The 72,089-nt window shown below is 44.1% G+C and overlaps 1 protein-coding gene across 1 annotated transcript; it reads right to left on the reverse strand.

Moving 5' to 3' along the window:
- Positions 1-33,732: 33,732 nt before the first annotated feature.
- On the reverse strand, positions 33,733-35,559 carry LOC103627031 (protein BZR1 homolog 4). The gene is made up of 2 exons (XM_008647381.3): positions 35,269-35,559; positions 33,733-34,536 (listed from the first exon to the last, which is right to left on the reverse strand). Exons 1-2 carry the CDS (start codon positions 35,554-35,556, stop codon positions 33,733-33,735), a joined length of 1,092 nt encoding a protein of 363 aa, XP_008645603.3. The 5' UTR covers positions 35,557-35,559.
- Between the last annotated feature and the right edge of the window lie 36,530 nt (positions 35,560-72,089).

Genomic DNA, 72,089 nt, shown 5'->3' on the forward strand with positions numbered 1-72,089 from the left:
ATTCATCAAGCATGGTCCTTGCCATATCCAAAAGACTTCTATTCTTTCTCTCCACAACACTATTTTGTTGAGTTGTGTAGGGAGAAGAGAACTCATGCTTGATGCCCTCCTCCTCAAGAAATCCTTCAATTTGAGAGTTCTTGAACTTTGTTCCATTGTCGCTTCTAATCTTCTTGATTCCCAATCCGAACTCATTTTGAGCCCATCTCAAGAATTTCTTTAATGTTTCTAGGGTTTGTGATTTTTCCTGCAAAAATAATACCCAAGTGAAGCGAGAATATTCATTCACAATTACAAGACAATACTTACTCCCACTGATGCTTATGTAAGCAATCTGGTCGAATAGATCCATGTGGAGTAGCTCAAGTGGCCTCTCGGTCGTCATGATGTTCTTGTGTGGATGATGAACTCCAACCTGCTTTCTTGCTTGACATGCACTACAAATCTTGTATTTCTCAAAATGAACATTGGTTAGTCCTAAAATGTGTCCCCCTTTAGAAGCTTGTGAAGATTTTTCATTCCAACATGAGCAAGTCAACGATGCCAGAGCTAGCCCATGTTAGTCTTAGCAATTAAGCAAGTGTCGAGTTCAGCATTGTTATCATTGAAATCAACTAAGTATAGCTGACCATCTAACACTCCCTTAAAAGCTATTGAATCATCACTCCTTCTAAAGACAGTAACACCAACATCAGTAAATAAATAGTTGTAGCCTATTTTGCATAATTGAGAAACAGAAAGCAAGTTGTAATCTAAAGAATCTACAAGAAAAATATTAGAAATAGAAAGGAGATATAGCAATTTTATCCAATCCTTTGACCAAACCTTGATTTCCATCCCCAAATGTGATTGTTCTTTGGGGATCATCATTTTTCTCTTATAAAGAGAACATTATTTTCTCCCATGTCATGTGGTTTGTGCACTCACTGTCGATTATCCAACTTGTTCCGCCAGATGCATAAACCTACAACACAGATTTAGGCATTGTCCTTAGGTACCCAAACGGTCTTGGGTCCTTTCACATTAGAAACAAGCACCTTGGGTACCCAAACACAAGTTTTTGGACTCTTGTGTTTGCCCCCAACATATTTGGCAATTACCTTGCCTATAAGAACAAATGATGCATCAAAGGTTTTAAATGAAATGCTATGTTCATTTGATGCATCAACAATCTTTTTCTTAGGCATTTTAATATGAGTTGTATTCCTAGAGCTAGAAGCCTCATTACTGTAGATATAAGCATGATCAGAAGCAGAATGAGATTTCTTAGCATGAATTTTTCTAATCTTATGCTTTGGATAGTTTTAGGATATAAAATGTAACCTTCTCTATCCTGAACCATGGGAGGCTTGCCCTTAACAAAGTTAGAAAGCTTATTTCTATGGGCATTAAGTTTGATGTTGCTTTGGCTCCCAGGTTGGAAGCCAATCCCATCCTTAATGCCAGGGCATCTCCCATTATAAAGCATACTACGAGCAAATTTAATTTTTTTATTCTCAAGCTCATGCTCGGCAATATTAGCATTCAATTTAGCTATGTGATCATTTTGTTCTTTAATTATAGGAAGGTGATCATTCATAGCATCAACATTAATATCTCTACATCTAGTGCAAATAGTAACATGCTCAATGGTAGATGTAGAAACTTTGCAAGCATTCAATTCCTCAACCTTAGAAATTAAACTAACATTTTTAGTTCTAAGACAATAAATTGAATCATTGCATATATTTAGCTCTTTAGTCAAGTTTTCGCATTTTTCAACTTCAAGAGTATAAGCATCTTTTTCATTAGAGCTACCCTCATCATCGGAAGTAGTATATTTGGGGGTATCTCTAGAATGTACCTTCTTCTTTTTGCTATGCTTGGCCATGATACATTTGTGGCTGACGTTGGGGAAGAGAAGTCCTTTGTTGATGGCGATGTTGGCGGCGTCCTCGTCGGAGGAGTCAGTGGAGCTCTCGTCGGAGTCCAATTCCTGTCCTATGTGCGCCTCGCCACCCTTCTTCTTGTTATAGTATTTCTTCTTTTCCATCTTCTTCTTCCCTTCCTTGTCGTCGTCTCTGTCACTATCACTTGTATATGGACATTTAGCCATATAGTGACCGAACTTACCACACCGGTAATGAACCCTCTTGTAGCGGGGTTTGTAGTCCTTCCCATTCCGTTGCTTGAGGATTTGCCGAAAGCTCTTAATAATAAGAGCCATCTCCTCGTTGTCAAGCTTGGAAGCATCAATTGGGAGCCTATTTGTTGGTGTAGGCTCCTCCTTCTTTTCTTTCGTTGCCTTGAATGCAACGGGTTGCACCTCGGGTGTGGAGGTGGTGCCTTGCTCCAAGTTGACAATGTGTTTAGAGTGTTTGATCATAAGTTCAAAGCTCACAAACTTGCCAATCACCTCCTTGGGAGACATTTGCTTATACCTAGGATCTCCACAAATCAATTGCACTTGAGTGGGGTTACGAAAAACAATAGTGTTGGGGGTATGCTTCGTAGCCGAAGATCCTAAAGAAAGAGAACACCTTCGGAAGATCTTCTCAGGAGCAAGCGCCAAAGCTATTACCTATAGAGCTTCGGCACAATGACAGATCTCAAGACGAAGGGCCGAACCGACTTAAAGATGGATTGACTTAAAGACCCATGATGTTTTGTGTAATTATTGTAGTCGATTGTAAAGGACATAAATGTAATTTTACACAGGTTGCACCCTGTGCCTATAAATAGGTGAACAGTACCCTGGCACTGTTCACGCAATCCTGTAATCGCTATCGCATTGCGCTGGAATTATTACTTTCTGCCAAGGCGAAGGTATAAACGTACCTGAATATTACGTTTTAATATTTAGGTTCATATTATAAAATATATGAATAATGTCATTTGTTTCCAATAGATCTTTCTCTAATGTTTAATGTTTTATATTTTATTTCGCATTGTTTTATGTTTGATCACGAAGGTATGACCTTCGTGGTACCCTGCCCGTGGCCTTCGTCCGAAGTTCATTAGATCCTTTGGGAGATAATGCTTCAGCGGGCGAAGGTCATTATTATTTAACATTTTATGTTGCCTTGTTCTTGATTCATAGCATTTGAGAACAAGTCTCCAACAAGTAGATCTTAGAATAACCTTGACTATTTCATGGTCATCCCACTTGGTGCTCCCGAGGTTGCGGACTTGGTTCACCATCGTCTTGAGCCGGTTGTACATTGCTTTTGGCTCTTCTCCTTTGTTGAGGACGAACCGACTGGGTTCTCCCTCGATCATTTCCCACTTGGTGATCTTTGTCACTTCATCCTCTTCATGCGTCATTTTGAGGACGTCCCAAATTTCTTTGGCATTCTTCAACCCTTGCACCTTGTTGTGCTCCTCTCTACATAAGGAGTATGGAGGTGGCTTGGGAGTTGAAGTGCCTCACTTGGGAGGCCTCATCGGAGTTGTAGTCCTCATCGCCCACTAGTGGTACCTGTGCTCCAAACTCAACAATATCCCAAATACTTTCGTGGGGTGAGGTTATATGGTGCCTCATTTTATCACTCCACATACAATAATCTTCACCATCAAAGTATGGTGGTTTGTCTAAGGGAACGTAAAGTAAAGGAGCGCGTTTAGAAATACAAGGATAGTCAAGAGGAATCTTACTATACTTCTTATGCTCTTGGCGCTTCGAAGATGTTGACTCAGCTCCAAAAGTGGAGGGCGAGGAAGAATCGATCTCGTTGTAGACCACCTTCTTCATCTTATTTTCCTTTTTATCACCCTTCTTATGTGAGTTGATGGAGCCAACAGATTCATCCTTGTGCTCCTTGTGCTTGTCACCGGTGTCCTTTGATGGAGTCTTGACTTCATTTTTCTTCTCCGAAGGTCCAGGCTTTTCCCCGGTCATCAACTCCTTTTTGGCGTGTTCTCCCGACATCACTTCAAGTTGTGAGACTCTAATGAAGTACAGGGCTCTGATACCAATTGAAAGTCACCTAGAGGGGGGGTGAATAAGTGAAACCTGTAAATTATAAACTTTGAACACACACTTTACCCGAGGTTAGGATTAGAAACAAATAATAGTGAATACGAAGTGCGAAAAACAGTTCTTCTTGCTATGAGTTGCTCAATCAATGCGGATAACTTTGGGAGCTAACTCAAAAGGATTGTGAGCAAGAGAACTGTTAGAGAGAGGGGAGAGGAAAGAAACAAATTGAATAGTGATGATCAACACAAATGAACACGATGATTTGTTTCCCGGGGTTCAGTTCCAATGAACCTATTCCCCATTGAGGAGGCCACAAAGGTCGGGTCTTTGTCAACCCTTTCCCTCTCTCAATCGGTCACCTAGACCGGTTGAGTGCTTCTTCTTAATCTCATGGGTCACAAAGACCCCACAAGGATCACCACACAATTAGGTGTCTCTTGCTAGCTTTACAAATCACTTAAAGAGTTTAGAAGGAGAAGAAGAAAGCACGACCAAGCAACAAGAGCAACAAACGAAACACAAATCTCACTCTCTCAAGTCACTAATCACTATTGATCACTTGTCTTAATTGTGGGACTTGGAGAGGATTGGAAGCTTTTTTGAATGTGTCTTTGGAATGTATTCTTTGCTCTTGTATTGACTGTTGAGAGTGGAAAGTTTGGATGCATTGAATAGAGGTGGTTGGGGGTATTTATAGTCCCAACCACAATTCTAGTTGTTGGCTGTGCTTTTTATCGACGGGCGCACCAGACAGTCCGGTGTGCACCAGATAGTCCGGTGCGCACCGGACACGACACTGTTCAGTGTCTGGTGCCTGCCACGCCAACCGCCCGTTGGAGTCGACCGTTGGATTCGTCTGCCCTGGTGGTGCACCGGATAGTCCAGTGGCACACCGAATAGTCCAGTGCTACCTAACGTCGTTGACTGTTTATGACCTTCTGACACTTCAGACTGCGTGGCAGCCGAGTGGCAGTCGACCGTTGATGAATATGATCGTTAGCCGTGGGCTCACCAGACAGTCTGGTGCACACCGAACAGTCTGGTGATTTTAGCCGAGCAGCGCTGTGTTTTCCCGAGAGCAGCGAGTTCGTCGGGCGCCCCAGCCTGGGCACCGGACACTGTCCGGTGCTCCACATGCTGGTGCAATCCTGACTTGCCCCATACTTAGAGAATTGTCCCAAGGGTCATTTTTCTTATATGTGTATATGAACTTTATGCACGTGAGAAAAGATCAACTAGGCAAACTAGTTAGTCCATAAGGTTTCTGATGGTCGTCAAACACCAAAATCCATTATAGGAAATGTTTGAGCCCATTCCCTTTCAACATCACATAAACAAACAAGAAGAAACAAACACCACTCAATAACATACAACATTCACCATAGACTAGACTAAAGAAAACATAATAAAAATAACATTTGCTTTTCAAAAACATCACAAGCAAAGGTTATTACAAAAGATACTCCTTTTGAAAAGGTTTGGTTTTATTTTATAAAACAAGACATAAGCTTAGAAATAATTTAATTATAGATATATAAACATTAGGTCCACCATTTTAATCTTCTATAAAAGTCATATGTGGTAAGTCTAAGATTAAGGGTTTATAACATGATAAATCACATTATAACATTATTAGACCTTTTTAACTTTTTAGAAAAGATATATGTTATATATCTAAGGTTAATGATGAGTTCACAAGGTTATAAATACGTTATTAAACATTGATTTTATGAAAAGCTAAGAAGTACTCTAAACAGATTTTATGTGATAAGTTAATTATCTTCACCTTTATTTAAGAAAATTCATTGCATACAATATTCTAAACACGCCTTATCAAAGGACAAACTTTTGAAAGAAAACATGGTTGGAAAGTTATAATGTAAATCTAATCTTAACTTAAGGTTCAACTTTAGAAACACTAATTACTTTATTTTATTATTGGGGAAAGACTAAATGAAATAACTTGGATTAAATTTGGTGAAATGATTAATCATCCCATATATCTAGCTATGAACAAATTGACTATAGGTTTGCTTAATAAATTATGAGAAAGGATAATTAATCTATTGATTGTCTTTAGCTTTAATTTAGGAACAAATGATTTAACTGATTGAAAAGGAAACTATGTTCAACAATATTTAAACTATCATTTTAGTTATGTAGGTATGAGCACCTAATTTAAATGATCTAGAGGGGATAATTTTGTCCAAGAATGAGAGTAAAAGAGTAAGATTTCACATAGTGAGAGGGGAGATAATTGGACTAAGAAGAGCATCTTTTTTAAATTACCATATTTCAAAACACTTCTGCTGACGCATAATCTAGATGTGGTGCATATAGAGGAAAATGTATGTGACTGTATAATTGAAACAATTTGAGACATCAAAGGAAAAACAAAGGACAACAATAATTTACGTCTTGATTTGAAAGAAATGAATCCGAAGCCACATCTGCATCCAGTTGAAGATGGGGACAAGTTAGTTATGCCACAAGCACCTTATGTTTTGTCTCTAGAAGCTAAGAAGTTAGTTTTGGATTTCTTGAAAGATTTGAAAGTTCTAGATGGTTTTCCTTCTAATATTAGCAGTCATGTTAATTTGAAGGAAAGCTATCTGGAATGAAGACTCATGATTGTCATGTCATGATAAATCATTTACTTCCTTAAGTTCTAAGAGGATATTTACCAAATCGTATATATGAGCCTTTATTATAGCTTTCATATTTTTTCGTGAATTGAACTCAAAGGCACTATCAACTGAACAGTTAGAGCAATTGTAGCCACTTATAACATCCACTTTGTGCAAACTTGAAAAGGAATTCCCACCCTCATTTTTTGTTATCATGATGCACTTGCCTATTCATTTAGCTACTGAAGCTTAATTGGTGGACCCACCATGTATCATTGGATGTACCAATTTGAGAGATATATAAAACTTCCTCATTTGCAACATGGCTCATCCAGAGGCCTCGATAACATAGGGCTATCTTGCATATGAATTTATAACATTGTGCTCGAGGTACTTAGATGATGTGCAGACAGTGCACAATCGTCCTAGACGAATCATGATGAGTCAGATTATGGAAAGTTTTCTATACCAATATTTTCTTGTGTGGGAAGATCACTTGGTGCTCGCAAGGCTCGAGATCTTGAATTGCTTGAGTTGGAACAAGCTCATATATATGTTCTCAGGAATTGTGATGAGTTGCAACCATTTATTAGGTAATTCTTGTTGGTACCTTTAATTTTTACTTATGTAATATTGATTTTCTGTTCTGATATTAGTACTAATATTTTGTATTATAGTGAGTATAGAAATGGTGAGGAAGTCTCTTCATTGCCACAATATACATCCTCATGGGCCAAAAATTTCATTATGTGGTTTAGGAATAAGGTATAAGTATTGTCAGTTAACTCATATAGTCATATTTTCATATCTTATTGTTTTCTTCCTAGAGCTAATTAAGTAATTTATGTGCCTTCTTTGCAGATACATAATCTGTATGAACATGATAAAAGTGAGCAAATGGAAGACCTTCTGTCCTTATCTAGGGGCCCTTTGCAAAACCATACATGTTTTGCAGGTTATGATATGAATGTATTTAGATTCGCATAGAGAGTCGTGATAAAAATTGGTGCACATAGGACAACGGAGTTGCTATTTTCTCAGAGGGAAGTACAATTAGTGCAGATATTATGGCATATTAACAGAGCTAATAGAGCTTCAGTTTCTTGGGAAAAGATGTGTGCCATTATTTCGTTGCAAGTGTGTTGACATATTCAATAAAAAAGAGGGATAAAGAAGGATGTTTATGGACTTGTTAGTGTCAAATTTAAATATCTACTTCGGACAAATGAGCCATTTGTATTAGCTAGCCAAGCTTCTCAAGTCTTTTTCATCAAAGACAATCTAATGAAAGTGTCGGAGAGGAAATCTCCCCGGCCGGGTGGCGGATTGCACCCACCCTAAATCCTGAAGAGAGGAGGGGCCTAAGCGTTTTGCTTGCTACGAGGCTGCTGGATCAACACACGAGAGCACATGAGGGTTTAGAGTGGTTCGGGCCGCCGGAGCGTAATACCCTACTCCACTGTGTGATGTATTGCTTGGAGCTTGTATGAACTTATGAGTGTATGCCTAAAGCTAGGTATGAGAGCCTCTTTTGTAACGTCGTAAGCCTCCCCCTTTATAGCTGAAGGGGGCATGCACAAAAGGAATGGGCCCAGATATGTGGGCCCAGGGACATAACGAATATAGAGCTTGGATCCTCTAATGTCTGTTGTCGAGGCAATCTTCTTGTGCCCTGTCGCTCGAGGTCTGTGTATCCTTGGCGTGCAGGGGAAGCTTCCTGCAGAAGAGAAGACGAGTATAGGGTGCCGCCTGGCACGGGCGCACTGTTTGCCAGCAGACCCAGCAGGCGCGTCGCATGCTGGATGACCTTGACGCCGCCTGCCAGCGGATGGGACGGGACACATTTAATGCTGAGAGGGCACGTCGCCCGTCAGCGCAGTGGCAGGCGGCGCGTCTTTTCCTCAATAAATGCAGGGGCTGCACGACTTCTCGTCAGGGTCGGCCCGGTAGCTTATGTCATGGGCCACAAGCAGCGGATCTCCGCCTGAGCGGGAAGCGGAGGCAAGGCCCGCACACGTGTCAGCGTCGGACCCCTGCACACACTAGGGTCCTTCTCGCTCCGGGACCCTGCTGGAGTTCGGACTTACCCGAGGACACCAGACTCGTATATAGGGGTCCGGTGTCCTTCTGTGAGGGTCTGGCCTTACTGGGGTGTGGTGTCTTTCCCTGCCACATGGCTCCCTTTGGCCTGCCCATCCGGTGGGGTCAGGCGCGGTCCTCCGTGTGGCTAAGGGATGTCGCGTGGGTGCGGTGTCTTCATGCTGTAGGAGAGGGTACCCCTAATTTTGGGTACTGACAGTGGCCCCCGGTCCCGCCTTAGGGGAGGATGCGAGCTTGCAGGTGGGACCAGAGTCTGATTGGCGGTTGGACCGCTGCTTCCGTGTGCCCGTTGCTGCAATTACTGTCGGCCCGCCTATGACCATGCCAACTGTCGTGCCTATTCCCACGGCTGACTGACCCATGACCGTCGTACTTAACGGCACTGTTGGGCCATGCGCGGGGCTGCCTCGAGTCGCTGCACTGGTTCTGAAAATTTTACCTTTTCAGAATCCGTGACAGTCCCGAGAAGACGTGGCATTGGCGCAGGCGGCGGTGCGGTTTCTTTGCACACGGTAACCGGCGCGCTGGTTACATGACGTGTGGGCCTGGGCCCCTGAGTTGGGCCGCCAGTTGTGGCAGAGCTGAGGGGGCGCACAGCAGTGGGACGGTTGCACGCCTCTTGCGCGGTGGTTCACCTCTTTGACCGCTGGATATGGCGAAGATGAAGGGGTGCTTAATCGTGGGGCGGCAACATGCCCCTTGCGCGGCGGTTTGCCTTCCTGACCGCTGGTTGCCCCAGAATGGAGGGGCGCGTAGCCGCAGGGTAGTTGCACGCCCCTTCTTAGGGTTAGTTTGCACGACATGCGGGGCCTGGCCCCCGTGTCATAAGGTGAGATCCTTGGTGCACACCGGGGGAGACTTCGCCCGTGACGTTTCAGGGGCGCGAGTGGGGGTCTGCCTTTAAAAAGGGGTCAATCCCCCGGCAGTAGACATGCCTCGCTCCTCTTGCGACCACCGCGCCCTTTCGCCTTCTGGGCCTCCAGATGGGGTGCGCCGGTGTTCTCTGGGGGCATCCGCATCAAGGTGGTCTCTTCCGGCGACTTCACCGTCGGAGAGCGTGCGCTTGTGGTGGCATCGCCGATCTTGTCTTCCTCCTGTTGCCGTTGGTGGGGCTGTCCGGAGCCAGCTCCCAGCGCGACTCCCATTGGTGCAATGTAGTCCATTCCTGCGGAAATGGAGCTAGGGTCCCACTTGTAAGGGAATGTAATGATATTTGTTTGAGAGCAAAATGTAATAACATACGTAGGATTTTAGCCTGGGAAGCCCAGTTGCGTGTCCGAACCCCCTAGATGGTGGCTTCAAGTACTAAGACACCTGCCGCAGGGCGGTGGAGTATGCAGGCCCACGGCACAGGACCTGGCTGAGCGGCTACATGGCTTCCGGACCCCCAGGAGACAAGTGTATGTTCTTCAAAGCCGGACCTCCAGGTTGTTGGACGCACAAGACTATAGTTTTAAATACTAGGACACTCGTCTTGGTGTGGTGGAGTGTGTAGGATTTTGGGTACGGGACCAGGCTAACCGGCCACACAGGCTCCGGACCACCCTATGGAACGGGCATCCGATCTTTAGAACCGGCCCCCAGGCCTTTCCCTATTTTTGTAAAGAAATAAATATAGTCTTCTAAGCAGCATTTAACACTTATCTGTGTAACGCCTGTTCTTGCTGTGTGCGATGTTGTTGACTCTTCCCCCCCCCCCCCGCCTGGGATGCAGGCTTGATGTGTTGAGGTTGGATACCAGCGTTTCTGAAAAGGTTGTCAACAATCCTCGCGAGGCAACTCGCCGGGATCTAGATCTATACACAACTTTTAGCTAGAAAGCATTAGTAGCACACCTCATAGGGTGCTCTGTCTGACATTAGTCGCCCTTTGATACATGCTCGGTATCTGCAGGTGTGGCGGAACTGCCCGAATTATTCCAACTTAAGTGCCCAAGTCCCGCCTTAGAGGCCAGACCACACTTAAATGGGAATAACCCGTCAATCCCTCGGATCTAGTCCGACACGGCCACTGACAGGATCAAGTACCACACTCTCACTCGAAGGTGAGTCACAGAGCAAATACAATAAAGCATAAAACCATACATGCCACAATGTTAAATTATTACATCACCATTATCATCATCGGAGTTTTTGCAAAAGTATCCATCATTGTTCGAAGTGCAGCGGAATAAAACTAACGATAATTAAACAGAGAGATGGGGAAGCCTGTCCCATCACTCCCCATGCTCCTCCTCAGCCGAGGCAGGGTCCCACTCAACAGTCCAACCCGGTGGCAAGGTGGACGACCAAGTTATCCCAGCAACCATCTCCTCCAGAGAACCTGTAAAAAATTATGCCACAAGCAAGGATGAGTATACTAATACTCAGCTAGACTTACCCGGTGTGAGGAGTCTACTCCTCTACCTCTAGACATGCAGCTGTTTGGCTGTGGGGTTTGGTTGCCAAAAGCACTAGCTGAGTTTCTAAATCAAGATTTTAACTTAATCAAAGTTAAGTGTGACTCTCTTAAGGCTAAAAGTGAACTATATACTCATACATGGTAGCAAGCATTATTAACAATCAACATCTTATCTCATCTCATCATACTTCCACTTATTACTCAATGTAGCAGCATGGATCAAGCAGTCTCATTAACTGCGAGAAGCAGACGATTCGAATCGAGTTTTTATCCTTGCAAGGTAAACCTAAACACACGACATGCAGGGGCACTCCGTCCCCATCGATTCCCCGTCAGCAGAACAGGGCTCACCGCCTTGGCGTACAATGCCTCACTGACCCCGACTGGCCGTCGTGCAGTGACCGCACTTGTACCCACCATAACCGGAATGGGAGGCCTCGTCTCAGGTCGCATGAGGGGCAAAGTCTACTGCCAGGTTCAATCAGGTACTAGGCTTACCGATTTACCATATTTCTCGGTATGTGTTTAGTACGTTCAAACGCTTGACACACGGTACCACACCTTAATCCTTATTCGAATTTCATCTCGTAGACGACCAATCCCCAAGGATTGTTGTCCATCAACCAGTATCATGATAATGTGAAAGTGGGTACAATCAATTCCCTGATCTCGCGCGAGTGCTAGAAAAATCACTCGTCTTCTACCGAGATCCTAATTAAATAAAGCAACTACTCGACCTATCATACTAGTATTCATCTCAATGGGATTCCTGAGATCATGCAACTAGGGTTTCAAACCAATTCCTACACTTAAGTGCACAATCAATCCTACAAGCATTAAGTGAAGTAAAATAGTATAATAACAGGTTATGCATAAAACCGGGGCTTGCCTTCCAAAGCAGTGGCAGGCAGGTCCTCTGGTGCTGGCTCGGGTGCTGGATCTGGGGCTACCTCCTGAGCAGCTCCTTGCTCCGGCACGAGGATGTACTCTCCGTCAGCAAGATTACAGTCTATCGAAATGCAATGAACATGTATGTCATGATTATGCAAGATTTAAGACCATTAAGCTAAAGAAACTAGCCAAGAAGTAACTTAGGGTTTCTTAGTCATGCGGGGCTTCTAGTGGTACATAGATAGACTTATTACCCTTTGGACTTAAGTTTTCCTTTAGGATAACATAGGGGATTTGCATTGCTTGATCTATCTTAGTGGACAGATTACAAAGTTTTTGGGACAACATTTATTCACATCTTTCATTTCTCTTTCCTTAATCTCCATTTAGGCTTTTAGTGTTTGTTTGAACTACAACAGGGTTTTAATAATTTCCAAAAATTCTGTAAAAATTACAGTGGGTTGTCACTGGCTATTTTAGCTTGTTTTAAGAATTTGAGGCTTAAAGTATAAAAGTTGGGCTTTATACAAAAATAACAAAAGTTAGGCCAAATGGGCCACTTCACACTACACCTCCTAGTTAGGGGTAGGTTCTGACCTAAAGGTTATTTTTGTTGGCATCCTCTGGTAATAATAGGTCTTTGTGCTAAAAATCATAGGAAACTAAGGGGTGGTTATTTAGTTATGATTTTCTCAAGTTTAATGTCTAAAAGGCACTTTCTACTACATTATTATTTGAAAAATGTCAAACAGCAGATTTCTTATTTTTCCTAAGTTCTTATTATCAAAACATTAGTTATCCTAAGGTTTGGGGAGGTTTCACCTTAGGGTTATTTTTGTAGGGTTTTTCTAAGTTATTATTGTTTTATTGAATTAAAAGATAGCTTTCTTATTTTACACTACAATAGGGTATGATATATTTTTCCAGTGAACTACATTGAATAAGTATCACAACAAAAATAGGGGTGCCCTCTGGTTCCTTATTTATGTCACCTTTCCTATTTTTCTTAATCTTAAACATATTATGGAATAAGGGGTAAAATTTATCCTAATGTAGTGGACAGAGGTGTTTAACATTTTTAACTAGGTCAGTAGGTAGATAATAACTTCTCTAAATTTTTCTAACCTTAGTTAAATAATACAACCATTTTTCTTGCTATTATTAAGCTTTTGGTTCAAACTGTAATTAAATCAGGACCTTACATTTTTCTATAGTACTTATGGGGTTTTATATTTTTCTTAGACAGGTTACATTATTTAGAGTCTGGCAAAATTAGTTTGACCAAATTTGGGTAAACCAAACAGAAGTTATGGGTTTTTAAAGTTTCTATTTGAATTTAAATCAGGTTTTAATTAAGTTTTTCTGGAAAAGCAGTTTGCGCCGAGGTCCCTGGGTTTAAACCGAATCAAACCTCGCAGATCTACCCTTACGCCACTATTCACTTGAGTCTCTGACTTTTCACTTAACCCCCTGACTTTCTCTCCCTCTCACCCGCAGTCCCTCCCTCAACTGAAACAGTAGCCGCGGGAAAGGAAAGGGTGGCGCGGCTTACCGGCGGCGAGGGAGGTCCGGCGAGGTGGTCGGTGATGTTCAGGAGGTCGCGACGGTCACGTCGATGTGCGGGTCGGCGGCAGAGGTGGTCGGAGCTCCCCTGGCCACGAACACAGGCGGCGGGGATCGACGGCGGTGCCTGCTCCGGCCAAACCACGGCGGGAGAGTTCAATTAATGGGCACGAGGAGCTTCACGGGATGACACAGAGGCCATGCGCGCAACGAATCGGGAAATGGTGAAGGGGTTTACCCGGTCCACGTGCGCCGGCGAGTTCTTGAACTCCGGTGAGCGCGATTTGGCTTCTCCGGTGACGCGGGCCCTCGGTTCAAGCTTGAGCAAGGCTCACGGTCTCACCAGGAAGCTATCTGGGGGCTTGAATCGAACGGAGGGGGACTAGAGAGGGGTTGGCCACGGCGGTGGCTCTTGGTCGGCACTGGCGGGCTGCGGGGAGGTCGCCGGAGGCAATGGCTGGCTCGGGCGAGTCCGGCGAGGTACGGAGGAAGCAATGGGGACGGCAACCGAGCGCTGGGGCGGGTTTTATAGGCGCGGACGCGGCCGGGGCGCCGGCTCAACCGTTTGCCGCGACGCGGGCACGCGGGGCGCGCGCGGGCGTGCCCTGGCGAGCTCAGAGCGCGTCGAACACGTGGCGCGTTGCTTCTGCCCGTGTTCTTCGCTCTGCTGAGCGGCCAGGCGTATGAATCTTGCCCTACCGCCTGTGGGAGATCTCTTCCCTGCACCTAGGGCTACCTAGTTCATGTAAGTTCCAAGAGTAGATGTGGTCTGGTTGAGGAGATATGGTAGCGCCAAGTCTTGTCTGTCTGCTCTGTGCAAACCGAGACAAAACCAGTGCCAACTCGTGTCAAATGGTTTTGGCTTGGGTTCAAACTTTTCCAGGGCATTCTAGGGTTCATTTGGCGCCACTTTGTCCATTAGGTCGACAGGTTTTGAAGAGGGGATCAAGGTGAACAAGTGGGATCTTTGCTCAAGGGTTGATTTTTGACTTAGGCAAAATCTGAATTTCTCCCTTGTGTTCAACCTTTGGTGATCTTTTTAGGACTTTTCTGAAAACTTTTTGGGGGTACTTCCTTATTATTAATTGTAGGTTATTAAGTATATTACAACTTTTATATTTGGCCCAACCCATGATCATGATGTTTACATGATCTTTTGATCATGGCTTCAATTAGGGTTATAATTGCATATGGGGGTTTTGTTCTAGGGTTTTGGGAGATCCCCACTTAGATGTGCATGATAAGCTAGGGCATGACATCCAAAGTGGATTACACTTGCTTAGGACCTAGAATTCCAAGTGTGGTATACTTTGCCCAATTCAATCTTCATGTGATAATGGATAAAAGGGGGTAACCCTGGGGGTGGACACCCTGAGTAACACCTGGGGTGTTACAGCCCTCCCCCCTTAAAGGAATCTCGTCCCGAGATTTAGGTAGACTCCCTTGGAGGGTGCTTGAAGGTGTGCTGGTGTTGTTTTTCCTTCACACTTAAGTTTCTCTTATTAACTGCTCTTCGAATGTCATCCTCTTTGCAACTTCAGAAGGAAGCCCTTCTTAAGTTAAATCCACAACTTAGACTATCCTTGTTATCTAGGTTTTTCTTATAATTGGATTCAAAGGGCAGGTGGGGGTGGGGTTTTGGGGTTACATACCGACTCCTTTGGGTAGAAAGTCGGGGAAGCGAGAGCGTAGAAAATCCTCAGTCTCCCATGTAGCTTCTTCTGCTGAATGGTGACTCCACTGAACCTTATACATTCTGACCGACCTTGCCCGAGTTGATCTCTCCTTTTGGTCTAATACCTTGACGGGGTACTCTTGATAGGACAAGTCTGGTTCTATCTCAATGTCTGGTTCCGAGAGTACTTCAGTGGGTAGACGAACGCATTTCCGCAGCTGAGATACATGGAACACATTATGAACTGCCGACATGTGAGGTGGCAATTCCACTTGATAGGCTACGGGTCCACAAGCCCCCTTGATCTCGTAGGGTCCAATATAGCGAGGAGCTAACTTGCCCTTGATCCCGAATCTCTGAACACCCTTAGTGGGTGATACCTTAAGATAGACATGATCTCCCACCTCAAACTGTAGAGGCTTCCGCCTCTTATCATGACAGCTCCTTTGCCTAGCCTGAGCAGCTTCCAAGTTCTTGGTAATCACCCTGACCTTTGCCTCTGCCTCGAGTACCAAGTCTGGCCCAAAAATTTCCCTTTCTCCTGCTTGAGACCAATTCAGTGGGGTCCTACACCTTCTCCCATATAATGCCTCAAAAGGTGCCATCTTCAGACTGGACTGGTAGCTATTATTATAAGAAAACTCTACCAAAGACAGACACTTGTCCCAATCTTTTCCATAATGTAGTGCACATGCTCGCAACATGTCTTCCAAAATCTGATTCACCCTTTCTGTTTGGACTTCTGTTTGGGGGTGATATGCTGAGCTTCGGATGACATGGGTCCCAAGTGACTCTTGCAATTGCTCCCAAAATCGTGCCACAAAAGGTGCTCCTCTGTCAGATACAATGGTCTTGGGAATACCATGCAACCTTACTATCTGATCAATATAAATTTCAGCGTACTTTTCTGCCCTGTGGGTGGTATGCACTGGCAAGAAATGAGCAGTCTTGGTCAACCTGTCCACGATAACCCAAATAGAATCATGGTGCCTGGAGGTATTGGGTAATCCCACTATGAAGTCCATGCAAATGTCCTCCCATTTCCAAGATGGTATGGGAAGGGGTTGCAAAGGGCCTGCTGCCTTCAAGTGACTAGCTTTAATTCTCTGGCAGGTGTCACATTCGGATATGTACCTGGCAATTTCCCTTTTCATTCTAGTCCACCAATATAAAGATCTGAGGTCATGGTACATCTTGTTGCTACCAGGGTGCATGGAGAATTTGGAAAGGTGAGCTTCATCTAGTATCTTCTTTCTGAGCTCAGGGTCCTTAGGAACAACCAATCGATCTCCAAACCATAGAATTCCCTTGCTGTCCTGCCGGAAACACTTGTATTTCTCTGCCTTTTGCTTGATCATATCCTTGATAACCTGAACACCCTTATCTTCAACCTGAGCCCTTATGATCTGCTCCTGCAACGTGGGTTCTACCGAGATATAGCTTAGGTCACCCACAGAAACAACTTCCAAGTTCAATCTGCACAACTCATCACACAGGGTGGTCACTCCTACATCCATGCTCATACAATTACACTGGGCCTTTCTGCTCAAGGCATCTGCCACAACATTGGCCTTACCTGGGTGGTAATGCACCTCCAAATCATAATCCTTGATCAACTCTAACCATCTCCTTTGTCTCATGTTCAGATCTGCCTGAGTGAAAATGTACTTGAGACTCTTGTGATCAGTGTAGATGTTACAGTGAGCTCCCATCAGGTAGTGCCTCCATATCTTAAGAGCATGAACTACAGCTGCCAATTCCAGATCATGTGTAGGGTAGTTCTGCTCATGGGGCCTGAGTGCCCGGGAAGCATAAGCAATCACTCTGCTCTCTTGCATCAAGACACATCCCAAACCAGTACCAGAAGCATCACAATAAACTTCAAATGGCTTGGTGTTGTCAGGTTGGGCCAGCACTGGGGCTGTTGTCAAATGCTGTCTCAAGGTATGGAAGGCATCTTCACACTTTTGGCTCCACTCAAATTTGACTCCCTTCTTCAACAGCTCAGTCATTGGCTTGGCAATTCTGGAGAAATCCGGAATAAATCGTCGATAATACCCTGCTAATCCCAGAAAACTCCGAATCTGCTTCACTGTAGTCGGGGGTTTCCAATCCATCACCTCTTGCACCTTCTCAGGATCAACTGATATCCCATCCTGAGAAATTGTGTGACCCAAGAATTTAATCTCCTTCAGCCAGAACTCACACTTAGACAACTTAGCATAAAGATGATGATCGCGCAGTCGTTGAAGCACAATGTGCAGGTGCTCAGCATGTTCGTCTTCATTTTTGGAATAAACCAGAATATCATCAATGAAGACAACCACGAACTTATCCAATTCTGGCATAAACACTGAATTCATCAGGTACATAAAATAAGCCGGGGCATTGGTCAGCCCAAAAGACATCACCAGAAACTCATATAGTCCATATCTGGTAGAGAAAGTCGTCTTGGGAATATCGCTAGCGCGGATCTTGATTTGATGGTATCCTGAGCGAAGGTCTATCTTGGAGAATACCTTGGCTCCAACCAACTGATCAAACAGAACATCAATGCGGGGCAGCGGGTATTTGTTCTTTATAGTTACCGCATTGAGAGGACGGTAGTCAACACACATCCTCAAACTCTCATCCTTTTTCTTCACAAATAATGCTGGACATCCCCATGGTGAAGTGCTTGGACGAATAAACCGCTTGTCCAACAACTCTTGCAATTGTTTCTTCAATTCTGCCAATTCCGCGGGAGGCATCCTATAGGGTCTCTTGGAAATAGGAGCGGTCCCGGGTTGCAATTCGATGGCAAACTCAATATCTCGGTCAGGTGGCATTCCTGGCAATTCATCCGGAAAAACATCTGGATAGTCACAGACCACTGGGATCTTTTCCACTGGGGATTCTATCATAACAAAGGCACAAGAACGGGTGCATCCCTGGTCGGGTAGATATAAGGTAATCTCACCATTCAAAGGGGAGCGGAGTTCTATGGCTCTAGCTGCGACATCAATCACTGCGTGGTGTCGTGACAACCAATCAGTCCCTAAGATGATATCCACACTATCCAATCCCATTATCATTAGGGTAGTTTTGAAAATGAGACTACCCAGCTTAATTGGCACGTGCCTACAGATCTGATAGGAGGCAACCCTGCCTCCTGGTGTTGAGATTGTGATACCCCCATTGGTGTGGTGAAAAGGCAATTGGCACTTGGCACTAAATTTGGTACTGATAAAACTGTGTGATGCACCAGAATCAAAAAGAATAATAGCAGGATAATTCAAAACTGTAAAGATACCAGTCAAGACGGGTGCTCCCTCTGGGATATCAACCATGGTGGTGAAGTTCAGCCTGCCTTGCCTCACTTGCACCTTCTGCCTCTTGCCTTGGTTCTGGTTAGCATTCTGCCCCTGCCTCTGCTGGTTCCTGGGGCAATTCTTGGCATAATGCCCAGTGTTGCCACAAGTGAAACATCTGTTGTCATTGGCCTGGCGGTACTGCTGCTGCTGATTATTCCGCTGTGCTGGAAACTGGTTGCGGTTGGGTGCCTGCTGCTGCTGCTGCTGCTGAGGTCGGATTACCCATCGCCCTTGCTGCTGCTGGGGTCCCCTGCCCTGGGTGTCGGACACAATCCGGAAACGCTGTGGCTGAGCTGAGGGTCCTGCCACGGGGGTCTTCCTCTTTTTCTCTGCCTGCCTAGCGGTAATGCAGTCCTCTTGGGAGATGGCCATGTTGACCAACTCATTGTAGATGTTGGCCCTGACGGTGTTGAGACGATCCCGGAGCTTAGTGCTGAGCCCCCTTCTGAATCTGTCCCTCTTCTTCTCATCTGTATCCGCATGATATCCCGCATACTGGCACAAGTCATTAAAGGCCTGGGCATACTGCAACACTGTCCTGTTGCCCTGAGTGAGTGCCAAGAACTCATTGAGCTTCCTGTCCATGATCCCGGCTGGTATATGGTGTCCTCTAAAAGCTGCCTTGAACTCCCTCCACTCCACCTCTCGGTCTTCTGGCTGCATAGCAAGAAAATGATCCCACCAAGTCCTTGCAGGTCCGCGAAGCTGCTGGGTGGCGAACCTGACTTTGGTGACCTCTGAGCAAACTCCATGGAGCAGTGGGAATTTGGATTCCACCACTCGCAGCCACACATCTGCATCAAGTGGGTCCTCCGCCCTTGTGAACAGTGGAGGCTGGGTGCTGAGGAATTCCTGATAGGTGGCCGCCGCGGGGTGACGTTGGTGGTCTCCACCACCATAATGCTGGGGTGGTGGCTGACGTTGAGCCAGCTGCCTCAGGATCTCATTCTGCTGAGCCATGAGCTCCTGCAGAGTGGGAGGTGGGGGTGGTGGTGGAACGTGCTCGTTCTGGCCACGACGCTGCCTCCCAGCCATCTGAAAAACCACATACTTACTTAACACCACAGTTCCAATTTCAAGATTTCATCACGGGGACAAAGTTAAAACAGCATGATAGGCTCTAACTTCAACAAAAGGGAGTTTAAAGAGGCATAAATTTTTCCTTCCAAATTTAAACTGATAATAGCATCCATCAAACAAGCTCCCAAGATAGTTTAACACGGTTACATCAAATTGTTCCAAAATGACTCAACCCTACCTAGCCTAGTACCCCAAGGGTGCAAAAGCTAAGCTAGCTGCGAGGAGTCCGACTATCCAACTTCTAAGCCTACCCTGGACACCTAGTGAGCGAACGAAGCAACACTTGACTCGGGGGAAGGTGGTCTTCCCGAGCCAGCAGTGTCCACACTGGAGGCAGGCTCATCTCCTCCCTCAATGTCGACGTCCTCGTTGTCCTCCTGGTCCTGGATCTCCTGGTGATGCATGTCCAGGTGCTCGTTAGCCTCAGCAAGCTGCTGCTGAGTGTTAAGGAGCTGATCCTCGAGAACCTCAATGGTGTTCTCCCTTGTACCTACCAACTCCTCCAACTCTTGAATATCGGTGGACAGCTGCTCCACCTGCAAGTCCTTCTCCACTAATTCTTGAGATAAGTCCACCACGAGCTCCTCTCTGTCATCCAGCGTGATCTTTGTTGCCTCCAGCAGTGCCATCAGGTGGGACATTGCCTCACCGCGCATCACTTGCAGTCGGTACAGAGCATTCATGCACCGTACTGTCAAGTGCGCAGTCTGTCCTGGGTAGATGGCCCAGATATCCTTGGCATGCTCCACCCGATCTTTCCACATTGGGTCGTCCTCCTTCTCAGCGGGGAACAAGCCAATGGGGTGGGTAGCCAGCTCCAAGGGGTGGAATCCGCAGAAGGTAGTCAATCCATGCAGAGCGATCGCCTCAATCGTGTCCTCTGCCCGGTACCCGAAAGACTCGGAATCCAAGGAGCGCCAGCCTGGCTGCAGGGGATGAGGCTCCAAGGTCATCCTCACCCTACAGCGGGGCACTCGGTGCTTCTCGAACTGTTGCACCGCGTACTGAGGGGGTGTCGTGTATCCAGCCCCCTGAAGTACCTCCCACAAAATGCGGGGAAAACCCTCTCGTGCATGTCCGTCCGTGTGGGTCAGTGCATTTCCGTCATCGGAGGATCCGTGGGAAGTCATCTGTGTACGGTTAAGCGTAAGTAAAAGAAAAAGAATGGTAAAAAGAACAAGGAACATAAAACTCAGCCCTTCTCTAGTTAAGTAAAAAGGCACTAGGGACCTAGTTGGTTGTTATCTTGTTTTTAAGTCTTTTACTCAGTTATCCATTTGCTTAATTATGAATGCATGCATGCTCGTCCTGAACGACCTCATAACAAGATAAAAGGAATAGGGAGGAACTCCCATCCTGTAAAAGTGGCCTGTAGGGCCTAGTTACTTAGCCACCTAGCTACCCTTCTAGTAACCTAAGGCTTCACGTCCTAGGTCTATCCTGCTCGTCCTACTATCTATCCAACCTTGTTTCTATCCAATTTTATTTAGAAAAATTGATGGTATTTACATTTTATTGATTCCTCTGTGGTGGTACAAGCTCCGATACCAGCTGTGGCGGAACTGCCCGAATTATTCCAACTTAAGTGCCCAAGTCCCGCCTTAGAGGCCAGACCACACTTAAATGGGAATAACCCGTCAATCCCTCGGATCTAGTCCGACACGGCCACTGACAGGATCAAGTACCACACTCTTACTCGAAGGTGAGTCACAGAGCAAATACAATAAAGCATAAAACCATACATGCCACAATGTTAAATTATTACATCACCATTATCATCATCGGAGTTTTTGCAAAAGTATCCATCATTGTTCGAAGTGCAGCGGAATAAAACTAACGATAATTAAACAGAGAGATGGGGAAGCCTGTCCCATCACTCCCCATGCTCCTCCTCAGCCGAGGCAGGGTCCCACTCAACAGTCCAACCCGGTGGCAAGGTGGACGGCCAAGTTATCCCAACAACCATCTCCTCCAGAGAACCTGTAAAAAATTATGCCACAAGCAAGGCTGAGTATACTAATACTCAGCTAGACTTACCCGGTGTGAGGAGTCTACTCCTCTACCTCTAGACATGCAGCTGTTTGGCTGTGGGGTTTGGTTGCCAAAAGCACTAGCTGAGTTTCTAAATCAAGATTTTAACTTAATCAAAGTTAAGTGTGACTCTCTTAAGGCTAAAAGTGAACTATATACTCATACATGGTAGCAAGCATTATTAACAATCAACATCTTATCTCATCTCATCATACTTCCACTTATTACTCAATGTAGCAGCATGGATCAAGCAGTCTCATTAACTGCGAGAAGCAGACGATTCGAATCGAGTTTTTATCCTTGCAAGGTAAACCTAAACACACGACATGCAGGGGCACTCCGTCCCCACACATATCAACCGTCCCCATCGATTCCCCGTCAGCAGAACAGGGCTCACCGCCTTGGCGTACAATGCCTCACTGACCCCGACTGGCCGTCGTGCAGTGACCGCACTTGTACCCACCATAACCGGAATGGGAGACCTCGTCTCAGGTCGCGTGAGGGGCAAAGTCTACTGCCAGGTTCAATCAGGTACTAGGCTTACCGATTTACCATATTTCTCGGTATGTGTTTAGTACGTTCAAACGCTTGACACACGGTACCACACCTTAATCCTTATTCGAATTTCATCTCGTAGACGACCAATCCCCAAGGATTGTTGTCCATCAACCAGTATCATGATAATGTGAAAGTGGGTACAATCAATTCCCTGATCTCGCGCGAGTGCTAGAAAAATCACTCGTCTTCTACCGAGATCCTAATTAAATAAAGCAACTACTCGACCTATCATACTAGTATTCATCTCAATGGGATTCCTGAGATCATGCAACTAGGGTTTCAAACCAATTCCTACACTTAAGTGCACAATCAATCCTACAAGCATTAAGTGAAGTAAAATAGTATAATAACAGGTTATGCATAAAACCGGGGCTTGCCTTCCAAAGCAGTGGCAGGCAGGTCCTCTGGTGCTGGCTCGGGTGCTGGATCTGGGGCTACCTCCTGAGCAGCTCCTTGCTCCGGCACGAGGATGTACTCTCCGTCAGCAAGATTACAGTCTATCGAAATGCAATGAACATGTATGTCATGATTATGCAAGATTTAAGACCATTAAGCTAAAGAAACTAGCCAAGAAGTAACTTAGGGTTTCTTAGTCATGCGGGGCTTCTAGTGGTACATAGATAGACTTATTACCCTTTGGACTTAAGTTTTCCTTTAGGATAACATAGGGGATTTGCATTGCTTGATCTATCTTAGTGGACAGATTACAAAGTTTTTGGGACAACATTTATTCACATCTTTCATTTCTCTTTCCTTAATCTCCATTTAGGCTTTTAGTGTTTGTTTGAACTACAACAGGGTTTTAATAATTTCCAAAAATTCTGTAAAAATTACAGTGGGTTGTCACTGGCTATTTTAGCTTGTTTTAAGAATTTGAGGCTTAAAGTATAAAAGTTGGGCTTTATACAAAAATAACAAAAGTTAGGCCAAATGGGCCACTTCACACTACACCTCCTAGTTAGGGGTAGGTTCCGACCTAAAGGTTATTTTTGTTGGCATCCTCTGGTAATAATAGGTCTTTTTGCTAAAAATCATAGGAAACTAAGGGGTGGTTATTTAGTTATGATTTTCTCAAGTTTAATGTCTAAAAGGCACTTTCTACTACATTATTATTTGAAAAATGTCAAACAACAGATTTCTTATTTTTCCTAAGTTCTTATTATCAAAACATTAGTTATCCTAAGGTTTGGGGAGGTTTCACCTTAGGGTTATTTTTGTAGGGTTTTTCTAAGTTATTCTTATTTTATTGAATTAAAAGATAGCTTTCTTATTTTACACTACAATAGGGTATGATATATTTTTTCAGTGAACTACATTGAATAAGTATCACAACAAAAATAGGGGTGCCCTCTGGTTCCTTATTTATGTCACCTTTCCTATTTTTCTTAATCTTAAACATATTATGGAATAAGGGGTAAAATTTATCCTAATGTAGTGGACAGAGGTGTTTAACATTTTTAACTAGGTCAGTAGGTAGATAATAACTTCTCTAAATTTTTCTAACCTTAGTTAAATAATACAACCATTTTTCTTGCTATTATTAAGCTTTTGGTTCAAACTGTAATTAAATCAGGACCTTACATTTTTCTATAGTACTTATGGGGTTTTATATTTTTCTTAGACAGGTTACATTATTTAGAGTCTGGCAAAATTAGTTTGACCAAATTTGGGTAAACCAAACAGAAGTTATGGGTTTTTAAAGTTTCTATTTGAATTTAAATCAGGTTTTAATTAAGTTTTTCTGGAAAAGCAGTTTGCGCCGAGGTCCCTGGGTTTAAACCGAATCAAACCTCGCAGATCTACCCTTACGCCACTATTCACTTGAGTCTCTGACTTTTCACTTAACCCCCTGACTTTCTCTCCCTCTCACCCGCAGTCCCTCCCTCAACTGAAACAGTAGCCGCGGGAAAGGAAAGGGTGGCGCGGCTTACCGGCGGCGAGGGAGGTCCGGCGAGGTGGTCGGTGATGTTCAGGAGGTCGCGACGGTCACGTCGATGTGCGGGTCGGCGGCAGAGGTGGTCGGAGCTCCCCTGGCCACGAACACAGGCGGCGGGGATCGACGGCGGTGCCTGCTCCGGCCAAACCACGGTGGGAGAGTTCAATTAATGGGCACGAGGAGCTTCACGGGATGACACAGAGGCCATGCGCGCAACGAATCGGGAAATGGTGAAGGGGTTTACCCGGTCCACGTGCGTCGGCGAGTTCTTGAACTCCGGTGAGCGCGATTTGGCTTCTCCGGTGACGCGGGCCCTCGGTTCAAGCTTGAGCAAGGCTCACGGTCTCACCAGGAAGCTATCTGGGGGCTTGAATCGAACGGAGGGGGACTGGAGAGGGGTTGGCCACGGCGGTGGCTCTTGGTCGGCACTGGCGGGCTGCGGGGAGGTCGCCGGAGGCAATGGCTGGCTCGGGCGAGTCCGGCGAGGTACGGAGGAAGCAATGGGGACGGCAACCGAGCGCTGGGGCGGGTTTTATAGGCGCGGACGCGGCCGGGGCGCCGGCTCAACCGTTTGGCGCGACGCGGGCACGTGGGGCGCGCGCGGGCGTGCCCTGGCGAGCTCAGAGCGCGTCGAACACGTGGCGTGTTGCTTCTGCCCGTGTTCTTCGCTCTGCTGAGCGGCCAGGCGTACGAATCTTGCCCTACCGCCTGTGGGAGATCTCTTCCCTGCACCTAGGGCTACCTAGTTCATGTAAGTTCCAAGAGTAGATGTGGTCTGGTTGAGGAGATATGGTAGCGCCAAGTCTTGTCTGTCTGCTCTGTGCAAACCGAGACAAAACCAGTGCCAACTCGTGTCAAATGGTTTTGGCTTGGGTTCAAACTTTTCCAGGGCATTCTAGGGTTCATTTGGCGCCACTTTGTCCATTAGGTCGACAGGTTTTGAAGAGGGGATCAAGGTGAACAAGTGGGATCTTTGCTCAAGGGTTGATTTTTGACTTAGGCAAAATCTGAATTTCTCCCTTGTGTTCAACCTTTGGTGATCTTTTTAGGACTTTTCTGAAAACTTTTTGGGGGTACTTCCTTATTATTAATTGTAGGTTATTAAGTATATTACAACTTTTATATTTGGCCCAACCCATGATCATGATGTTTACATGATCTTTTGATCATGGCTTCAATTAGGGTTATAATTGCATATGGGGGTTTTGTTCTAGGGTTTTGGGAGATCCCCACTTAGATGTGCATGATAAGCTAGGGCATGACATCCAAAGTGGATTACACTTGCTTAGGACCTAGAATTCCAAGTGTGGTATACTTTGCCCAATTCAATCTTCATGTGATAATGGATAAAAGGGGGTAACCCTGGGGGTGGACACCCTGAGTAACACCTGGGGTGTTACAGCAGGTTTTAGTCCGGGTGGCCAAGTTGTGTTTCCGGACCCCCTTGGGTCGCGGTTCTAGATACTAGGACACCTGTCGCAGGGTGGTGGAGTGTGCAGGCTCACGGTACGGGAACAAGCTGAGCGGCTGCGCGGGCTCCGGACCACCCCAGGAGACTAATGTCCCTTCTCTAGCTCCGATCCCGAGGTTGTCGGACCCACAGGACTTATAACTCTACATACTAAGTTCCCGTCACGGGGTGGCGGAGCATGCAGGCCCACGGTACGGGACCAGGCTAAGCGGCTACACGGGCTCTGGACCACCCCATGGAACGGGGTCCCGTTCTCTAGAGCCAGCCCCCAGGATGTCGGACCTCCCAAATTTCGTATCAGGGGCCCTAAACTGCAAGCCTGGCTGCTCAATTCGGATGTCGTCATGTCAGACAGATGGAAACTGTATGGGTGGGTTAGCTAAAAAGTACTATCAGAAAGACTGCAAGGTGGGACCATAGAGTAGCAAGATGGAACTATCACAAGAGCGTGGCTGAGGGGGGTAGTTTCTTCTTCATAACTTGTCGTGCATGTGTGCAGACCAATAGTCCTGGTTCATGGGGGTAGACCCCACCGGGTTATCATACACGTATGCGTCATTTAGTTATAAAAAAGGAAACAGACTCGACCCCTTTGTCTTGCTCTATGGATAAAACTTACAGAGATATTTGGCATCGGGGTAAGGTACTCCTCCAGTCGTAGCTAGATGGTTGCCCCTGGGTCGGTGCACTCCCGTTACCTTGGAGGGTCCTTCCCAGCTGGGGGAGAGTTGTGGAGCACCTCTTGGTGTGGCACTTGCCGCGGGGCTAAGCGCCGACCCAGGGTTCCTATCCTCATTTGACACGGGAACCCTTGTCTCTGGCTGTGATCACTTCTGCATGTACCTGTGTGCAGCTCGGACCCGTGGGAGGTCCGGAAGGGCCTCCGGAGGAAGGCGTGCTTCAGCTTCGTAGACCGGGGGACACAGAGTTCCCCCGAGGTCCGTCTAGTTGTCTTCACCGAAGTAGGAGCCTCCGGCAAAGATATCCTTCAGGCCCCCCTCGGGCGACTGATACCCGAGGTCTCGTTCAGCCGCGACCACCTCACCGTTGTCCACCTTTTCCTTGCCGGGCCGGCGGTGAGGCGGGGAGCCGTCTTTGGAGGACTGTTCACGCCGCTCGCTAACGCATTTTGCGAGGTCGATGATCTTGTGACAATCCGCGGCGCTGTGGCGACCATGCGGGTGCACAGGGCATGAACCGATGTTACCCTTCTGCGGTCGCGGGCGTTTGTTGCGTTCGCCCTGGCCTCCGGTCGCTGCCGCGACCACCAAAGCAGTGGACCGCGGCTTCTGGTTGTCGCAGTCCTTCTTCTTATTCTTCTTTCCATACCGGAGGACAGGCCCCGTACCACCCGACTGGGCAGCTCCAGTTTGTGGGGCCGAGTGCCATGCACGACCCTCGACGGCTCTGGCGCATTTGTCGGCCAGAGCGAAGAGTGTGGGGACAGCTTCCACGTCATGTGTGGCCAACTTCTCCAACATTTTTTCATCACGTACTCCCTGTCGGAAAGCCGTGATGATGGAAGCATCAGAAATTCGAGGTATCATACCTCGTACCTTGGTGAAGCGGGAGATGAACTTCCGGAGGGTTTCCCCGGGCTCCTGCCTTACTGCATGGAGGTGGGCCTCCACACCGTGCTGTTGGTAAGCACTGGCGAAGTTCGCCACGAACCACGCACAGAGTTCTTCCCAGGAGTAGACTGATCCTGGGGTGAGGTTCATGAGCCAGGTCCGGGCAGGTCTAGACAAAGCCACATGAAAGTATGTTGCCATCACAGTGGTGTTTCCACCTGTTGCCGTGATGGCGGTAACGTACACCTGCAGGAACTCTGACGGGTTTGATGTTTCGTCGTATTTTTCCGGCAGGTGTGGCCGGAACTTGGGCGGCCATGACGCCGCGCGAAGATGGTCTGCGAGGGCGACACACCCCACGCCTGCCAAGGGGACACCCGTTTGGGACCGAGCGCCCACTGGTGTCTGCGGTGCCTCCACGGCGAAATCTCGGTCAAGATTGCGACCCTCAATGTTCTGACGGTGCTCACGCGTCCTTTCCAAAGAGACCCGGGCATCTTCTCCCGTACGCCTACGGTTGAGCTCCACCCGGAGGTCGTTGGTCTGTGCACCCCTTACGGAGGGCGAGCGCACAGACATCGTCGCCTCGCATTGGCGCTGGGATGATCGAGGCCTCGACCTGGACGAAGTAGAATGCGCCATTCCGAGCAGCCGGTCGACGTCGTCGCGCCACTGCTTCATGGCCCCCGGTGATGCCGTGGAGCTAGGGGGTGGCGCAGCAATTCTCTAGCCGCAGACAGCGCTGTAGGCGCTGCCCTCGATGGAGTCCGGGACGCCTACGCTGGTGTGTGCTGCTACATGGCATACACGGCAGCAGTCCCAGAGTCGGGTGGTTGGGCGCTCGTGGCACGGAGGCTGCAACCTCTTGCTCCATCACGAAATCCTCCGAAGTTTCGGCGTGGTGCTCGATGATCCGCACCATCATGTTGAGCGAGAAAACAAGCAAAAACTTGAAGCCTAGCCCCCTACCTGGCGCGCCAAATGTCAGAGAGGAAATCTCCCCGGCCGGGTGGCGGATTGCACCCGCCCTAAATCCTGAAGAGAGGAGGGGCCTAAGCGTTTTGCTTGCTACGAGGCTGGTGGATCAACACACGAGAGCACACGAGGGTTTAGAGTGGTTCGGGCCACCGGAGCGTAATACCCTACTCCACTGTGTGATGTATTGCTTGGAGCTTGTATGAACTTATGAGTGTATGCCTAAAGCTAGGTCTGAGAGCCTCTTTTGTAACGTCGTATGCCTCCCCCTTTATAGCTGAAGGGGGGCATGCACAAAAGGACTGGGCCCCGACATGTGGGCCCAAAGACATAACGAATATAGAGCTTGGATCCTCTAATGTCTGTTGCCGAGGCAATCTTCTTGTGCCCTGTCGCTCGAGGTCTGTGTATCCTTGGCGTGCAGGGGAAGCTTCCTGCGAAAGAGAAGACGAGTATAGGGTGCCGCCTGGCACGGGCGCACTGTTTGCCAGCAGACCCAGCAGGCGCGCCGCCTGCTGGATGACCTTGACGCAGCGGATGGGACGGGACGCATTTAATTCTGAGAGGGCACGTCGCCCGTCGGCGCAGTGGCAGGCGACGCGTCTTTTCCTCAATAAATGCAGGGGCTGCACGGCTTCTCGTCGGGGTCGGCCCGGTAGCTTATGTCATGGGCCACAAGCAGCGGATATCCGCCTGAGCGGGAAGCGGAGGCAAGGCCCGCACATGTGTCAGCGCCGGACCCCTGCACACACTAGGGTCCTTCTCGCTCCGGGACCCTGCTGGAGTTTGGACTTACCCGAGGACACCGGACTCGTATATAGGGGTCCGGTGTCCTTCTGTGGGGGTCCGACCTTACTGGGGTATGGTGTCTTTCCCTGCCACATGGCGCCCTTTGGCCTGCCCATCCGGTGGGGTCAGGCGCGGTCCTCCGCGTGGCTAAGGGACGTCGTGTGGGTGCGGTGTCTTCATGCTGTAGGAGAGGGTACCCCTGATTTTGGGTACCGACAGAAAGGGTGGCACTTGGTTGTCAAAATGCAGCCACATGACACCTATAATGTCCCTCCAGGAAATTCAGACGACGAAGATAATGAAGATGACAATTTTGATGATGAGGAAGATATAGCTATTGAAGATCCTACAACTACATCATTTGGTGGAAAGAGGGAATAATGATTCTAGAATATTAATCACTCCATAGGATACAAAACATGTCACCATTGATTTATAGTGTTTTGAGTGTGCTTATACCATTTTGTGTGCTTATATTTTTTTCCTATATTAAACATAAATATTTTATGTTATTGCTATGCTATCTGCGTAGGTTGAATCAATGTAGGGTAGGTATGGAAATGTAATAACCTCTGCCCGATCAAGCTTCATTAGCCCAGGATTGCTTCGTCAGCAACATTCGAGGAGATCATATCCAAACCCAATTACTGACATACAGATCAACAATGAGAGTATTTCTAAAACCAGCGAGAAGGTACTATTCACAACCCAATACTAGCACAACAATCAACAATGAGAGCTCTATTATAAAGGCAGCCGTGAATCAACATAAGAAGAGGCCTTATATAAATCAGAATACTGGTTCAAATGGTTTTTGATATTGCATTCATGTATTCCTTTACAATAATTTTTGCATGCCAATTTCAATTTACTAACAATCTAGGTATTGTAGATGACTTAGAAGATGAGCATTTTAATGAAGTATTGAAAAAATGGCAGCAAAGGTCAATGGGACTGGGACTGGTAACAAGATCATGACAGTGAGAATTATTCTAATGAAAGTGAGTCTGATTATGAACATAAAAGTGAATATAATTCTGAACATGAGAATGAGAACTCTGAAGGTGCTTCTGAAGATATATTATTCAAGAAAAAGAATGCATCTTTTAAAGAAGATAGATAGTCGCATCGAGTCAGACCACGAAAGAAGCTGAAATATGAGTATTTCCTACCTTCAGTACAAGACTAAAATGCTAGTATTTATTTCTTTTGAGTATTATGCGTTATTCCACATGTCATGCAGCCATGAACCATGAAGTTGGTACCTTAACCAGAGCTGATAATGAAAAGGGGAGGGATTCTTGCAAGGCACATAATTCAGAACAATAATATGGACACCTTAACTAGAGCTGATAATGAAGAGGGGAGGGACACTTACAATGCACATATTCATAACAATAATATGGACACCTTAACCAGAGCTCATAATGAAGAGGAGAGGGACTCTTGCAGGACACATATCAGAACAATAATATGGATGCCGCAAAAAATGGTATGATAAAAATATAATTTGACATGTTCTGCATTTTTTCTCTTTTCTATATGGGACCACAACTTATTGGTGAAAGTATATATAAATGTTTTAGTTGATAGAACTAAAGAGAAAAGGGGCCATGGCAAAAACAAATATAAGAATCTTGCTAAACTTAAACCAGGACATAAGATTAAAGTGATGTTCTACAACAACCATGCTCTTGGCACATTGGTAGAATTGTCTATGATCCTACTATTACCCCGGTGAGAGTGAAGAAATGGACAGACATTACCGAGACATCTATGAAGCATATTTTTGTTGCAGTCAAGGTATACTTTCATTATATTATTGTGTTATCTTTTATATATGTATATATATCCTTGAATATGGTGCATTTATATGGGGCATCTGTTTAACAATTTTTTAGGACAAGTTTAAAAACATAGACGATATCATGGAGCACGCTAGGGATCTATGGAACAATTGGCATGGTGACTTGTGTCGGCACTATATCAAGCATGCAAAGAATATGCAACCAGCTATTGGTGATATATCATACTACAAACCTCTAAAATTAAGGTATCTTTGAATGTAGGCACAACTTGAGGAACAAATATCATTAGATCCTTCTCTTTCTAATGCAGAACTTATGGATAAGTGCTTCCCTTCAAAGAGACAGGATCACATTGTTGGATATGGTGGTGGCATGAAAACAAGAAATCTTAGATGTCCATGCATTAGTAAGGTTGAATTGATAGAAGAGCTGAAAGAGTCCGAGGATGAGAAAAGAGCCATATGGAACAGGAGTGGGAAGAACTAAAGAATAGATTAAGTAGTAGTTAGACAAAAAGTCCTAGTGTGAGCATTGCTATAAATATTTTTCAGATTTTATACTATATGGAAATACATCTCATATGTAATAATAAGATTTGTTTTGGTTAATACAAGTTATACTTGTTTCAAATGAGGTTCATATATGAGTTATGAAGTGTTTGTTGGTGCATGCCAAAATGAAATAGATTTTCGTGTCTTTGGTATACTATTAATGAATACATATGCAGTTTTCAATACTATTGTAAGTGGACATTAATGTCGACATGTGGTTGTTAATAGTTATGGCTATTATAGCTGAAACCAAGGTTGTTTATGCCTCATATGTGGTCGCTAAAACTACAAATTTGGTCGTTGATGCCTTTTATGCGGTCGTTAATACCCCACAATTAATGACCATCATATATCCGGTCATTAATCGAATAACGACCAGAATCTACTTGTGGTCATTATTACAATTAACGACGGGACATTTACCGACCATGGACGACCATATTTTTGTGGTCGTTGTTTACTTTTGACAACCACATTTGGACTATTAATGATCACATATCCTATCGTTGATACTCATTTCTCTTGTAGTGTAACCAGAAAGTCTTCCTGGGTGCGCATGAGTGAGGACAAAATGCATACAAAAGACTCGTGTTGGTATGTGGGATGGTCTATGGTTCTAAAGGGCTGCCAGGAGTAAGTATCGCCGGTCTGCGAGTGGATGGGGTGCTACAAATGGTATCAGAGCCGACCCTCGCGGTTTCACGGACGTGTGTGGCCAGTGGGTCGGGTATATGGTGCATGGTGCATGGCATATGTGGGCCCAAAGTGGTCACATGACATGGCATATGACGACACTAGACACACAGACATGGCTAAGAGAGGAGGTTCCTGACTTGAGGTGACCGATGAGGACATCAGTCTTCTAAGGGGGTGGGTTGTGATATCCTGTCCCCAATGGGTGGTTATATGCTGGCCCAAAGCTTAATAGAATTAATAGAGAACCCATACAAATAAGGGGCATCTTCTTTTTCGAAAGCCTGTCTTGAAAAAACATCTGGGTTAAGCATGTTTGGTCTAGAGCAATCTTGGAATGGGTGACCGACCGGGAAGTCTTTCCGGGTACGTACGAGTGAGGACAAAGTGCACACAAAAAACTCATGTTGATCTGTGGGATGGTCTATGGTCCTAAAGGGTTGCAGGATTAAGTACCGTCGGTCTGAGAGGGGACGGGGTGTTACACCTATTTGATGGCCCTTTCCTTGAAGACTTCTACATTCTCCCCTTTCAATTTTTACCACTTTGTTCGAACAATATTGGCTTGTTTATTCCTATGGGCACACACCTAAAAATGCAAGCTTATATTGAGAGAACACACTCCTTAGGTATTACCTTACAATCCAAACATGTTTGTTTATCTTTTCTTCTTGTCAGGACAAAGTTATTCTGACTAAAGTGTTAACCACTACTATGTAAACTATGGGAGTCTCTCTTCCTAAAGAAGGTCTTGGCTATCAATAGGTTAAAAGCTATCGCAAAGTCCAACACTTTATGTCCATTCTGATTCCTACTACCATATCTAAAACCTTCATAAACCGTCTTAAAACCTACAGTTGTTGTACATACATGGCTATTGAGGTCTCCTTCTATGAAAAAAATTCTTACTAATAGATATAGCTCTAACATTTTCATCTATATTGTCTTCCTAGATAACATGCTTAGCACTCATAGTGGTCTAGTTGGGGGCTATACGCACTAAAATACGTTCAAGGCTAAATCATCCACAACAAAATGTATCATTTTCCATTTCTTGTACAGAAAAGAAGAAGCGAAAACAAAGATGGGAAATAAAGGATAACTGATGATGAGATACTACGGACTGTAGTAATAATAAGATAGCTGTTAAGCTATGAGGCACTAAAGAATCTAATTAAGATAGATAGTTATAAGATAGGCTAAAATTAAACGTCAATCTTGATGAGGTTAAAGTTTAGGCAACATATCATATGGAAACCAGTTTTCGTGCCAACTTCGTGCAAACCAATTAACAAAAGTCACAAAAAATTCTAAAATAATTATAGATGTACTTTATTGCCTACTGTACCATTGTATAAAATTTTAAATTTAAATTCATCATTTGTTAAGAGACAAAAAAGAGATAATTCAGAGATAATTTTCACTTTTTATATCAAAAATTTCTTTTTTTTTGTATCTCTTAACAATGATGAATTTGAACTTGAAATTTGATACAATAATAGAGTAATCAATGAAGTACATTTATAATTTTTTGATTTTTTATGACTTTTGTTAGTTGGTTTGTACCAAGTTTGCACGAAAACATCTATTGTTTAACCGTTAAACTGAGTCTACGACCACGTTGGTTCCTACAAAGATAGCTTCCAGCCCAATCAGCTCACACACGCATCGTCTTGTTGCAGCCGCTCGGTGATCTCAACTCTTAAGCGCGGTCCTTGCGGGTCCACGCGTTCCCCAGGGTGAGCTCTAGGCCCTCCTCATCGGCAGGATTCTCGGTCATCACGTCCTCGTCCTCCCTCGTACCAGCCTGCTCCCCGCCGCTCGTGCGGAATGAGAACCCGAGTGGGGACATCATCTCAGCGCCGCGGCCACAAACAGCCGCCGATGCCCCGCTTCTGCTCCGTCCCGGCAACGGCGGAAACATCCAGGAAGAAAAAGAAGTCGAGCGGGGCCCGGACCCGGGCTCCGCGAAGCTGCTGTAGTTCGGTGCCTTGTTGGCCGCGGCGGTGGATATCTGGAACCCCGCCAGCAGGTTCACTGTGTCGGGGCCGGGGGCCCGGCCGGTGATGGGGCTCACACTCATCAGCGGCGGGGTGGATGCCTGGAAGGAGTAGCGGCTGGCTCCAGCACCAGCGGCCCACGGCGCCAGCACGCTGGAGGCCGTTGTCGGGCTCGGCGTCGGAGTGGAGGGCGACGGGGAGGAGCGCGCCATCTTGCGGAAGCGCAGCCGGGACGAGGACGGGTACCTGTTCTCCGGCGTCGCCGGCGCGTTGGAGCTGGAGGAGCTCGCGATGTACTTGGGGTACGAGGAGCCGCTAAGCTGCTTGGACAGGTTCTTGAGCCACACTGGAACGGGGACGGCTCCGCCGCTGCTGCCACCGCCGCCGAGCGTGATGCGGGAGGGCGACGACGCCCGGCTCTGTACGTAGGAAGCTCCGCCTGGGTTCACCTGCGCAGACCCTCCATTGTCGGCCTTATGCTGATCACCTGCCGGAGACTTGGATCCCTGAAACACAAAACCAACAGCCGAGGAGACGATATCAATGGACAATGATAGGCCATATCCATGCATGCGTTATTTCATTCAGTAGGGGATGTAAAAGCAGACGGCAGTTATTCTTCCTGTACATCCGTTATTTCATTCAGTTTACAATGGACAGTACGACTCACGACTGAAGCATCATCATCATCAGAACACGCATAAAATACAATACGTAAATAAAAATACAGATCAAAAGAACAAGGACGAGAACACAATGTGGAGAGGCCGCAGGCATGCATGGTGGTGGTACGGTGTACAGTAACGTCACATGCGTGGTAGTTGGTAGCTTAGCTTTCGTCAGAGCACAATGGCTGCACACAGTACAGCCACGCGGCAAGACAGGAGAAGGGAACTCATCCAATTTCGGCGGAAACGCAACGGAACAGTAGATAGCTAGCTAGATGACGAGCGACTGTACGTAAGGGAAAACAAAACAAATTTTGGACATATGCTAGAAACAAAAGACGAAGCGAATTGAAAAGATGGTCGACTTGCATTGCATCTCTACTGTCGAAGATATATATAGTACACATGCAGCTCGGCAAATTAGCGAAGCAAAGCAAGCAATGCAGGACGACGTACGACAAAAGAAAACGGAAGCGAAATCATGGAAAGATGGCGGCGGCGACGACCATGCATGCTACTAGCTCGGAGCAGCAAGAAAACAGGGAGGAAGGATCAGCATGAGCTAGCTACCCTGCGGTAGATTGTCCCGTCGGCCTCCACGGTCCAGCCGGCCTCCTCGCAGAGGGCCATGAGGACGATGTTGTTGTCGCATTGCCTAGGGAGGGCGTAGTTGCCGTGCTTGCGCAGCCCGGCGAAGATCCTCGACCAGATCACCCGTCGACGGCGCTCCCGCCGCCGGTTGTTCTCCCGCTCACGCCACGACGGCTTTCGCACCGTCGCCTTCCCGCTCCCATCTGCTACCCTAGCCCAACCCTCATCGCCTGCGCTCCCTCCCGCTCCTACTCCCTTCACCATCATGCCTCTCACAACTCAGAGCTTGCTCGCTCGTGAGGAAGAAGTTGTTATGTTGCTGGTGCTGGCTGTGGTGGTGATGCCTCGGCTGCCTGTGCACCTTTATATAGGCCGCACTTGTAACTGTCAGGGCAGCGATTTTACCATTATGCCCAATTGCCCATGGCTCGGGGTACACATGCATGACGCAAGGAGCGGGAGGTGCCCATTTCAGCGGTGGCAATTTTTAGCACTGGTATATTAGTCTTAATGATATGCCAAGAATGGATGATGAGGAGTGATCTGGGTAGAGCAAACGTAGATGATTGCTAGTTTTATGATAGCTGCATTTATTATGGTACAAGGTAGCTACCTTTTTATCAACACATTCTATTTTAAACTAGACTATATAAACTGTACATTATTTTAAACAGTAGTATATATTGCAAAACAATGTTTTGAACTTTTATATAGCCAGTCTAGTAATCTTAACCTAAGCTATATAGGGCCACACTGTTGGGCCCGATATAGCTATAGAACCGTGCCAAACCGGTCCTGAGCATGAAAAGGGCTCAAGTATGGATTGACTGCTCCTGACACACTAACACCATAACTGGTATTTCCCATTAGACGGTCCTCAACCGTGCCCCCTCCCGCTCACTTGCTAGCCCGAGGCGGCACTCGAGTGATCCAATGGTTTCCCCTAAGGGGAACACTCAATGTGGGGAGGGGGAGAAGTCTCACCTTAAACAACGGCCCTCTAATCTCTCCCTCTTCATGGATTAGTGATTTTAACTATAAAATTAATGTCTTTTAAGTTTAATTACCTAATAACCATATGTGTTACGGTACTGCGACTATTGTAGTATTTTTTTAACTCCAAAAACTTATGTATATAAAAGTCAAATAGCTTGGTTAAAGTGCATAGAGGAAGCTAAATATGGGGGATGGTTGGAGAGGAGATAAAATAGGGGGAAGAGTGAGGTATTTAAATATGAATAGAAAGTATGAATAGGGGGGATGGTTGGATTCGGCCTTAGGTTGTGTGCTAGATTTAGTCGTGCCATGATTGGGCAATGATGGAGAATGTAAACCATGGACATATGAGGTCAGTGGTCGTGCAACCATGAAGTAACTCCATATATGTGCGGGTTTAGTCTGGTAAAAGAATCTTACATTTTATGTGCCTGATTGGATGTTTCCACTGCAATAGCAACACACTCCTCGTCAAAACAACGATTGTAACGGAGATTCAATGGATAAAAGTGTCACTACTTCTACTTGGGCGCGTAGAGAATACTTGCTTTTTAGTAACGAAAGCAAATCTATGTTACTATCTATAATATAAAACATACACGAGCATGATAGTTTCACGTACATTCATGCGACAGAGAATCGTTGGCGATGTGTGTGTGTATGCATGTGCATGATTATGCGTAAAAGTTGTTTCTAGATTTAGATGTTGATGGCAATCGTTTTTTGGCAAAAAAAATAGATGGATTACGATAGATCCTCCATGACTATAGTTGTTGCTATAGTTGTAATGGATGATCCTTATTCATCATAGAAATGCTAGTGAGCATTTATGAAACCATGAAGCTACCATGGTACATTCACAATAATGAACTAAAACCATCTTTGCTATAACAAACATGTTTTAAAAAATAATTCAATTATTACCATTTCTATAAATTGGTAAACTAAAAATCATTGTATATATACATTACCGGCTATTATAAGTTATTACTAACATAGCTTGATAATTTTGGGAACATCATAATCTTCGTTGATATGGTAGACATAGTTGTAACAATATTACTATGATGCATCATGTAACAAAATCTGAACATGATGGTGGAGCAATCATGTGTGTGTGCATTACAACAATATATGTGCAGTTACAACAACCACCCTTGTGAGATGACCATTGATATAACCATGGATTCAACGGTGAAGGGATAGGTAAATGAAGGGGACAATTCAGTGTTACGTAAACACAAGTGTAAAGTGGTCACCAACTAAAGCTTCATGTAGTTGCTAATGGAAGTGCAATAGAGAGTAAATACTAAAGAATATAATATGAAGCTAGTTTGCGGAGATAGAAGCTGGTGTGTTTCTTGATGTCATCTAGATGTCAATAAGTGAAGATACAATCATGTATGATGTCATAGTTTGAGGAGGCTAGTTTAAATAATAGAACATGAGTCTAATCACTAATTTGAAGAGACAGAAGTGGTGGAGCAATCATGTATGATGTCATCTTGATGTCAATAAGTGAGTAGTAGTACTTAACAAAAACCGAGGAGAATCTTAGGATCAAATCTAAAATGAACATTTTCACAATCATGTGTAAGGACCTTGTTTAGCTTTGGTCATTAAGTGATAACTTAGGTAGACTAATATGTGCTTATATTGAGATACACATATGTTTAGTTCATAGGTACATATATAGTGTGAGGTACTTGAATGCTGTGGTGGATTGGTTTGGTTATGTTGATATGTCCAACTAGTGTGATAAAGGAACTCATTGCTTAGAAACATTGCATGGTATCATGTGGCTATGTGGAGAATATCAAGAGACCACGATGGACTAGATTGTTAGTATGAAGGGCAAGTCAGAGGCTCAAGTGTGATGTATTGTGTGGTGGTGAAGCTAGAGCAAGGAGATGGTGCCGATGGATTGGGTGCATTAGTGAAGAGCAAGCAAAGTTGTGATCAATTAACTAATAAGACCATGCAATAACATGAAGTGTATCATATTATTAAAGGGAGATTAAGCCAAGTGTTTATTTGTGTTGTTGGTCTAGTGGCTTGATAAAAAAGATGATAAAAAAACATACCTAGGACAAAACAGATCGAAAACCCTATGTCTGTTGTTGCTGCTCTCCTCGATTGAATTAGGCGCAGACCATATCTGTGCGCTTGAACAAATGAATAACCCTAATAAAAGGACCCCTACTCCCGCGAACACTGATTGCAACCGATGGTTTGCAAAACCTAGCCAAACCCCAGGGCGATCACACGCGGTTGGATGAGAATTCAAAAAGTGGAACCCTAGGTGAGTGCGACGAAGACGAGGAGGCAGGTAGAAAGTGGAAAGGTGATTTGGTGGGCCCGTTCGATCGGATACGATTGGATCTATGTGGTCTGTGCGCTGAGTATGTCGGTCGGGCGCTGAAGTGTTGGGTGAACCTTCGCCCTAGGTGATATATAGTATATTTCATTGGGCTTCCAAATAGCTAGGGAAGCCTTGACCCAATCGTACCTTTCAGTTCAGTCGCACCACCTCAAACAGACTAGGCCTCAAGTCATCTATAAAAGCTATCCAAGACCACCATAAATTAGGGTTTCAGCGGCGGCGGTTGCGAGACGGCAGAACTAATGCGTGCGAGCGTGTCCGGCGCGGGGCGGCGTTGGCCGATGGGCGGACAAAGATGGCGTGGGCGAGCGGATCCAACAGAGACGGGCCCGCGTTGGCCGATGCGCGCCGGGCGGGTCTGGCATGCATAGAAGGGGTCTGTGATGGGTAAACGATGAGTCCGTGGTGGGTGGACGGACATGGCATCGGCAGTCCACTGCAAACGGATGGACGACAAGAAACATCAGTCAGGGCATCGTCGTCCTCGAGTTCTGGCCCGTCACAGGCAACACATCTAATGTAGGAGCGGTTGCAGCAGCGTGGCGGATCCCGGGGCACTCGCGCAACGGTTGTCCCATGAGATGCGCATGACGGTGATGCATTTGAGGTCAGAGTGGCGGTGGTGGACTTCCCTAGGCATGAGCAGCGACAGTGACCTCCTCTAGGCGCGAGCGGCGGTGGATCCCAGAGGTGCGTGCGGCGGCGACGGCTCCCCTAGGAGCGATCGATGGCCTTGTTTTTATGCTACTTTGATACATATTTATGCCAACGTCAATAGGTGTTTACGATGTATATTTCAGTTCATGGACCCCCTTCCATCTATTGTCTATTTATGGTATTTCTATTCACATTTTACCCAAACGTTTATTGTTTTTATGTGTTAACTCGTTACCTAACTCAATGTGTATATGGGGTTCCTACCATTTATGCCATATATATATATAAGATATTTACGACATACACATTTACGCAACGAAATAAAAATTCACAAAAAAGGTAACCGCTCTCGGAAATAAGGCCATTTATCACGATTCCATAAAATCTCGTGCATGTAATCCCTTGGTTTTATGGTGTCCATTACTACCATAAAAAAATTAAATTCCCTAATCAACCCACCTTATTAAATCACCTAATCAACTCATCTAATCAAATCGCTTGATTTATGGGGAACACATGGACGTGGGGTTGTTGATTCGTAGTAAACCAACATTTTACGTTGTATCAACACTATTTTTATGCTCAAACTTGAGGATTTTTATGATCATGAATATAACGTATCAGTGTTATCAACATATCTCACGTTGGCTCGGTATTTTACGCTCATAACTAAGGGTTTTTACGCTTAAAACTGAAGGTTTTTATGCTCAGATGTGTAGATGTGTCCACTAGTGTACCGCATGCCAGATTTTTACTCTTACCATAAAACCACCCTAATTCCTATGGGTCTATTGGTTGGGCCCATATTAGGGTTTTTTTCATCAATTATGACGTACAGTGTAAGTATTTATGCAACTTTCTATAAGGATTTATGCTTTTGTATGATACCTGTCACCCATTTTTTGCGCATACAATGGAAACTCCCAGAACTTACCATAATTTTCGGATCTGCATAAATATAGAATTTGCATGAATGTGCTCCATAAAATTAGGAACTGATCGCACACCGGTGGGAAGGGACACGCGGCCATGCATGCATGCGCTTAAACCATGGTTGGACACAGTACAGAGGGGGTGGCTGGGGCTTCCGCCTTCCTGTCACTATTTTGAAGGTCAAGGCTCCTATATATATATATAGAGGTAATAGAAGCCCTGGGCTTCCCCTACTAATGGAAGCCCCAGCCAGGATGCGGTCGATCCAGCACCCGCGTGCTTGCGTCAGTCATGCAGTCGACAGCCAAGAATCCAGGACGATAAGCGTAAGTCAATATACGAATGCATATATATATGGATAAAGATGCGTAAACCATGCATAAAGGAATCTTTTGACGCCCGAATCACGTGGAACGAATATGACACTGTGGACAACGTTTACGACTGCATAATGACATGTACTTGACAGCATAAATCATGCAGTATGTGGTTTTGGTTCTGGCTCGGGCGGATTCCAGCGTAAACCGTGAGCTAAAACAGCGTAAATGAGTACGAAATTTAGCGTAAATCCTATATCTGTTTTGTAACAGCAAACGGGGCCTAAAATTATGGTGTGAAAATCGCGTGCAGCCGATCGTGCGCGGGTCCTGGCTCGGACCGATTTCAGCGTAAAACGTGAGCTAAAACAGCGTAAAAGAGTACAAAATTTAGCGTAAATTCTATACCTGTTTTGTAACAGCAAATGGAGCCCAAAATTATGGTGTGAAAATCGCGTGCAGCCGATCGTGCGCGGGTTCTGGCTCGGGCGGATTCCAGCGTAAAACGTGAGCTAAAACAGCGTAAATGAATACGAAATTTAGCGTAAATCCTATATCTGTTTTGTAACAGCAAACAGGACCCAAAAATTATGGCGTGAAAATCGCGTGCAGCCGATCGTGCTAGGGTTCTGGCTCGGGTGGATTTAATCATAAAACGTGAACCGAAATAGAGTAAATGAATACGAAATTTACTTAAATTATAGACCTGTTTTGTAACAGTGAATGGGGCCCGAAAATTACGGCGTGAAAATTGCGCACGTTCGATCGTGCACGGATTCTGGCTCGGTCAAATTTCAGCGTAAAACGTGAACCAAAACAGCGTAAATGGGTACAAATTTTAGCGTACATCATCAATTTATTTCGTAACGACGAATAGGGCCTAAATTACGGCGAGGCGCGGGTCGAACTCCTCCAGGCAGCGGGTGATGCGGGTGGGCACGTTCTCCGACGACATGATGACGACGAGGATGTCCCTGAGCGCCGCCAACTCCTTGACGCTTGAGCAGCTCGTACCCAGTCATCCCAGGCACAACCGCCTTCCTGCTGTTGTTGGCCTTTGGCGCAGGGGACGGTACCACAGACGCTGGAGCGGCAACGACGGTGGCCATCGCAGAGACGGATGGGACAAACGTCGTCGCCATCGGGCCTAGGGTGCGCTGCCGCCGTCCGTCCGCTTCGATAATGCCATCGCCGCTTGCGCGCCCGCCTCGGGAGCGTCGCTGTCGCTCGTTCCTGGTGGAGCGCCGCCCCCGGTCGCCTGCCTCGGGGCGGCACTGCTGCTGGCCCCCAGGATCACCGGCGCTCACACGCCCGAGGGAACCGCCACCGCCGCTAAAACCTAATCCCTGGCAGCGTGAGGGTGTTTTTATAGTGGCAGCGTGGGACTGGATAACTGCGAGCACGTGGGTTGGATCGTGGGCCCTATGCACGTAATATGCGAGACGAAATCTACGCAATGGGCCATAGATTTGCATAAATTGTTACACACATCAGCATAACTCGTATTGTATTTTGTCGTAAGCTGTTAGGTATAATGAGCCAAAAAGGGTCTGGTGCGGTCTGCGCACCTGGTCGGTACGTGGCTGGGGCTTCCTATAGTTAAACAGAGAACATGACTCTAAATACTATAAATATATATATACTAGTTATATGCCCGTGCGTTGCTACGAACGTTAAAAATTGGTATAAAACATAGATATGGAACGACAATCATCACTATGATAGGCAAAATTCGTGTGACAAAATATCAGCGTAACACTAATATTATATGGATGATATAAATATATAATATTATTTCAAGTACACCGACTCAAATAGAATAAACTGACGTCGAACAAACATCATTTTACCTATATATCTAGGTAGACCTCGTTTATATGAGATTTCATTTAAAAAAGACATCAATCCTCTAAATTTCGTTTTCGGTTTCCCTATTTTTGTCTATTATCATAGCTCGCTTGAAAAAATTGCAAAGATTCCAAGAAAACGATGAGTTAACATGAAAAAGGATGAAGCCACAAAATTAGAAATAGAATGGTCCAATTCAATTTCTACTATCTTTTACAATTCAATTTCTATTGCAACCTGTCAGTTTTGCACCCAAAAAAAGCTCTTATTGAAGGATCTTACGACGAAATTTGTTAGAATTGAAACATATAGGTGCGCACACATGATCGAAAGTATGTATCTTTTCCTTGGTCTAGTTCTAGATGAGGTCTAGGTAGTCCTTCGACATATTAGGGTCCAGTACAACCAAAGTCTAGAAAAGAAACGTGAGTAAAACATCACAATGCCATCCATACTGATGAGAGCAGAGCAAACTTCACTGTCGCATGCAAAATTGGAACATCCAGGTGCGCATAAATGATTGAAAGTATGTCTCCTTTCCTGGGTCTGATTCTGGATGAGATCCAGGTAATCCTTTGACACATTAGGGTCCAGCACAACCGAAGTATAGAAAAGAAACGTGAGTAAAACATCACAATGCCAACCACTAATTGCAAACAAGTGCATTACTTTGATCGTATACAAGTGTTATAAATAATAAATATACAGTTGTAGGCTATGAAATTGCAAGAAAAAATAGGATAGATGGATTAACGAGAGCTTACAAAATAAGTGGTCGGCGCAAAGGCAAACCTGCCAAAGAAACCGAGCAGTGCACCGAAGAAGGGGAAGGTGATGACTATGAACATTGTGAACGTTGCACAAGGTTGCATCACATCAGTTTAGTGAGGCGCCAATTAGGAGCACAAGTTCAGTTCAACTCAGCTCAGGTCAACTCAGTTCAGACTCATGTGCATTACCAACATAGACGGTTCGTGCAATCAAACACAACTTGAGACCAAGAGAGAGCCACGGCTTCTTCACCAGCACAGTCTCTATCATGTCAAACACTGGCATAACATAGATCTACTTACAAAAAACATGATAGCACACAACTTCTACGTTGATTCTACGACTTCTGGCAGTGTTAGTACAAGAAGGGGATGAGCCTGAAAGCCAAAGACAAATCAGTCACTTCCTGGAAATACATGTTATCAGCAAAAGGCTACTAGAATAGTACTGTGTATATATCAACACACAATTTTTAGAGTGAAGCTTAATCAGTGCAAAAAAATTAAAAGATGTGTACCATCAGCATGAGCATCTTTGGGGTTTGTTTTATAATATGCTATTCAGAAGCTGAACAAAAATTGGCAGTTCATGCACACATGTTCAGCCACGCATGGTGTACTAACCGACCCATGTAGATAAATTATTTGCTATTGTTTGTGAATAGCATTAATCTAATGTCATGATCATGATCAGGACTGTACTTATTAGAATAAATCTAATGAAACGATCTACGCAACAGTGTACTTATTCGAATAAAAACACAAGCAATTCGAAAACAGCAGTACCAAGTCAGAAAAACCTAGGATTCAGATGCAGTGCATACATATATTAGCGATCCAACAATTATTTGCTATTGTTTGTGAATAGCATAAATCTAATGAAATGATCATGAGCATGACTGTACTTATTAAAATAAATCTAATGAAATGATCTACGCAACACTGTACTTATTAGAATTAATCTCATGAAAACATCCACGCATAATCTCATGAAAACATCCAACAACTTCAAAGGAACATGAAAAAAATCCACTTTAACTTATTGTATGGCAAATGCATTCTCCAAAGGGTTCATGTCAAACATGTACAATTAAAATGATAAACATAATTGGTATCAAATAGACAACATACCTTTGGTTTTAGGTTCTTCACTTCCTCCTGGAATGATTCTCGGCTGATGGATGTACCACATTCTAAACAAATTACCTCATATACACTCCCATGCAGCTCAAGTGGATTACTCTCAGCACGATGATGCAACCTAAGTTACATGTACAACAAGTGAAGGTGAAAAATACACTTCTGTTACCTATGAAGAAACATAGGCCCAGCTCACTACCTATCCACATTTTGGGTAACCATTGAGTGACACGGCCAATCCTTTCTAGAGACGCAAGAGCGTAATGGGCTGCATTTGGTTGTGCTCTCCTAAACCTTCTCCATCCAGCATAGCTCCTAGCCCAGTACCACCTCTGGGCTCTAATAGAGCGAACAAACTCCTATGTGGTTCAAGTGGTAAGTAACCACAAACAAGACAATGAAAGAGAAAATTGGTGACTGCAAGAATTATTTCATAACAAAAGTTGGTTTAACTAATCAGTAATAACCAGAACCGAATTTGCAAAAATCATAAAGTAAAATTATAAAATAATGCCACAATTCACAAAACAGCTTACAGTAACAGAGCAAGAAAGAAGAATGATGAGGCCTACATAGACCAAACATCATTGATGATCATACTATTGAATGATTTCTGTAGGTAAAATGTTAGCTCAAGAACAAAAAAATATCAATTTTAGCTTGGAGTCAATACTCTAGATAGTTATACAGCTGAACAAAGGTGAAGAGAACAGAGTTAACTTATTATGTAATATAGCTGATTGTAACACAAGTAGTCTCTTTGTATGAGTCCTCACACAAAGTCAATGTATGCAGATAAACAAAATAAAAACCTTGTTATCTTTAGGATACAAATTTGAAATTTTTGTAAAAGATGCCAGTGTCCCTTTTAAAAATAGCACCATAATGAAAGAAATGTGTATCAAAAACAGCAAGAGACATCATTTGACAAGCAATGCTGGGCACACCTGATGAGAAAGTGGTTTAAAACCTGTACTATATGCACCATTAGGACTGCCATAAAATAAGAATTCTGTTTGTTAGAATATTAAGAGTAATGGGAGGCTGAAAATATGGTTTCATCAGATACAACAATGCACATACCTCCTGTAATCATGAATCCCAGATTTAGTGCTCATTCCTGCCCAGTTACTACCATGAGCCTTTTACTAAAAGAGAGAAGGCAATGAAGTTCATTTCACTTCAACTACAGTTCTAAAAAATGACAAGTTCGTTCAAATATGGGGGGTCTCACCTCTTATCTATAAACTGATACAATAGGTCCACATCTTTAGGGCTTGGAGGATCTGAATCAGGAACTATCCGTTTATCTCTCAAAAATTGGATGTAAGTTTCACAGTAGTCCTTAGGTGCCACAACTGATGAACGGTTATTTCTTGCTTTCAAGGAGCGAAAAGAGCATCTCAAGGAGAGAGGATTTTCCCTTCTGTAAAGTAGTGCATTGTTTCTTGATGTTTTGGAAATTACAGTAATGAGTATACGACCCTAAACGAAACCAATTTCAAGTAGTCATTACAAAAACAAGAATGACATAATAAAAACCCCATAAAGAAAAGTTCCTGTGAAGCAACTTACCTCTAAATGCCACCCACAAACCTTTCGTTGCCAGTATGCTGAGGCTACTACTCATCAAGTACACGAAGAAGATGGGACATGGAAATTCAATTCCCGTGTTGGGGACCTTTCAATGGTTTTATTGCTGGTGAAGTTTCTATTTTCGTTTTAACAAGAAACTGCAGGTGAACTGAACTGATAGTCTTATTTACCATGCCGCTGCTTTGCACTCTGTTCCCTATAGAGAGGCTGCCTCAGTGCTGCCAGCAAGTCCCTGAGACTCCCCAGGTAGATCTCAAGCATGCTCATAGAGAAAGAGTAGGCACATGAGCCGTCCTCTGAAGCGCGAGAGAACAGCTCTTGGATCGTCCGAGGCATGACGCCGAGCTTATTACTGTCGGTTCCTTCCTGCAATGCAACCCACCTATCATCAGAAGCACACGCATCGCGGGAAAAAACCATAGATTTAGCTCGAGTTCTGCTGGGAGCCAGGCCAGCACGCACACACGAACGACCAACCAACAACCATTGTGTAGGTCTTCCCCGTCCCGGTCTGGCCGTACGCGAGGATGCATATGTTGTGGCCGTCGAGTGTAGACCTGAGGATCGGTTTCACTTCTTCAAACATATCATCTGCATGGACCACACACTGGAACAAGTGAGTAAGAAATAAAGAAAGACAGGCGTACAGACCTACAAACAAACAAGTGATCAGTACTAAGTAGTAAGCAAAAAAGGATTACCTTGTGTTGACTCCTGGCCGAAAACCCTATCAGCGCCGAACTCCTTGATCCCGGCTGCCCTGACCGTGATCCTCTCCTGCTCAACGGTAACAGGTGATTGGGCATGCAAGCTGTTCGTGTGAACCAGCGGCCGGGCCCGGTAGAAGACCCTAACGATTCCTGCACACATGTTGCCCCCAAACCCAAAGCTCTGGAGCTCAGAGACAGACCAGTGGGAAATCCAAGCGGTAGCAAAGCTAACCAGCTGTGTGTCAAGGGCTGAAGGCCGTAGTACTTAGTACCTTTCAGGTCAACGAGCCTGTTGAGCGCCTCCCGCCGTCTCCTGTCAACACGCCGCTGCCTCAATCGCAGACTCGAAATCTTCTCTGGAACACAAAGACGTGCAGTGTGCTGGCCCCCAAATTGTTGGGACAGCAGCAAGTTGCCCACCCACCACATGCACAACAAGCGAACCCGCTGATCCCAGTAAAAAAGGATTCAGGCTTAGATTTGCCTTAGAGACCAGGGGAGAGGGAAGATCTCATGGGATAGGAACCGGTCGTAGAACAGCAACAACAACATCATCATCAATCCACACGTAGAGGCTAGGGATTGCTTCGTTACCAGGAACCGACGGAAGCCATGGGAGGTACGCTGTGGATCTCCGCCCTGCTGCGGCGGTGGCCCAGGAGCGCACTGGGGCGGACGACGAGGCGACACGCAACTTCAGCCCGGTGGCTCGTTGGTTCTCGCTCGCCGGGCGGGCGGTGGCACCTCGACTGAAGCTGAAGCGCGGTGGGGAGTGGGAGGGGCGCGGGCGGCGGCGATTGGGCGAGGGCTCGGCTCGTTCGAGGAGGTCGGCTGCTGCTTGTGCTATGGTGCTTGCGGCCGCTTCTCTCGCGAGTTGCGCCCGCGCGCGTCCTCTTTGGCAGCCGAGGGCGCTTGCTTCTTGCCGCGGGACGGGGCTCGCATGGCGGCACACGACAGGCAGGCTCACGCACGGGCACGCGGGGCAGGCGAGGTGTCGACGGAAGGTGGCCGTTGATGGCGGCGGGTCACAGGCGGATTTGCGGCAGTGGATCACGGCGGGCAGCGGCTGGCGGGATTTGAGCGCGCGGGAGATCTGAGCGCTTGGGGAGGAGGGCTTGATGGGGCGCACGGAGGTAATTTGGGAGCGGGGCGCGGCTGCCACGAAGCGTGCACGATTTGTGGGTGCGGACAGAGGCTGCCATGGATGGCGACAGACTGCAGAGAGGAGAGCGGGGGCGCGGATATGGCGGCGAGAGAGCGCGCAGACGGTGGGAGAGAGAGACAACAGAGAGGGGAGAGCGGGGGCGGGTCTGGCGGCGAGATAGCGCGTAGATTGCGGGTCTAGCGGCGGATAGGAGAGAGCGGGGGCGCGAGAGATGAGAGTGAGCAACGGCAGAACCGTGCAAAAAAAATGTGAACGCCTACACTAACATCTTAAGTAGTATATATATATACTACTCTATTAAGTATGTAGTGTCAGCGTCCACACATGCAATGCCCCCGCCCGCCCCCGCCTCGCGTTGCTCTTGCTTGTCCCCCTGCCCTACCGTGAGTCGTCTCCGCCCACATCGTCTCCTCGAAATCTCGCCCGCGAGTGGGCGCACGCGATACCATGGCTACACCCCCGCCTGCCCGCTGCCCGTGGCCTTGCCCCCGCCCCCGCGACGCGCTCTGCCGCCGCCACAGAGCAGCCGGCGTCAAAGCTTGCCCCTCCCCTACCCTCCCCGCCATGCCCGCGCCCTTCCCCTCCACCGTCGCGTCCGCCCCCCAAGATTGCCACACGCCATGGCCAGAGTTCCGCGTCCCGTATCCCCTCCCACCTCGAGATCGCCTTCGATCTGTCCTGCTAGGAGGTCCGCACCCCACCCCACCCCTAGATGCCTACGTGCACGCCGTCGATTTTGCCAGCCTCACCTCCTCGCTGCCCACCATTTCTTCTCTGCCAAGTCTCATTCCCAACCCAGGCCCTCGTACCCACAGTCGACCTCGAAATCAAGGCGGCGTGGACAATGCAGGTGCTGAGGTGGAGGCAGGGCTGGGCCTGGAGGCGATGCGCTTGCAGGACGGGCACATGGAGAGGGTGGTGGTTGGGAGGCGCATGAAGAAGAGTGGCGCCATCTTAAGCGCGCGCAGCTCTACGCGGATTGCTCCTTAGAGAAGCGCATATTCTTGCATGCGGACACACCCTCGTCCTCATCGCTCGCGCGAGACAAGGACCGCTCGCCGTCAGCCTGCGCTGCGGCGGCCTTGGCGTGGGCCTGTGGGCCACCCAGGTCCAGCGGGAAGGACCCCACACTGTCGTTGGGCGACGACAACAAGGCTGCCGCGTTCGGGTCCTCCTCCTCATCCTCTAGCGCTAGGGCGCTCCCTGCCACCTACGACTCCTGGTTCACGTCGTGGTGACGGCACAGCGAACAGGAGTGGTCGCTACAGCGGCGGCGCGGTGGGCAGGCGCTGGATGGTGCCTCCCCCACACCTGTTGACCTAGGATTCACCAAGGGACAGGGACAGGGCACCAGCACCGAGCAAGACAGGGTTTCGATCTACATGATAGGAGGTCTAAGGTAGGAGTGTCTGCCTTTGTTATCGTTTGCCCTATGTGGAATCATCAATATTCAGATCTGTGTCAATTTTTTGCACTTCATATAACATGTTTGTTCTGCAGGACTGAAAGGTGGTTCCAGGTTCTTGTTGAATTTAGCCTAGCAAAAAAGAGATTAGGAACTAGAACGATGTTGTTTTCCATCACTCCCTGCTAGCTGTGGCTCTATTCAATCCACATTTGCATTGTGTGAGTCCACAACAAACTTATTTTTTCCTTCTTGCAGTTATACAACAATTTCTCTAATATGACATCTTGCTGATCTGCTAGAACAAGAAGAGCCTACAAGACTAAAATGAACCCTCTTAAATAGCTGCCTTCTTTTTGTAATTGTTAATAATAAAGGTGATGTTTCTATAGAACAATCTCATTAGTCTGAGCTAGAATGCTTGACGGGAGTGATGGTTGCAATGCAAACAATGTTGATGCTTGCATCCAAAAAGTTCATTTCTAGCACCCAAAACTGGGTGACATCAGGCAAAGCCCACATATGCAATATCACTCCATCTCACTCGCTAACCAGGTTTGTTCCTTCTAAACCCACCATCCCATTTTAGCGGTGTTTCCGTTGGATTGGACAGGGCTACACTAGAGCCGTCTCTCAAGCTTGCTACATGCAGTTGATTGTTTCTGCAGTAGCAAAAAAAATTATCTATCCGCCATGGAAAGATTTTGGAGTGATGTGAAGGATGGAATAGTCCTTATAGTTGCCTATCCGATGTTTAGAACATCAAATATGCAATGGGAGGTATTAGCTTCTTCACAATTTCACTCATTTCAATTTTATGAGTCTACTCACACTCTGTTGCAAATGGAGGTATTGGATGCAATATACACAGCTTAGTTTGTATTGTGCGAAAATGATCAGCATACTGCAATTCAGCCTTCTGTTGAAGGTTAGTTCTCTACTAGATTCTTGTTTTCCCTGTCAAATGTTCTAGATGTACTTAACAATAGTGACCTGTCAATTATTCAATGGGAGTGTGGTTCTTGGTGCCACCAATTTTATCTAGAGCTATTTTATTTCACTATTTCAAATTTCCTTGATTCATATTTTGTTACTGTTATATATCTACACTATCATATGCTACTCAATTTAAACACATGTTTCTATTTGATTTTGCTAAGGAATTAAATTTATGTAGAATTGGACCATCAAATATCCTACGTTGCCTCTGCTTTACCTGTATTCTGATATGACATCAAGCCCACAATGTATTTGGTGGTAGTTGGAATTTGTCAGCTAGAATGGTGTTAGTACCATAGGGAATGAATTGGTTGCGTCACACTTAATTACTAATGCGTTATATTATTTTTTAGAAAGCGTTGAAGTAGTTTTCTAGAGTGTATTGCTGACAGTAGCATCAATCTTGCATTCCGTGTAGGAATTTCAAATGGTGGTGTGGATATGACTACAGATACAGAACATCCTCCAACTGCAGATAATTACCAAACAAGTAATAATGGCTCCGAATGGTTTGAGCTATTTGTTAGGGAGATGACAAATGCTTCTCACATATATGATGCATGGGCTCGTGCATCCAAAGCTTTAGAGGCTTTGGAGCTGGAGAGCTTGGGCAGCGCCGACATATACTTAGCCTATTGTAGTTAGTTTTACTTAAGTAAATAGTTAAAGTTTTGGTCTGTATCTTGCATATAATTCACACCAATTTTATTGTTGGATTTTGTGCACGGATGGAACGAAGGATGAGTAGTTCTGGTTGGTCAGCTCTTTCCTATATTTGCTTGGGCTCACATTGGTGTATTTTTTTATATTATTTATACTCTTTTATCTTGTGGTCCATGGATGATAAACTATATGTAAGATTAGATTTGTCATATCGTTAGCACGGGCATCTTACTAGGGAGCGTTTGCGTATTCAAATACATTGCACTACAATACTTGCGTGAATTTTCACGACAAATGACTAAGGCGTTGTGGATGTTGAATGTTTACTTTAGCTTAATCAATCTTGTGGTTTTTAATGTTATTTCTGTTGTCCACGCAAGATCTACATCGTGTTTCGCAAGATGGACATGTCTGTTACATTTCACAAGATGGGAGCCACTAATGATAGCCCGTCATTGATACGAGCAGCTCATTGACACGGACGAGCAGCAACATATCTCTCAATAATTTGTGTGCCGTCGCAACGCACGGGCACTTAACTAATATATATATATATATATATATATATATTTAGAGCCCTGGGCTCTATTTAGGTAGAGGAAGACCCAGCCAAATATGAACGCACGTGCATTCACAGCCGACCGACCTTTCAGTTTCCATATAAATACTGACGTGCTCCCGCGATTAGCTCCTTTGCTCCCGGCTCAGTTTCCATAACCGCAAAACCCCAACCCCGCCACGACTCTGGGAATCTCCGCCGACTCTTCCATCCCCGGCGACTCCGCTCCCCTTTCCGACGACTCTTCCAACCCCTCGCCGCTCGCTGTCGATCCAGTCGCAAACGGCATTTGAGCGGCGCGTCCTCGGTGTCCCCAATCCACGCTCCAATATTCCCGCCACTGTGTCAGGAGACCGGAGTCCAGACCGGAGAAAACCCTACCTTCTCCGCCGACGCGTCTGCTTCTTCGCTCTCCGCCGACCCGACTGCTTCCACGTTCTCTGCCATCTTCCACATTCGCCGCCGTCAACGGGTACCGCTCCAATTGGTAGTCCATCCCCAACCATTTTCGGTGTGTTCTTCCCAACCCTAGCTCGCGCGCATTTCATTGGATCGACTTCGACCGTCAACAAACGAGTTGTTTTTTGTTCATTTTGCACTGTGTGGATCACGGCTAGGGTGGAAAATATTTATGCAGTTGATTTATTACAATTACGCACATTTACACAGTTGGTTACGCACACTTACACAGTTGGTTACGCACATGTACACAGTTGTTTATGCACATTAGGTTACATGTTTATGCACATCAGTTAAAGTTTTTTTCACAGATTATGTTCAATTGGTAATTGAGTGGTCATCTAGTTGTTTTTGTGACTGCATACACTTATTTATTCCATTATTGTTATAGTTAATACATTGTGTGACAGCATGTATTGTTTTATTGAATCATATCTAGTTTTTTATTATTTTAAAACAGACATTATTTATTACACTAGTTCACAGTTAATACAGATTGTTTATAGCAAGTTTTGTTTTGCTCAAACATATCAGTTTGTATGCAAATTGTGTTTTATGTTTGCAACTGTATGCAATGGTATGCAACATATTCAGATTTTTATGAATGTAGAACAGGACAGAACATATATGCTACTGTGTTTCATGTATGCAACTGTATGCATCTTTATGCAACATATTCAGTTTTTTATGATTGTATATCATTGAGTATATGTTTTATATAAAATTTCATATATGTTTAGTGCATACATTTATGTATTTCGGATGATTACAGCTAATACATTATTGGTTACAGCAAGGTCTGTTATTCACTTATTATTGAACAGTTCAGTATATGTTTTATCGAATCATATTCAGTTTTTTTATTATTACAAAACAGACATTATTTATTACACTAGGTCACAGACAATACAGCTTGTTTATAGCAAGTATTGTTTTGCTCAAACATATTCAGATATTTATGCAACTGTGTTTAGTAAATGAGCAGTCAACTAGTTGTTTTTCGTAGAGTATATTTTTATATAAAATTTCATATCTGTTTAGTGCATACATTTATGTATTTCAGAGCATTACAGCTAACACATTATTGGTTACAGCAAGGGCTGTTTTTATTGAAACATATTCAGTTTTTCCTAATGATTGAACAGTTCAGTATATGTATGCAAATTTAAATAGAGAACAGTATATTCAGATGTTTTAAGCTTGGTATTTAAAACAACTAGGTTCATTGATTCAATCATACCACACCATAAATACATATGCATATATAACAGTTTAATTTTTACAATATTGTATATTATGTATGCAGCTTTTAATTTAAAAAAATGAAGCAAGTGGACTGTCCTCCAAATAACCCCAAGCCTATAACAATTCAGTCAAGCCAGGAGTGTTTCAGTGTTGACATTCCCTCTGCAGAACAGCCTAATCCATGTCCAGAAGTTGGAAATCCTCCAAATGTTGACAGTCAAAATTTGACCAATGAAACAGTTCAGATTGATTCTGATGAAGATGGCTTCATGCCAGCTCTGAAGAAGTGTAATGTTTCTGAAAGCCACACAAGAGTGTTAAGAAAAGTTGTGACAAAGAGGATTAAACATGAGGAGCTACCCCGACAGGTTAATGTTATGCATACCCAACAAACAATTTCATATTTGTAAGGTTCTGATTATTTTTTTATAATAACAAAATTATTTCATGTTTTATATTGTTTAACAGAGGCTTAATGTGAGGTGCAACCCTCAAGATGTCATTGCAAGCATTAACATTTTGAATGAAAGACAACGTGAGGCTATAAGACGTAAAGGTTTCTCTACCATTCTTGATATGACAGTAGATGTGTTGTGCAGTAGATCACACCTTCAATGGTTGATGGACAAGCTAGACCCCAAGGATATGACAATACGTCCTGGTCCAGGAAAGGAACTAAAGATCACAAAGGACATTGTTCATCTTATCCTTGGCGTGCCAAATCATGGCGGTGGTAAACCATTGGGGATTGACGAAGCAGGTGCAGCAAGCAACTTGAGGGCAGAGCTTGGTGTGGCCAAAGATGAGTTCAATGTGACATTTCTACAGGTCGTTTAAGGAAAGGCGAGGATGATGACCTTTCAATCAGATGTTTCTTCCTCATTTTATTCAACCGTCTGCTGTTTCCAACTGCTAGCTGGGGCATAACATATCATGAGGTGCTTCTCACAGAAGAAATGCACCGTTTCCATGAGATCGACTAGTGCCAGTTGATTTTTAATGATCTATGTGAAGCTGCGAAGAAGTGGCACAACCGAATCACCACAAATGTCTCCACGACTATATATGGATGCTCCATTGTTGTCCTTGTAAGTATAGTGTTTTTCCGTATGCACATTTATTTCATTTTTGGTTGCTCACTGTGGGTAGTTATGTAACATGTTTTACGATGTTGGTTACATTTACTTACATAGCTATTGAACATTGTAATTCTTTTATGTAGTTGTATTACTTGGATCACCTGCATACAGCCGCTGCCCCCCAAAATAAGACTGGCACACCTCGCATTAAATTCTTTGATAAGAATATCATAAAAGCTTTGACCAAAGCTGACAAGAGGAAGGTACGCCATGGGGCTGAACCTTTCGGACATTGTGAAGTAAGTTATTCATATTTTCACAGTTGGTTATGCACATTTACACAGTTGGTTACTCACAGTCACTTCAATTTTATTTCTAGTTCCGAAGCTCGACAGAGACATGCTATGCAGTTGGACCTAAGATCGATCGCCAATCCGAGGCAAGTTTATGATGTATTATATACATTGTTTATGATTATTTATGGAACAAATAGAATAGGAAGGTGGACATGGATTCTTATTAATTTTTGCTGAACAACCAGCCGGAGTGCAGGACCAATATTTTTGATGCACCGCGCCCTGCCCCCATGCCTCGGCCAACTTTTAACATCAAACTTCCATCTATCAAAGAGATGATGTCAAGTAAGATCAACGATCTCCCACATCGTCATCGATCTAAATTCACAGATATTCTTGCTGCATATGACTTGGAGGTTGACAAGTCATGCATAGCCATAAAAGACAGCATTGACAAAATTATTGAGAAGCAATACGACATAGCAGACAAGTTTATAGAATTGATAGACGAGGTACTACGTGCCGAGTCTGATAATTTAGAAAACGAGACTGATGAGCCACAACAACCGGGGAATTCGGCTGATTCAGCAGGTATTCCTTATTCAGAACATTTTATCTTTCGACATGTGCATACGGTTTTTGTTATATGTACAGTTAACAACTTATGTTTTTGTCAAGTATACACAGCAACATTTGATTTATAATGCAAGTTTTGACATATATTATTTTCAATATAATTGTGTACAAGGACACACTGTTGATGCCACCCAGCCCACACCCGATATGCCATCCCAAGCTTCGCAGCTCGAGACCCAGCTGGGTGGTACTCAGTTTGAAGAAATTCATGAAAGACAACAGCATATCCGTAGAGTGCTTGAGACGTGTCCCGACGAATCGGATGTGGTTTCAGATCAACAGGTAATTTGTCCAACTCCAATACTATTTTTACTCATCATACGTACATTGTATGCATACTACTTTTAGCAGTATACGAACCACACTTTTTTGTCAACAGGATTTCTGTTTTGATGTTCGAAACATCATTTTGAGGAACACAAATATCACACCTCAAACCACATCAGCTTGCACCCGCTTGCCGAAATTTGACGTGACACCGGAAAAAATGTTTGTTAGCAGTTCATGTCTCATGTTATAATTCCATTTTACTATACATACTACACAGTTATACTAATCATATACCTTTGTGTAGAGAGGTGAAATGGCAACAGAGGAAATGGAACACAATGACAGTGGGCCAGTTTTTGACCAGACCCCAACTCCTCATGTCAGTATGATAACATACATATTACATAATGCATTTTATGACATTAAACTGATTTTTTTAATGTTCAACCACTTACAACCATGTTGCATTTCAGGATGATACACTAAAAGGGACAATAAACTCTAGATCTGATCCACCCCTTACAGAGCAAGAGTGCGTTCGTTCTCTGTGGGATTTAATTTGTTCCAAGGACATTGACCAAAGCAGGTGCATGTTACCCAAATTACGAATAACGTATTTATAAGTTTGGTTCATTTATGCAATATGAATATATAACTTTGTTCATCATACAGGGTTGTCATAGATTACGGTGAATACAGTGCAAACTGTATGGATATTTATGAATCTTTCGCGTAGGGCAAATGCTTGAGAATGTCTTCATGCAGTGTTTCATTGAGTGTGTTCGTGATGATTCCAAAAATCATCGTCGAACTCTGACATCTAACAGATTAATACTTGATGTCAACGTTGGGGTAGGTTCTTCTTCACAGTTATTGTAACTATACACATAATATACTTACACACTCTATTTTTTGTTTTATAGGCTCTGTTAAATTTTGAAGAGCAGGAACGTCACAGCAAGAATCCTCAGCCGTTTGATCAAAATGTGTTACAGAATTGCTTGCACAACACATTGCCTCCTTTGGTAAATCTGGATAAATGCAAGTCGGTAAGTCTCATTAACATTTTGTTCCCAGTTTCATCAGCACATTAACTGTACATTTTAATTATCATGACATTGTAACAGCAACATGTAACCTATATTTACTTTTCTCATCAACAGATATTGGTACCTATGCTTAGCAGGGGACATTGGACACTGTATGTGATCAATCTACACCATCGGTGTATACACATTTTAGATTCGAATCCGTATGGTATACAACTTGGTGGCACCGAATGGAAGGACTACCATTATGATCCAATTTATTTAGGTGGAAGGAAATTCCCATGGGCTAGGGTTATAATGAGTAGGCTGAGCAAAGCGTTACAACATGTTTGCCCCAATGCAGACTTTCCTAAGTTTGGTAATTTTCCAATGGATATGCCATCTAATTGCCCAACAATGAGGACAGGGTCAAATGACTGTGGATTTTTTGTAATGAGTTACATGAAGTTTTATGATCACAATGCAGGTGTCATAACTTCTTTGAATCAACCAGTAAGTGACTGTGCTAACTGTTTCTATAATCCGGTTGCCATCATTTTTTACATGTTAGCTATAGACGTGTCTAATGCATGCTATGCTTTTATTGCAGGACAATTCCCGAGACCTACGTGCTCATGCCCTTCATCAACTCACATTCCATCGCATGAACAAGGCGCTGCCACTTCCATTAGATATCCAGAGATTTATGTTTGCGCGCAATTAGTTAACTATGTGTCAGAACTAAGCAATGGTGTGGACAATGTACCGTACTGTGGTATTTTGGCCATTATTGTCAGTTAACAATGTTAGGAAGCTTCCTTATATGTGTTGTTTTAGAACAATTGTCATGCTACCTTGTCTTAGGGGTGTTACCCAGGTTCTTTCTGTGAACTCTAGTTGGCTGGATACTTATGGTTATGCTGCGAATATGTGAACATCAGATGTTTTCACTTCTGTGGGCTTTAAATATGATCTGTTTATATGTTATGAAGATGTTATATGAATACCTCATTCCTTAATATTACCATCAGTTCATATACGAGTATCATCCAGATTATATACGATGTTTCCTACTTCAAATTATGCAACATTAGTAAGCAATATACGCTCTATTTATTAGATTTCAACAACCGTATATCTTAGATTATTCGTATCAGATACAACAGACTACTCGCTGCCTGACTCACTGCTGTCGTTATCAACAGACTAATTATTGGTCATATAGTTTACAAATTATACGATCATCATACAAGTTATCTACGATGTTTTGTACTTCCAATTATGCAACATTATTAAGCAATATACGCTATATTTATTAGATTTCAATATCCACCTCTATATAAATCATTTGTCAATCATGCAAGGTATATTGTAAAAAACAAATTAATCGTATCTCATACAACAGACTAATCACTGTCTGACTCACTACTATCGAAATCAATTGCGTGTTTTTTGATGTTGTTGTCTCATTCCAATCAGGAGCTTTACTGCCACCCTTGTTCCTAGATCCTGGAGGTCGTCCTCTCTTACATCCAGCAAGGCTTGCCAACCTTAGTCTATTTTCCTCTATTGACAAACATGTCCTACTGTTGTGACCATCAGCAATTCCACACTTCTGACATTTCCTGGTCATTTTCTTTGTACCTTTTGCTCCCAATTTAATAACCTTTTCTTCACTCCCCTTTATTGTTCTTCCTTTGGGTTTTGAGTTATTTGGTCTTGCCAAGCTTATCCCATCGACTGCAAAATCCAGTTTCTGCAATTCAAAAGTAAATACTTCTCAGCATATAATATTATGTAGTCCAACATACAGTATTATACCATTATTACCTTTCTGGCATGATCATTTTGTTCATTGACACCACTAACATTCATAATTGCGTGATCATGCAAATTAACCTGTAATTGACAACACATTTTTTAAGCTCAATCATAACCCAATAACTCAAACTTATAAATCATGTATATGTATAACTGCAAATCAATATAGTTGTTAAAGATATTACCTCTTCTAATGGACGTATTGGTATAGGTATTTGATCATTGGCCACACCCTATTCAAGTATATTAGATACGTCTTGAATTTCCTGAAAATTTGGTTGAAAGCTAAATATACATCATTTACAAATAAACATTCACAACAATATGATCAAAACCTTGTTATTCCTTTCATCAAATTCACCATCCTTTTCGTTGTCTCTATTGTCTTCTTCATCGTCCTGAGATTTTATTGTTTCACACCTCATCAATATAATATGATTAATAATATGTTACAAATACATATTAAAACATTACATACCTGTATACCATCTCCTCCACTAGTTCCACAAGTCTCCTCAACTTCTATATCTGTCTCCAAACGAGAAAGTACCTCGAGAAGCTCATCCATTACTGTTAGGGCTCTATCATTTCCTGCTTTGGATAAACTAGCATGATGCACTACTTTCATTGCCTTTTTTAGCAACATCTTCTGTCTATATGACTTTGTTTCTCCATCCTTCCCCTTCAAATTCCTATCATCTCTTGAAAACGGAACATCTTGCCTTGCAGAGTAGGTGTATCTTTGTAAAATATATTCCTTCGGTATCCGGTCTATCTGAAGATGCATAAACGCGTGTAGTACATGTACACAGAATAGCTCTATAAAACAATAACGATCATAAGATTTTGTACATATGTTTTCAATGTATATATTTACTATTTAGTACTCCATACCTGTATGTTCCCAATGTTTGCATTCACAAGTATACTTTCATGCATCTTCATCAGCTGTCACTTTGAATTGGTGTTGTCCCCACACGATTTTATTCGATCTAGTTGTATGTTGCACTACCCAATCATTTGCACCCCCTTCTTCGTCGTGCATTATCTTGAATGCGGTTGCATATTTCAAAGATTCCTGGAATTTATTCATCACAGCCCTTGTGTATGCTCTTGCAACCCTTATCTCAAACATGTATAGCGTGTTCGTTTCCTTTTGACCCTATGGCATATATAATGCAAATTAGTTTACACTTATATTAAGGTATCAATATACGACATAACAATTTATCCTCACCATGCTTCCCACTGCTTCCTTTGACTCTTTCATCTTTCTACTGTGTAGAAGCTTCATCATTTGCTTGGCGAATTGATCAAGCGGAGTATTTGCATCGACATGTGCACTTTTGACAAGCCTGTTCATGCTTTCGCTACGCTGTGTAGACAACATTAGACCACAATAATGATTTTTGAAAAAAGCAGGCACCCAATCCTTACGTATTCCATACAGCTTATCGAGAGTAATGTTATCGTGCAGATGAAAATCTTCAAGTAGCATTGACCATGCAGTCTCAAACTCCAACTCAGTCAAAGGATGATGTATTATAGATTGAAACCGTGTCTTAAAGTCCATTTCCTCAAATCTTGCATACAACTCGTTTAGAAAAGGCATATACCTATTTTGCACATGTCATAGACATAAACGATGTATTGTGTGTGGGAAAACCCTCTCGAGGGCTACTGGCATTGCAGGATCTTGATCTGCAAACATATATGACAAAATTGTACGAATCTTATTCCATGTTATATAAAGAAAATAATATCAAATTTAAGCCATATTTTATGTATATACATTTAATTCATTATTATCAGTCGTACCTGTCAGCATCACTCGTGACCCTTCGGTTCCCATGCATGTTTTGAAGGCGTTGAATACCCATTCAAATGTATCAACAGTTTCATCCCCCAACAATGCGAAAGCAAATATAGTGCAATGGAGGTGGTGATTTGAACCAACAAACATACCTAGTGGTTTTTCATACAGATTAGTCTTATGTGTTGTGTCAAATGTAACCGCATCACCAAAATCCATGTAATCCCCTTGCTGGCTTGCATGTGACCAAAATATGCTCAAAATCTTTCCTTCTTTATCCAATTGGAAGTCAGAGAAAAATTGTGGATTATCCTTTTTGCAGGATGCAAAAAAGGATAGTAGCTTTGCCACATCATTTGCATTTCTTTCTCGTTGCTTTGCCTTTTTCCTGAAATTATTGTCAAAATTTAACATTAGGCGAAAACAACAATCAGCAAATATCAATTATGAATATCAATCGAAACATATTATAAACTTACAGGTTATACATGTCCTGTGCTGTTACAGGCACACTCTCAGGACCACCGTGCATTTCTGATACATAATCCATAATACAATGTTGCGGGATTCGACTCTCTTGCATTGAACTTATGAACTCCATGTATTCAGGATCATGCGTCTTGTTGCATTGTAATTGATTCTTTTCGGTATCCTTTTTAAAAAATTCATGATTATGATCCAAGTGCAACAGATCAATACGCACTGATATAACTGTCTCTTTTGCATCATCATAAATTTTTTTAAGTTTCATACCGGCCTTGCATTGTGTCCGCTTCGAACTGGTACTACGTACCTTTGGGTTTGATATTCCCCTTACTGCACTCTTGCCTTCCATCGAGCAATTCAACCACTTACAATTTTTCTGTTCCCTATACTTTTTCAATGGAAATCCAACTTCATATGCATACCTACTATAAAATTTATATGCTTCATCCACCCCACTGAATGTCATACCAACTTTAGGTACCAATCTCGGATCAATTGTAACTTCCTGTGCAAAAATATAAATTGTATCATGTATGGTACCCTACATACTTTTATGTTGTATGTACATCATAACAATTTTCTGACCATAGTTTAACAGTGTATGCACAATATAACCACTGAATGTCATACCATCTCTAGCTGCATTCTACTGTATACAATTTAACCTACAATACTGAAAATTCAAATCAGTTCAATATTACTTACATGTCTCTGCAGAATCACTGGTGTGTCCTGTTCATGATCACCAATAGTACGCATAGTATTAAGGTGATGTCCTCCTTGATTTACTGTCATCCTCGATGCCTCAAATATGGTCTGATCATCAACCCCCGGGGCCCTCAAAGCTGCTGGTGGAGTAATTGCATCTACAGCAGTAGCTGATTTTGTATGCGTACTTGCATCTGAGGCTAACTGGTTCCCTCCTTGTTGTTCTTCCTGCACCATTGTTACGATATCCAAGCATTGATTTGGTCGATGAACAGACGTCGGCGTCGTATACTCACTTATTGACTTGTTACCCCATGGCGCCGCCATCTTCCAGAGCAATTACGCCCTTCACCCAGCCGCACCCTATCAAATGATCTGTACTGCCCACTTTTTTTGGAAGATTATGATTATTTTCCCTATACCATGCGTATATCCAATATCGTGGACGCGAAATTCACGACGCATATCCATTATCCGCTGAATTTTAGGATCGTGGCCGCCCTAATCGTGGGCGCGCTGATCGTGGGAGTAACAACCATTTATGCAATTTTATACATAGATTTACGTTGTCGTAACTATCTGTTCAAATGTGCTTCCCCAATTTACGGGTCACACGTCACCGACCCACGTTCGAACAAGTGGTCCACGTCTGTTTACGCATATTTGTACTAGCTATTATAATTGCATAACTGCAGTGCATTAATGCGGGCCGCCTGGATCGGTCCATTCGGTTCGACCAGGCTCGGCTCGTCTGGCTGGGGCTCCGCGCACCTATATGAAGCCCAGGGCTTCCATTACCATCGCCCTATATATATATATATATATATATATATATATATATATATATATATATATATAGTTTATCTATTAAGAGCCCTGGGCTCTATATAACTGTAGAGAGCCCCAGCCCACGTCCAATCACTTTTTACGCAAGCGAACAGATTTATCGTAAACGGAAACCCATTTTAGCGTAAAAAGAGTAACAACCGCGAGCCCTACATGTTTACGCTATTCCATTCTTCCATTTATACATAATAGTGATTTAGCATAACTACTCCAGCCGACCCACGCTCCAGAAATAAAGGAATGGGCTCACTACCCCACTTCCCACGCGGTCAAACACTTCTATACCCTAACCCCCGCGCGGTCAACCATCCTGGCCGACTCGCCGCGTTTCTTCAGCGGTCGCCTGGGCGATTCTTGTTCATCCGCCGCCGCCAGCCCGTTTCGCCGTCCTCCACCGCCGCACGCCCTCAACATTAATCGCCGCCGCCGTTGACAGCATCGTCGAGCCGCTGCCGTTGTCAATTTTGCACGCCCCGCGTCACATTGGCTCACGTTCGCGGTCGCTATGTCGTCCGGATTCCAAGGTGCTCGAGTTGATTTTTTACTTTTATGCTTTACAATGCAACTTCCTAATCTCCTTCCCCACTCCGGCAGTGTGAATCGCCTTCATTTGTCTCCGCGCGAACTCAACCCTAATCGGCGCTGTCAACAGTCTCCGCGCGAACTCAACCCTAATCGGCGCCGCCGTTGACAGTGTCGTCGAGCCGGCCGCTGTTGTAAATCCTCCGCCACCGCGTCCTATAGGTATTTCACATGCCCACCAACGGTCTTCATTGATCTTACTGTTCTTGTGCGATTATGGTTCAGTTATTTATCATAGAGCCTTTAGGTTTGATAAAGGTTCACGGACCTGTTCTTTTGGACTCATTGTATGCTCAAATTGTGTGGGTGAAGATATATGCAATGATGTGAATTATACATACCTTTATGAAGTAGGGGTTGATATTTTGATGTGGAAACAAGTGTGGTGGGGAGGTTGAATTATGTACCGTGATAGACCGGACAGGCCCTTGGGCTTCCTTGTATGGGTAACTTTCTGCATTGATAATTCCACCGTTTCTCATAATGTAGTCTAGGGCCTCGGAGCATGATCCATGTTTGCATCCAAAGTTCCTGAGGTTGTTTCCATCTATCAGGTGTTGCTCAGAAAGTTTTATTAACTCCTTGTTTCGTATGAAGTGAGCTGCCTCTATGAGACCGGTGACACCAAATGCCCAGCCCGAACCTAAAGAACAAATTACAAGCTCAGGTCTAATAGTGTGCGCTCAGCAACTATGCATATAATTTACAGTAGCGAATTGCTAATAGGTAGTGACATTGCATGCTTACCACAGTCTCCCTGATCTTGTATTGGTGTCACAGCTCCATAGGTACTCCAATTGACAAATGTCGGGAGCATGTCAGGACCTGGTGGTCCAAATGGGACATCTGTACCAAAAGGAGCACCGCCGCCACGAAAAGGGGCGCTAGGTCCTATAAGATGATAACATAGATATCTTTAGAATAAAGTAACAAAAGTATGGACAAATTGAGTCCCAGCCTCAGAATGAAGCAGTGACAAACCTAGCCTAGACTTATAATGGGGAGGACACCGATAAGACGATTAGTTGCAATTAGTAGTTTATAACCGATTGGCACCAAGGAAGCAATAAGCTTGACTAACAGATGACTAGATAACATTGCCCAGGCAGATTCCATTCCCTTTTGTTTTTTCCTTTTTGAAGGCTATAGTCCTACCGAAATGGACAAGTTGTGAGGTAAGGGTTTCTAGTGGCTCACACAGCTGTGCAACCCAGTACCACGCTGCCAACAACAAAACAAAAGTTGGACCAGCAGGATTTCCTCCCCTAAATCGACCATAAACCACAGAGAAAGAGAGAAACCTGCCATCTATCCACAGAGAAAGAAAAGGCAGGGATGAGAATGGCGTGTTTGCCCTCTTTAGTGGCTCTGAACAACAAGATACAATTCCTTTTTTATCCTCTGTTCTGCATTTTTTTCAACATAGAGGCGGTTCTAGCAAACCAAACTAATCACTCAACAATCATAAACCGATCTTAGCACATAGCTAACAGCGACAAATCAAACCAATCCAAACTAGCTGAAAGCAAATGATTAGCTCGGGGTGACTTGGCCATATGTGCTTACGGCGCTGCGAATTTTTGCGAACACCTGTTTTTTGCTCACATAGGTCTTGCTGACAGAATCATTTACAAAAAATATCGAGTTTTTTCTATTATAACACTTGTTTTAACAGGTTTCTCCCTTATAGTATTTTTAATGTGACCTTCTCTATAGTAGTATTTACAAGTGCTATTACTCTTTAAAATAGTATTCTCACCTCTTTTTATTATTTCATTTTCCTTTATTTTTCCCTTCTCCTAAACTTACTGTATTGCCCCCAATCCCCATCACATCTGTTCGTTCGTTTCTTGATAGCATTCGGCGCCGCCAAATTTTCTAATGTCTCTACCGTAATAGTGTGTAGCTTAATTGTCAATTCCCATCTGTACACTCAGTTTAGAAGAAGGGGAAAAATAAAGGAAAAAAGAAATAATATTTGAACATTTGTTTGCATGTTTATTCAGTCATATATACATATTTATGTTGATGCTTATTAACTATTAATATTGCATAAATATACATTTTCTTGAGTAAATATTGTTTCTATTATCAGTCTGTTGGTTTGCATATATGTAAATGGCAATTTTTATAAGGCAATGATATAATTTTTTTGATGTTTGGCTGTGTTGACATTTAATTCGTTAGGGTCATAAAACACAATTAATGACATTTTTTCAATTAGTTCGTATAATCATTGGTGTATATGTTGTTCTAACTCAATGAAGCGCATATGTTTTACATTGTTCTTTTGCAGGCTGCTGTTTCAACAATGCGGAAGGTTGATCGACCCCCAACTAATCTGAAGCGTTTAATCATTGAGTCAAGTCAAGAATGTTTCAGTGTTGACATTCCACGCTCGACTGACATGGCAGACTGTAACACCCGGTTTTAAGGAACAAAGCCGGGTGTATCTCATACATGCGCCAAGAAGACAACATATATAATAACAGAGTGTATAGAGATAAATGTCACAATAACATCAGAGTATTTATTACATAGCGGAAGACTTATTACAAAATAAGGAATAACCATAAAACGAACTAAGGATCGTTGGCGCCAATGTCAACTGAGAAACGCCACCTAGATCAGATCATACTCCTCGCCTTGTGGCTCCTCCTGAACCACCTGTTCTTCTCCTGTGGGGGGGTGTGAGACAGCAAGAGTGAGCTCACATACGTTCATCGCTCAACAAGTTGTGGGGAATAATGTAGCATGAACTCACCAAAGGTGGGAGTTCATGAAGTGTAAGGCTGATCAATGAAATAAAGGCTGAGGCTGAGCATTGCTTTTATAAGTTGGTCAAAATTTTATTAGCAATTACTAAGTGTAAGTAAATACCAAACCTTAATAATATTAAAGAAAAGTAATAATAAAATAATCCCAAATGCGATGCAAATGTCCAATTAAATTTAAGTTACATAAATTAATCATGTGAGGGTCCGAGCCGCTCACGACCGTGAGCACGGCTAGTATACTAGTTTTACACTCTGCAGAGGTTGCGCATGTTTACCCACAAGTCATGTTACCCATCTGCCAAGAGATGGCCAATCCCATACACCTCTACCGAGGAGGCGAGGCAGGGTAACACTACGAGGCCTTTACAAAGTTCCACTAGCTTCAGAAATCCCGCTACAGTTTATAGGAAGCTCCAGTGCAGGGTTCTTGCCTGACCGCCATCGCAGCAAAATCAACCCAAGGACCTCCCTACACTGACCACTCCCCTACTGCCCTTGCCCCTTTCGGGTAAGGAAGACCTCCACTAGCTTTCCTAGTTAATCAGCCAAGGGCGTCCCATTATACCCTTGTGGTAGCACTGTTTTCCCGGGTGGTCGCTCCATGTTCCCATTAACATAATGATCTTAACATGAACAGTAATAATAAAAGAGAATAAAAGAGTAATTATGAATAAAGTATCTTCATACCCAAATCCACATAAAGCAATAGCAGGTACTACCCAAAGAAATATTTCAGTGGTAAACAAGGTATAAAGATAGCCAAAACTAGGGTAACCTATTGGGTCCCATCAAAATTATCCTATGCAGATCATTATAATTAATAAGAACATGGCTGGGAAAAAGTAAGTGATCAAGGGCACAACTTGCCTTCAATGAGCTCCTGCTCAGCTACTTCTACTTGCTGAACCTCAGAATCCACAGTGGCTTGCTCGTCTACTCGCATCAACACAATACATACATAGTATAGCAAAAATCAACATCACACCAAACATGTAAATAAAATATACAGTAAAAATCTACACATTAAAATGAGATCATAGGAACTGGAATCATTAAATTTGGAGTTATAGATTTCAAGTTATGAATTTCCTAAGATTTAATGTGCTTGAAATAGGATAAAATGCTAAATTAATTTTCTTACTGTTTTTATGTCAAAACAGAGACACTAAGTGATATATATTAAATTTACAAAATTTTAGAAATTGGAATGGTTCAATTTGGAGCAAAAATGAATTTTCTATGGAATAAACAAGTTTATAGAATTGTTTTTGTATTAAAAACTAAATTCTATAATCATTTCTCGGTTTTTATTATCCTCTGGAGTGGGCGTCAATTTCTGGAAAGTCCAGGGGCCTATGCGTAAACCTTTCTACGACTCTGTGAACAGCCTGTGTGGACGGCGGGTTGTTTACTAAAAAGTACAGGGGCTCTTTACAAAGATTGCCACGGCGAAGGGGTACGGGTGATTCTCGGCCGTTGGATCGCAAGTGGACGGCCAAGATTAGAAGGCTATTAAAGTGAACCGGTATTCATTAACAGCCACCCGATGCTAGATCTACGGCTCAGATTTTAAATAACCGAGATCCACCCTGAGCCCTCCGATCGACATCCAACGGTTCACGGTTCATCCCCAATTCGATATGGCTTGACCAAATCCTAGCTGTTGCTAAACAGATCAACGGTCCACGCGTCACTACTGCCATAGTCTTTCCTGGTGGCCAGACACGGCGGCGCCCGTGCTGCCGCGGCGGCGCCATGGCCGGTGCCCGCCAAACTCAGTTTCCTGCTCTCGAACTTCAATCTAATCGATGATAAATGATGCGTAGACAAAGGCGAGTATCTGGGAAGCCTTCATACCAGAGATTGCCGTCGCGAAGTCCCCTGCCACCGCGCGGTGGCGGAAGTTGAACCACGGTGAGCAATTCCCCGAGCTCCGGATGGTAATCCCGCATGGTGAGGGTACCACCACACTCCCCCGAGCTCGCAGAAGACGTCGGGCGCTACACAGAAGGCTCGAACGTCGATGACCCCGAAATCCCTCTCTTGCTCACGGTAGAACGTCGGTCAATGGTGGCGGACGGTGATTTGGGCACGGCGAGGTGACAAGACCCAAGGGGGAGGGTTTATATCTACTGCGCACCCGACCCGCAGGTGCGGAGGCCGTTATGCCCGTCGGGTCGCCCGGCCGCGCCATGCACGGATCGACGGAAATCCAGCCGCGGCAGCACCGGATTTTTCTGTTGAAGAAGACGCCTGCGGTGGGGTTCGGCTGACAGAGGGGGCCCGTGTGGAAGTGAGCGCGGTGAGCGAGAGGGAGGGGCTGCGAGGCGGACCCACTGGTAAGCCAAACAAGGTGTGGCCGCGGGGATCCCTGGTGCGCGGGTCCCGCGCGACAGCTTAACAGGCGGGGCGCAGTGTATGGCACGTGGGCCCCGGGTGTCGGCGTCGTGCTTGCACTGCCGCGTGAGAGGTTTCTCAGGTGGGCCGAATGTGAGATACGAGGCCCATTAGCTGGGTTTTGTTTTATCTTTTTTTTCATTCCTTTTCACCATTTTCTAATCCAAATTTGAATTCAAGTTTCAAATCAAACTTAGGCCGAATTTATTCCCAAATCATATGGTGAAGTTAAAATACCAGTTTTAGAGATATAATTATATTGTTTATTTTTTTTATATATCATTTCTCTTCTCCTTTTCAAAACCCAAATTTTAATATAGGGTTTGATTTAACTTCTAGTATTTATTATCTTATTATCCTTATTATTATTTTTATTATTATTTTATTTAATGCACAAACATAAGAACTCCACATGATGCATTTTTTTTATCATTTGTTTGAATTAAACTCTAAATTTCAGGTATGCTCTTTTTATGATGCAAATGAGACAGACAAAATTGAGGAGATCTCTCCAATATTCTTGGTATACAATTTTGAGTATTACAAATCCTACCCCCCTTAAAAATAATCTCGTCCTCGAGATTTAGGCAGATCTAGGGAAAAGGTGGGGAAAATCTATACGAAGCTCTTCTTCTCTTTCCCAAGTTGCTTCATCTTCACCATGGTGACTCCATTGAACTTTGCACATCTTTATAACCTTATTCCTTGTAACTCGAGTCAATGTATCAAGAATCTTGATGGGGTACTCAGCATAGGTTAGATCATCTTGAACACTAAGGTCTTCCATTGGTAATTGTTCTTCAGGTACCCTGAGACATTTCTTCAACTGAGATACATGAAAGACATCATGAACATCCGCAAGATGATCCGGTAACTCCAATTGATATGCAACCTCTCCCACTCGCTTTAAGATTAAAAAGGGTCCAATAAAGCGAGGGGACAACTTTCCTTTGACTTTAAACCTTCTCATACCCCGGAGTGGTGACACCTTCAAATAGACATAGTCTCCCTCTTTAAACTCAAGCAGTCTTCTCCGGGTATCAGCATAGCTCTTCTGCCTGGATTGTGCAGTTCTCAAATTCTCCCTTATTTGCTGAACTTGTTCTTCTGCTTCCTGTATAACCTCAGGTCCAAATAACTGCCTTTCACCAGTTTGATCCTAATACAGTGGAGTCCTGCACTTTCTGCCATATAAAGCCTCAAACGGTGACATCTTCAAACTGGCCTGATAGCTATTATTATAAGAGAACTCTGCATAAGGCAAACTCTTATCCCAACTTCCACCATGTTTAAGAGCACAAGCTCTTAACATATCTTCCAACACTTGGTTAGTCCTCTCAGTCTGCCCATCAGTCTGTGGGTGGTAAGCCGAACTAAAATTTAATCTTGTATCCAAGGACTCGTGCAACTTCTTCCAATATCGAGAGGTAAACTGTGATCCTCGGTCTGACACAATCTTCTTTGGCACACCATGTAGGCATACAATCCGTGCCATGTACAACTCTGCCAACTTGGCTCCTGAATACGTGGTCTTCACTGGAATAAAGTGGGATACTTTAGTTAGCCTGTCCACAATCACCCATATAGAATCATATCCAGCAGACGTGCGGGGTAATCCAACAATGAAGTCCATGCCAATCTCTTCCCATTTCCACTCGGGTATCTTCAGTGGATGCAGTAGTCCGGCTGGCCTCTGGTGTTCAGCTTTAACTCTTTGGCACACATCGCACATAGCCACATGTGCAGCCACATCTCTCTTCAGTCCATACCACCAATACTTTTGCTTTAAATCCTGATACATCTTAGTACTCCCAGGGTGGATAGAATAAACTGAGCCATGTGCTTCCTTCAATATGGTTTCCCGAAGACTATCAATATCGGGAACACAGATCCGATTCTTGAACCATATCGTGCCTTGCTCATCCTCTGTGAACTCCGGGCCTCTACCTTCTGTTATCAGATCCTTGATCTCCTGGATTTTAGCATCACCAATCTGACCTTTACGAATTTCTTGCTCCAAGGTAGGTTCCAATTCAATAGTCACTCCTTCCGTATGTGTAACAATTCCCAGGTTGAGTCTCTCAAAATCTTTTGCTAATTCATCAGGTAGCTGGACAACAAAAGCGGAGTGAACATGCTCCTTCCGACTCAAGGCATCTGCAACCAAATTTGCCTTGCCTGGGTGATAGTGAATCTCCGAATCATAATCCTTAATGAGCTCCAACCAACGGCGTTGCCTAAGGTTGAGATCCTTCTGAGTGAATATGTACTTCAAACTCTTATGATCCGTGTATACTTGGCACTTAGTTCCCATAATGTAGTGTCTCCAAATCTTAAGTGCATGCACAACTGCTGCCAGCTCCAAGTCATGAGTGGGGTAGTTCAATTTGTGTTTCCGCAACTGACGAGATGCATAGGCAATCACATGACCTTCTTGCATGAGCACACATCCAAGTCCTTGGCCACATGCATCACAATAAATGTCAAATCCCTTCTGCAGATCTGGCATAATCAATACTGGTGGCGACATCAATCTCTCCTTCAATGGATCAAAGCTCTCTTGGCATTTCTCATCCCACTTGAATTCTCTTCCTTTCTCCAAAAGCGAGGTCATAGGCTTGGCAATTTTAGAGAATCCTTCAATAAATCTCCGATAATATCCTGCAAGTCCCAAGAAACTCCGAACTTCAATAACGGCAGTGGGTATGCTCCACACCACTATCTCCTTGACTTTAGCAGGATCCACTGATATCCCTCCATTAGAAATGATATGTCCAAGAAAGGGCACCTCTCCAATCCAAAACTCGCATTTGCTATACTTGGCGTAGAGTTGATTATCTCGTAGCTTCTGTATCACCAATCTCAGGTGTTCCTTTTGATTGCTATCACTCTTGGAATAAATAAGAATATCGTCGATGAATACCACGACGAATCTGTCCAGATCATGAACACCTTATTCTTCAGATCCATAAAATAGGCTGGTGCATTAGTTAATCCAAATGACATAACAGTGAACTCATATAAACCGTATCGGGTCGAGAAATCCATCTTGGGAATATTCGATGGTCTAATCTTCATTTGATGGTAATCCGATCTGAGGTCAATCTTAGAGAACACCCTTGCACCTCTCATCTGATCAAATAAATCTTCAATGTGGGGTAATGGATACTTGTTCTTTACAGTAGCATCATTAAGGGACCTATAATCCACGTACATCCATTGGGATCCTTCTTTCTTCTGTACAATTAGAATCGACGCTCCACAAGGTGAGGAATTCGAACGATTGTACCCAGCCTCTTGTAATTCCGTTAAATGCTTCTTCAGTCCCTTTAACTCTTCTACAGACATCATGTATGGTCGTTTGAAAGTAGGGGCAGCCCAGGTAAGGGATCAATGACAAACTCAACTTCCCTATATGGTGGCATCCCTGGTAACTCTTCTAGGAAGACATCCGAACAAATCTCTAACCACACGAATGTTGACACCAACAAACTTCCCATCTACTAAGAATAATGCTAGTCTGGTGGCGGTAGTTACTGCAATTCCAACTTCAAATCTTTCTCCTTTGGAACTGGTGAGTTCTATGGTTCCCTTAGCACAATGTATATACTGCCTTTGTCTTTCTTACCCATGACATACCAAGGATCAAGTCTATACTGCTCTCTTCTAACACTATAGGGGTAGTTCATCTGGGTTAGAAATACAGGGTAAGAAAGGAAGAATTGTAGACAAGGCGAGTAATTACGAGAAATGTTACTGCGGGGGATTTATTAGCTAAGTAGATTAGTGTGTTATCCACTAAAGCTAATACATTACCTTAGGGTGGTACATGCTAAGATGCCCGTCTATACTATTTCAATCAATCAAAGAAGCAAATCAGACATTGATCATCAGAACAATCAACCAACATTTTTAATAGAGAAAATAATTTTAATTTTATCTTAGGTTCCCTATCTCTAGAAAAGTTCATAAATGTAGGATTCCAAGGTGTGAAATCCTTCTTGTCTTAGAGTAGAAAAGATAAGAATGATCAGAGGGGAACAGTAGAAGGTGAGACAGGATCAAGATAAGTATAAAGAGAATCAGAGTAAGGTAAGTATAGAATGAATCAGAATGAGATAAGTAGGTAAGGGTTGTCCATTTCTATCTAGGTTTCGTCCTACAGTCAACATTTCCTCTGATACCACTTCTGTAACACCCGGTTTTAAGGAACAAA

Source organism: Zea mays, chromosome 5 (assembly GCF_902167145.1).
Source record: "Zea mays cultivar B73 chromosome 5, Zm-B73-REFERENCE-NAM-5.0, whole genome shotgun sequence".
Classification (NCBI taxonomy): domain Eukaryota; kingdom Viridiplantae; phylum Streptophyta; class Magnoliopsida; order Poales; family Poaceae; genus Zea; species Zea mays.

Coding starts and splice junctions, on each gene's coding strand:
- LOC103627031 (XM_008647381.3), bottom strand. CDS start 35,556: ATGATGGTGAAGGGAGTAGGAGCGGGAGGGAGCGCAGGCGATGAGGGT. Junction 34,537..35,268: donor ACGGGACAATCTACCGCAGG/GTAGCTAGCTCA, acceptor TTTGTGTTTCAG/GGATCCAAGTCTCCGGCAGG.